Source organism: Typopeltis vanoorti, chromosome 6, assembly GCF_054136105.1.
Source record: "Typopeltis vanoorti isolate ZY-2024b chromosome 6, IOZ_Tvanoo_1.0, whole genome shotgun sequence".
Lineage (NCBI taxonomy): Eukaryota > Metazoa > Arthropoda > Arachnida > Uropygi > Thelyphonidae > Typopeltis > Typopeltis vanoorti.
This window is the reverse complement of record NC_143554.1, coordinates 149,141,756-149,213,844: the sequence shown is the minus strand read 5'-3', so window position 1 is coordinate 149,213,844 and position 72,089 is coordinate 149,141,756. Positions and strand designations below refer to the sequence as shown.

Below are 72,089 nucleotides of genomic sequence, written 5' to 3'. Positions count from 1 at the left end.
GAAATAGGATGATTGATAAAACATAATAATAAATTATCCCTCATTGATTTACTACCAAAGACATTACCACATCAACCAATAAATTAAAAAAAAAATCATTTATATGTTAGCATACCGGACTACCGAATATTTAAGCGCTTTTCTAATTAGTACTGAGTATTATATTGACTGAAATAAAGAGCCAAAAGGCTTCAATGCGGCGACGCCAAATTATAGAAATAAAGTTTATAAGAAACTCTGAAAGTTTCGTAAAAATGTTGACCAGAGAGCTTACGGGAATACACTCGCCAGCATTCACGAGTTGCCCTAGCACGGAACCACATAGAAGACGCGAGCGTTTGCGAAAGCGTCCACATAATCGTATTCGCGTTCTATTGGTCCATTTTGATAAGGTTTCTCTTCGCATATCTTAGTACTGAATGAAAGGTTTTGCTCTCTGAAGGTTTTGGCCTGTTCTCTGAGGAGAACCAACAGTTCGAAACAGCTGTCAGGCCAATGAAACCTTATCAAAATGGACCAACAGAAGGCGAATATATGGACGCTTTTCCAAGCGCTCATGTCTTCTATGTGGTCCGCGCTAGGACAACTTGTGAATGCCGGCGAGTGTATTCCCGTAAATTCACTAGTCTTTTACGAAACTTTAATAGTTTCTACAATCCGATTTAAAATAATGCTGCATTTAATATATACTTGATTTATATAATTAAGTATTATATTTCAAATTTTTCCAATTTTATTTTCAATTTGTAGTCTCGGAAATCTTGTAGTGTAAGTAAGCAAATGATTAACCACATGATAATGTCATCTTAAACTTTCTTTCTTTCCTTATCCCATTCATGAGAAAACACCCCCCCACACACACACACACACGAGTATTGACTTACCTGTTTGAAATAGCAGAGACACCTAATACGATGTTAGAGCATCTTTGTATAGCTTGTGAATGATTCATTAATATTGGCAAAGCAACACTTGCCTGATGACAGTAATTTAGTAAGATAAATATATCTGATGTATGTAGAGAGATATAGTCGTACGTCTAGTGGGCGCATAATCAACCATCACAAAGCGTTTACGTTTAGTCTTTATTAAGAAAGAAACGATTAGGGTCCGTTGATTAAAAAACCCCTCCACACCGCAAGGTAAAAGAGGGTTAAAGGAAATTGAGATGAGATGAGATTAAGAAATAAAACTAAAAAGAAATATCAAATGTTTAAATGACTTTTCTTGTTATTACAATCTAAAAGTTTAATATAAAAATTCAAAATAAAAACGATTACTTAGAAAGTATATTATTAACAAATAATACCAAAGCAAACTTATACATACTTGCATATAAAAATTATGTTAGGTAGCATTTTCAGAAAGCAAAGTTGTATCAGACAACCTGTCGAATAATATGTCGGATGTTTTAGAATTTGTAAACGAACAGAAGTTGTATCCTTCTTTTATAGAAGAAGTCATTGATTAAGAACATGATTTGTTTTTGAAGAGCATTTAGTCTTGGAGGAGGATTGTTAGTTAGGAATGATTACCATGGAGAACTCAGAGTTTATTATTTCCGAAACCACTAAAACTCTAACATATCGATGCCTTTTAACATTGTGTTCTGTAGCCTGTTTGTCTGTTCGACTTTTTAGGACTTCCAGGGTAATAAATGGCAATGCTGTAGCCAATGAAGTTTTAACTGAGGCTCGGCTATTGCCGTTACCCAGCCATGACTAGAGCTTTTTGGCTCAATAACACTCCATCCACACAGATTATCTTCATTCAGATGACGGGATAAAGAGTCAAGGACTCAGTCCATCGCCCAGTTCTTTTAAGAACTTTAAGAACTGTTTGTCTGTTCAGCAAAATAAAATTTTGTGTTACCGCTCAAATGAAAATTCAAGGTTAAACTAACTTTTTATGTAAGGAATTGTTGCAAGTTTAGATCTGTAATTTATAAATATAAAATCAATAAGATTAGATTTGACATCTGTTAATTTTCTGAAGTAATACTTTGTTGTTTGTTTGTTGGTTTAAAAAATATGAAGTTTTTTAACATGAATAGAGTAATTGAATTTTCAATTGTCCTTATTTCCGCTTTTTTTTCTCAGAACGAACTGTTATAAGTTCTTCTGAGATAACAGTTTAACGCTATTATGATCCCTAAAATGAACGACTTACGAACAAAACGAATTATTGTTTTTTTATTCAAAAAACAATTTTTTTGTGAGAATATCTACTTTAAAGATAAAGCGATGATATAAATTCTTAAAGAGAGAATTATCAGAAGTGTAAAAGAAGATTAAAGAGTAGTCCTTACAGCCCAATACGAATAATATTAAAGCCATCGATTTCTATTTAATTAACAACCTTCGAACAGGATTTAGAAAAACCTGATAAATATTTTATAAGTTATCGTAGAGTGATTCTAGATCGATTCTTAACCTTCAAAGAATAATTCATATAGATAGTTGATAAATTAAAACGTTTTCAAATCTCACTTGCAACAGATAAATATCTGTTTAATATTCCTTCAGAGCGGGCGCAAATTCTTTGTAATTCTAAAGGTGTATTGTCCACTCTGTCTCATCCGGAAATCAAAGTGTTTTTGACCTTAACGACAAGCACCACTTTTGTAATTAAAAAGGGCAATAACAGAAAAGACACTGCGTCAATATATGAACATTAATCTAGGTTTTTATAACTACACCCCTTATCCTCAACTTTTGCGTGATCCAATTTCTAGTCAGTCACATAGAAAAAAAAAAGAAGCTGAAACCTTATTATCACCACCTTTCTAGAATGTGTGCTCCCCAAGAAATCCATAAACTAGTGTGGTGTTCTGGTGAGATGTGTCGACTGCACAGGTTCAACTTGTTACGAAATCGAAAAACCTCTCTGTAGTTTACTAACATTCTTCGCAGGTAAGTCCAAAGTTTAAAAAAATAAATCTCAGAGATTCTCTTTACCTTAAATGACCTCTAAATCAGGCTTCATATCGTGTCTCGTGTCATGGATGCGCCGTTGGATAACACAATGCAATTAGTCCTATTTTATGGAAACATACTGGATGGAATGGCTTCAACACAGACTACTCTCCTATGTCTGTACCACAGGTATGGTACAGACGTTTACATGTCTGTACCATACTGATCTTGGCTGTCCAAATAAAAAGGAAATGGACTGAATCTCTATTCTTTGATTGCAGCAATTTAGCGGAGAAGATTAAAATTCACTTAGGTAATAAAAATAATAATATTTCATGTCGAATGCAGCAAACGCCATCCAGTAATCTACTAACTCCTTGTTGATCTCAAAGGGAGTAGGTAGTACTGTTTCAACAGTAACCTTTATTGGAAACGGATTCTCAGCTGTTGTGTACTCTTATTCTTCAACAATAGCTGAGTTTAGTACTATCAAGTATTTGTCAGACATAGAAACATGGAAGACAAATAGCGTCATCTCGATAAACTAAATACGAATACTCGTCGGGTATTGGAAATAGATCTTAAAAGATTTTAAAAGATGAACGATATTAAAAGAAAAAGTGTTTATGTGAGAAAAAACCCTTACATAGGTTTTTCGAAGAAGAAGTCGCAATTGAAACTGAGACGCGATCATTTCAAATTCTAAGCTGCAACTCCAGAGAGAGAGAGAGAGAGAGAGAAAGGAAGAAATAAACGCTAAAAAAATACAAAATGAAAACTAAATTTATCTCCTGATTAAAGATTAATATCATTAATCTTTAATGATATTAATTCGATATCCGATAAAGTTATCTCACATAATTTTTATATTGTTGAGATAACTGAGATAACAGAGTGCATCACAGAGACACCTGGTGAACATCACATTTCAAACTACAGAAGCTGAGAAATGGTAATGTAATTTATATATTTAAATAAGTTCGTTTGTTAAAAATATTTCATTGGATTACTATTATAGGGTATTTCCATCGCGAGAGACTCAAACTAACCATCATATGCACAAATTCTATCATATCTCTTCTTGAATCCATTTCCCATCAGGAAACTCACAATCAATTATAAGAATCCATTCCACTCACTCACCATTCTCAACGCAAAAAATCTAGTCGGACAACATTACTCATCGCATTTGCTCGACTTTCATGGCTGGTTCTCTGACTATTTTTCATATATTGATAATTTTCCTTTTCGTTAGTTTAATAAAACCCCTTTATCATGTCTCCTCTTCTCCATCTATGAAATAAACTTTGTAAACCACCCACCCACCTTCAACCTATTCTCATAACTAGCTGAACGAAATCTGGGCATAGTCGAGATGTGCCCGAATCATAGCCTTATAAAGGGGGTTAAGAACATTCCTATCTTTATTTATTATAGGAAGTACGTATGGTATAATGAACGATCTCAGGGCAAAGAAAATTTAGATATGTAGACATATTTAAATTTTTTAAAGGTTAAGAAAGAAAGTGACACTTGGGATTTTCACCAAATGTCGATGAGAGTTATTTTATCGCTATTACAATCAGACCGATGTAGAAATAAATACCTTATAATATTATGATGTAAATGCAATAATTTTAATTATTGGCGATAGGTGAATTTCAAGAAATACATTATTACATATTAAACTGGTCTTTTGTATCTGGAATTTTATTTACATTCATAAATAATAACAATAATATTTTTTTTTAATTATTTCTCAGATAAATTACATACATTATATGAACACAACTATGCATAACAAATACTTTCTCGTACATAAAGTTTTTTTAAATAATAATAATAACAATAACTGTTTACAACATATACTATTATAATATTCATAATGATGATTATTACAGAAGTTTCTTTGCAATTTTACACTATATATATACAATATCAATGGATATAATCAGTCAATATTGCATACTTTAATTACAGTTATTACATACATTTGATTACATGTGATACTTACATTACATACTTTGGTTTACATGTGATACATCTTGGATGAGAACTAATTTCTTTGCTTTCATCCTCGAAGCTTATATGTAAGCTTATCTGAGGATGACACCAGTTGGTAATTATTTATTGTTTTTTTTTGCTGTGTTGGGAAGCTACGAAATCTATGATTGAGAAATTGTGTGTGCGCACGCACGCACGCACACACACACACACACACACACACACACACACACACACACACACACACACACACACACACACACACACACACACACACACACACACACACACACACACACACACACACACACACACACACACACACACACACACACACACACACAATAATAATAATAATAATAATAATAAGCATGTGGTCAAGCCATCTCTCTGGAGACCACTCATTCCAAACACATCATCCATCCATCTCATCCTTCTTTTTCAGGGAAGTTTTCCTTCTATTACTGGTTTGTCAAGTCCTCTTCCATTGTTCCAATGTTTCTAAAGAGTCTCCTTTCCTCTGTCAATAACCTTTAGAAGCCATGAAGTTCTACCGATCTTTTCTGGCACCCTTTTATTTCAAGGTATTAGAGAATGGTGCTTAGCCTTCTGTAACACCACATTTCAAAAGCAGCTATTCGTTTCCTATCAGACTCCTTTAGGTTCCAGGTCTCATATCCATAAATCGCTGTTGGAAAAACAGTTGCACTCAAAATCCTGAACATTATTCCTGTGGTGATATATCTGTCCTTCAGATTTTACATGTCTAATTGACTATTTGAAGGAACTGTGACTAATTGTGGAAAAGAAATAAATTGACCCGGTGGAGCCAAGGAATAACTCTAAATTCACTGATTGTGATAATATTTGACACTCTCCATTGAAGAATGCTATTTCTTTTAGATTTTGTTGGACTGTATCCAAAGAATATTCCTAATATGATATAAAAATAGTCCGCGCGGTTAGCCTAGTGACTTTGAGCTTTGATAAACCATATGCCTGGGGAAGGAGTGTCCTAGGTTCGATTACCGTCGGTGACGTGAAAAGCTTAAGGATCTCACTCAGCCATAGCCAAGATAGCCAGTCTTGGGCGTGGATAGTAGGTTTTCCCCCCCGTTATCCTGGTTTTTTTTTATCTCACAAAGCCGGCAAACCGGCCTTGCGAACTCAACACTACAGGACATAGGATACACCGGGGGCATAGGACTGACCACCTTATCCTGTCAACGGTTTGAGGTCCGATGATTAAAAAACCCTCAACACCGCAAGGTAAAAGAGGGTAAAAAGAAGATGAAATGAGATGAGATATAAAAATTGAAGACGCCTGTTGTCACTGTCATTAAATCCTAAAGTTGCTCCATGGAAAGTTTTCACAAATGAATATTTTAGTCATCCATTCTGTCATATCACTTTGTAGTTGGGTTCTATGTTTCAGATGTAAATTATTTTATCGTTTTTCTTCTGCAAAGTTTACGTTCACAAAATTTTACTGTCCTTTCTTGACATCTATAAGAAGTACTCAAAGGGTATGTTTAAATTATTTTAGTTATACTAACACTTCATTAAACTGAAATAAATATTTGGTAAAAAATATATCGACTACTTCGAAAAAATATGCTTTCTAAGTAGAAATATTCAATGATATATAATTAAAACCTACGTTCAGAAATGCCTTAAGTTTGTGATATATGCATATGAAGTTATGAGATAATTTTACTCTTTCGTTTCTTCTAAGAAACTACTGTTGCAGGGAGTAATGGCGACTGGATAATAAGAATACAAACGCATTAAACAAATTAACTACCAGAAGTTGATTAGCCATAAAACGACTAAATCAATAGTTTAGCGTCTATGCTTCCCCTATTATAAAAGCATAATTCAACACTTTTGAAGTTCAAAACGCATTGAAATAATTTTCTCGCATTGCAAAGAAAAACAAATAAAAAAAGAAGGGATTCTTCGGACTTACAGAGCCATCTTCATTTCAATATCGTATAATCAAAGTAACTTGAGAATTAATATTAAAACTTCATCCTCAGATGGTAATCAGGTGATTATTTTAAAGACTGTCCATAAAGTATATCTCCATTTGACTTTCAATAAGGGATTATGCATCCTGAACTGGAATGTTGCCGAAGTATGTCATGCTGCCTCTGGTTACAGGTAAATTCTGCCTCCATTAGTCTATCTTCGGAAGAGACTGTGTTCTCGTATTCGTTTGGTACCACAGCATCATTGGATTGTATTTCGTGCTGATTATATTCTAGTAAGAAACTCATGTTTCAAATAAATCAGAGTGCTTAAGAGTTTAAATTCTTAAGCTAAAATATATTTGGTTGGGTTGATCCTTAACATTTCATTAAATCGAAAAGAACTCAGGGATATAGTGAACCTTTTGAGGGGAAGAATTGATCTACAAATATCCAAGAAACAAAACTCATTTGAATAATTAAATTTAGATTTTATTTTTTTAGGTATATCTAGTACTGTCTGCGTGTGCATGCGTGTTAGGTGTACTCTAATCACAAGTTTTTTGTGTGTATATATATATACACACTAGTGGGAAAACATGAAGCCTTTTCGGAGTTCTTCAATTTGATCGATTAATGAATTGATCAGAAGATACACCCGTACTCAATTTTGGAACAGAACACGTGATTTTATTATATTCTGCACTCACTGAATGACTGGGTCATTCAATCAAAATGGAAATTGGAAATCAATCAAAAATTCAAATTCCTATTAACGAAAGCATTAGTGTTAGTTATGTTTTTTTTTAAAAAAAAACAAGAAAATTATAGGCTAAGTTGAGCTATACATTCAGCGTTTTAGGCTGATCCAAATATCGTTTATAAGAAACATGATCAAAACCAACCGAAGAATGAAATCAAATGTTCCTCTAATCATTGTATAATGTGGGTAAACTTGCATTCTTATAATTATATCTGTCTTTGTCTATCTCATTGTCTATTTGCCATTTAAACATCAATTAGTACAACACTTAAAAGTAAAAGAAATACACGCTATCTAGGGATTGACAAGTAGACGACGGACATCAAATATGGGGTTTCGTAAAAGACTGTAACGTACACCACTTTCCAGAAAAAAAATAGAAATAAAATACTCATGATTCATCTTTCATTTATTTACCTTGATATGCGCGTAGTATATAATATTAATTGAAATTATGGCAATGACTCTACGATTTTCAATCTAAATATAAATTTACGCAATGTGTTTTATTATTTTCTTAGCCCAATTAAACACTTACGTTTGAACTTACTTTGGAGAAATTCATTAAAATACCTAAAGAGAAAATTAAGATGCCCACAGTATTTACAAATGCTAACTTTTCTGTTTCTCAAGAATGTGTTTTATATTTGTTTCATATATGTTATATTTGTTTTAGTCGAAAACGTGTGTAAGTCACATGCTGGTAAGAACAAATCGTAGGATTATGTTGAAAGTGAATCCTTTCAGAAATCTGTCACAAAAGTACTTACTTGTTTTTCCTGTAAAATTTGATTTATAAGTAAAATCCAATGAGCATATTCAGCTTAGAGGGAGATAGCATCGTAATCCATATCTCATATACAAGGTACCACATTTTCAGTGTGATTTAAAACAGAACGAAAATATTAGAGCTATCACTGACCAGTTTCTTTTAGTTTCTTTCAGTTTTTGGCTTAGGGCCATCTTTGTATGTCTTGAATAAACAAGTCATATAAAAATTTTCTCCTCTCTTGACATAGAATGATTTAGTGTTTAGTAAATTCACATTTTCCCCCGTTCATCCATTGCAGATTGCAAGTAGCGCTCAACATCACTTCTGGAGAGCAACTTCACAGAAATTTCAATGTTCCTCTAAATATTAGCTTTCTCTTCTACCTTGACAAGCGTAAAGGGATTCAGGATTATTAGGTAGTCACACAATATTTCTACAGTAAAACACATTTCATTAGACATTATATAGTAGTTCAATTCGTTTACAAATGTACAGTTTGGAATTGAGTAAGGGGAAGGATCTTCTTCATTGTATTCCTGTATATCACCGAAAAAAAGGTCAAACCACAATATTTTCTTTGAGTAGATATCGTTGTGCCTATGATTGGAAATGATTTGAGTAGATCGGCATTTATTTTTCTGAACAAAAGAGACCGAATTTCATTGAATGTATGCAACTGGGTTTCTAAAAAACACTAGCAAGTTCTTTGGCGGACATTACCAAAAACCGAAAGAATTTAAAAATAGACTTCAAAATGGCTCTTAAGTTGTTTTTTGTTTCCTCCAATTCTTTATCAGCAAGCATATTCAACCTTTATTTAAGAGCAGGAACAAATCTATAATATTCTGAGGACACTTTCGGTCTGCCTTTGCATATTATAAACTCCATCAGATAAAGTCTTGAGATTTCATGTCTTCATTACGACTATCAGTAAAGCGTCACATTTGTAGATCACATGATACAAATCCATCTTGATACCAACATCATAAACATTACAAACACAATCGTTCTCAACTGTCATGTGTTCCTATATAAATGCGTCGATTTACTTCTTAATGGGAGAAATTTGATATTTCTCAGCCGTGTAATACACTTCCATCGAAATTTAATGTGTGCAGATACCTGAACACATTAAAAACTTTGAATTAGAAATACGAAATATATTTGAATATAATACATCAAAATTCAAATTTCTCCATGACAGGTCACAGAAAATTTCACTATAACCTGTGTCATTCTTCATGAAATATTTCTATTGTTCGTTTTCATTCATGACATCAAGAAATAATGACACTAAAGGTTATAAAATCGTTTAATGAGATTTAAATCTGAAGGAAGCATTTTGCTGAAATGGTGTGCAATTATCATGTTAAGCACTAATACAGCACTTTTTCTACATTTCATAATGTGGAAAAATCGATTTCACATTCCTGATGTGTTCCAAGGCCAATCTGTACAACAAAGTTTTAAAGGCAATCAAAACAAGTCGATTTAACCCATGTTTCAACTATAGCATTACTTATGTAATAAGTAAAATATTTTCCATGGTTAATGCTAATAATAATGCAAATATTATTTTTCTTTTAGCGCATTTTATGCTACCCACCAAAGCCATTTAAATAGTATGATGCGCTTGCATTGTACATTGGAATTGATTTTTCACTTAAAGATATCCAAAAGCACCCTTGCTAAAGCAATATTGGAACCAGTGTGTATTTCGTGGACATTGGAGATGTTCGTAATCTACAAATCAGGCACGCCAATTATGAATTTAAATTCTTTTTAAAAAGAAGGCAATTATCAGGAGAAATAGATAAGAACATCATCTTGCAATCAGCTACACCAACCTTATTATTTACCTAATCCCTTACAAAAAAAGGGAATAAAATAGTTAATATTTCATATGTTAAACGTTTTCTGAATTAGCGTTAAGCGACTACAGGCGGATGGGATTCCTTGTAGTTGTTTTGCCATTACGGTCCAAGCAAGTACGGTTATAAGATCAGTTTATTATTATCTGTAATAAACTGGTTTACTAGAAACTAGTAAGGACTAGTAATATATATAAATATATATATATATATATAATAAGGGGTAGGATATTGCTAAGACATTGGAAGGGTGGATGAGGAAGTGAGGATTCAAATTTAATATAAAAAGGTATAAGTACATTCGATCAATAACATTAGATAATATTATATGGATGTATGTTGAAGAACAGGCTTTAAGAGAAGTTATAGAATACAAAGATTTGGATATTTTGATCGATAGTGAATTCAAGTTCTGGTATTGGTAAAACAACTACTAACAGACTGTGTTACTATCGAAAAGAAGGTTAACCATTATGAGAAAGAAAGAAAGAAAGAAGTAACGATACTATTATACAGGTCTTTCTTCAGGTCTGTTTAAAAACGTGAGTTTTAATTGATGTTAAGGAAATTCGAGGTATTCAGAGAAGATGGACTACGCGTATAGAGGGATTGCGTCATGAATTTGATGAAATCCTTCTGGGCATATGCAATAGAACTATAAGAAATTTTCTTCGTTTGATTGAAGTATTCTCTACTTAGAAGACGAAATAAATATATAGGAAAGATGTGTTTGGGTGAATTTACGAAGTTTGTGTTTTAAACTAGGGTAGAAATTTGCCTTTTATTATTCTTATGGTAGAAAGAAAGAAATATGTAGAATGTCCTTCAGAAGCCTGTTATGGAAGCTGTGAATTTATTTAAGACAATATTAGGCAGTTGTTATCTTTCGAATTTGGCCATAAAAAATTTATACATATGGAGTAATTAACTTGACATTGTTCAACATGTTAGCATTGTGAGAATATGTATCAGAAAAACAAATGAAATAAAAACAATAAAATGAATGTGCTGGAATGAATGAGAATGTGAATACTCAGACCATGCTCTATGTGGATGAGGAACTTCATGTTACGTATATTAGAAAACATTCGTGATTAGTCGCAATGTGTTCACCTTCCAATTATTTATTTAATTATTCAAAATTGCCGTGGAAATTGGCAGACGATGCTGTGAGTTTGTTTCCTCCGTATACTCCAGTTACTCACTCACAAACATAAAACCTCCACGGAACACATTGAATTTAGAGTATTTTTCTCGTGGTATAAATTTAAATTTCGGCAATTCGTGGAGTTCGTGCCACTGGCCCCATATATATATATATAAATCTTCTGGTGGAACGCGATAGTAATAATAATAAAAAGAAGAAAAAGAACTTACGTTAACATTATTTGAAAACCGTTCTTGCGACACATCCGAAACTAATACTTCTCCCTCTTCCTTTAAAGTGCCTTAAAACATGACTGGAAATACCGCACTAGCAACGTCAAGAAATAATTTGTGGGTTTGTGTCAACTTGTAACAGTGCAGGTAACAACTTGCACTGTTACTTGGCGTTCGCATCGGAAAATCGGAAAATTGAGGGTGCTTCAACAAAGGACAAAGCCTTTCGGTCACTTTTAACTTGATGACCTTTAAAAAAGGTGAAAGACAGTGCAACATAAGTGAAGAATAAAACTGTATCCTCACAATAAAATATTCTACAAATGATATGCAGCTAAAGAATAAAAACGAATAAAATGTTGTTTTTCATTATTTTACTACTGACGTTGTTATTACATCATTCAAAAAAAAAAAAAGAAATGAAAATTTCGTTTGTATTTCACCATAGTGATCTACTCAGTTCTCTATGGTGAAAAAACTCACAGCATTGCGTGCGAGTTTAAAATTAGTATCAATTAGTGTCAAAAACCTTGTACTATAAGTGGAAAAATATGATCAGTCGCATGGCAATGCCATATCAAAATTGCGTTATGGCTTTAATGCAAGATAAACTAAATGTTGAATTCAAGAGAAACAAGTTGAAAAGATTTCTGAAAACATTTTGTGATATTATTGATAAAGCACAAGCATTGTAAAAATTGCAATATTACACTCATGAGTGTTTTCTAGATAAAACGCATCGCATTCTTGTAGAGTGAAAATGTCTCACCCGACCTGGATGCATAATAATACTGTAATAATCAGACGTAGTTTGTTTTTTCTCTAAACGATATTGTTTTTTATAAACACTAACAGAAATAAAATATTTAAAATGCTTTTCTTCTTATTACAATTTAAACTGCAATATAATAACTCAAAATAAATAAAAGATTATTCAGAAACTATGATTCACAAAATGAAATCTAAGTCGAACGCGTTAGCAGATAAAAATTATCTCATGTTGCGGTGTTTTAACAAAGCGAAGATAACTGTATCAGACGAACATACTATTTCAAATTTTAGTTGAAAACTGGAAGAAACCGCAGTTCACTTTGCCACATGAACTCCTGGGTTAAGGATATAATATACTGATTGAGAAGTGTTAATTCTTTGGGGGAGGAATTCTCATTCTACAGAAGTATCTCCACTGCTTATGTACGATATGACGTGGCATTATCATCTATAAAATTGAAAATGAACTTCGTTGCAATATCGCTCATTAGTCAGAGTCCCTCTTTCCACCTCTTGTAGCTGATTGCGTCTCCATTATGCATAATAGCTCACCACACGATGACCTCAGTATCGCCGTACCTATCCGTTTCAAGAACATTTTCGCAGTTATAAGCAGTACCACTTCACCACCACATCAAGTGTCGTATAAAATCGGAGGAAAACCTAAAATGGCTCTCATCTGTAAAGAGTACATTAGTCCATTGGTGCTTGTCCAATTTTTATAGACACATCACGACTGAAAACATTCTCTACGATGAGCTGTGGACAAAGGGACGCAGACTGCAAGCCTTCAGGCGTATAGGCTCACTTTTCGTAGATGTCTTGCCGCAGTTTCTCGAGATACCCGCCTACTTGTGCTTGAATGGAGCCCACTTTCAAGCTGACTTGGCGAGGTTCGTCGAAAGCGAAAGATCTGCAGATATATGCAAAACCTTGACCATATCATCGCAAAGTTTCTTATTTTAAACTCTTTAGCTTCACTGGTCTTAATGCTGTATGAAAGCTACTTATATCTATGGATAAGGTAAATTAAATTTAAAAATATGAAATATTATTATATTAACACAGTGAAAGGAAGACTTTTGTCCTTGTTGAAAGATCCCATCTATTCGGATGTAACATTCATAGTTGGTGAAGGCGAACGCAAAACAACAACAGAAGTCCATCAGTTGTTGCTTGCCATAGCCAGTCCAGTGTTTGCTCTCATGTTTTACGGGCCTTTAAAGGAAGAGGTAGAGATACAGATTCCTGACGTCACTCCTGAGGAATTCCAGATTATCCATTTCTGTTGTTGTTTCCGAATAATAATATTGATCTGTCTATTTACTTTTTAAAAATGAAAGAAAAATACTTATTAAATTTTTGAGTTACTTGTAGAAACTTAAACTATGTTCTCTTGATATATTTCTATGACCATCGCAATCAAGTAAATTCAGTGTTCGACTAGATACCCTTGTCTTGATAAATCATCCTGATCATCCGATAAATGCACGAACACCTCTCCTACAACCCGCCAACAGAAACAATTCATGGTATGCTGAACAATTTTGTTTAGCACACCATGAATTGATACTGGTCATGATATCGTATGGTGTGAAATATGCTTACTACCTCATTTACGCCTTAAATGAAATGTTTGTTTCAAGAAACTGCCGAAACCTTATTCCACTGTGTGACCTGAATCGGAGAGATTGTCTCCCACTAACTAAGATATGGGTTACTCTTATTCTAATGAAATTGATTTACAATTTTTAAATCATAAGGCAATGTTTCATCTTTTTTCAATTTGCGTTTGTACTGTGTGTAGCATCATCGTCTTTAATATTTTAAATACTCCAATCTTCACATTTACTACATACTCTAGTTGCTTAATGATCTGTAATTTTCAGGTTTTAATATTTCTCTATTAAAATTACCAATGCTAAATGTCAACGAGTTCCAAACAAAGAAACAAAATTAATTAACTGAAATATTGTCGTCCGAGTTTTGACATAATTTTTAGATGATAAGGTTTTGGATAAACAATTTTGTCCGTCAAGTTAGAAAAGTAAAAACAGTATTCTTGGAATTTTTCCATCTTGGTGAAAGACGCTCTAACTCGTCTAATCAAAACGGGTCCAGTTACTTTCTGCTGATTAAATAGATTCAAATCTGGATATTTCAGAATAAAATGCACTATCACTGCAATCTTCACTTCGAAAGTTTGAAAAAAATATTGGGTAATAAATATGAATACCCTTTTCACTCATCGTGTCGTAATTAGAACATTGAACCTCATTAGTAGATCGCTGCACATTTCATATTTGTATGCTTGCATTCTGATTTCAAATTCACCAAATTTAATTATTTTCAGGTATCTGTACACAGATGAAATTTCAATACCATCAATCAACACAGCGATGGAAGTTTATTTTGTGGCAGAAAAATATCAAATTCCATTTCTTAACAAGAAAAGCGAAGAATTTCTATTGAAGCATATGACAGCCAAGTCAGATCGTGTCTGTAAAGTTTACGAAATTGCCAAGCTGATGAGTCTCTCTAATCTGATATATAAATGTCTCGCCATCATTGATAGACACACGGAAACCATTCTTAAGTCATCGGATTTTTTGGAGTGTGAGAAAGAAACTGTGGAGAAGAGTGCGTAAGAAAACACTGCCATCACAATCAGAATACAGTCTGTTTGAGGGCAGGGGCGCGCCAGTAGTGTCTGGCGCCTGTTTACAAAACTTTAGTTAGCGCCCCTATACCCCTTCCCCTAATAAAAAATCACTTTATAAAAACGTATCAGTGAGTAAAAATGAAATACGAAATATGTTAATTATACGTTTATTGAACAAAAAGCAGAAATTACAAAAAAAATGTATAAAAACAATAAACATAGAAGGAGGGTACAAAAAGAAAAATCAACAAAAATAATTTGAAAAAAAATAAAGTAATTTATGTTATTTGGCAAGAAAATCACTTTGTCATTTGTACAGGCATAAATAAGAAGCAGATAAACTTGCAAGAATATAAAATACCAAATAATGTTTACATAATAAACATTGAACTTTTCTAGTTTTCATTAATGAAAATTCTCGAATAATATCATGTATATCAAGTTGATTCAAAATATCTGACACTATTGATATAATGGCAAGATTCGAAATTCTGTCTTGTACCATTGTGGAGCGCAAGTGGTTTTTAATAATTTCAAGTTTAGAAAAGGACGGTTCCGCAGATGCTACAGATACCGGTAATGACAAAAGAATCCGAAGAGCAATTGTAAAGTTTGGATAAACTGTGATTTTCAGGTTTTAATATTTGTTATATTTAATATTTGTGATTAAGTCGTTTGAACAAATATACTGAATTATCTGATATCTATCGTTTTTAAAATTAGAAATAAATGGTTGACAGTGTAAAATTTCTTCACATAAATCGTCGGTGTCAATGTCAGAATTATTCTCAACTGTTAATTTTTGTCGTAACGTTTTACAACAAGATAATAAATATCTTTATTTGGGAAGTACTTAACAAATACAAAAACTGAAATGAATTTATATGTTCTTTTAATAAAGTAAATCATTCCTTCAAAGATTCTAATGTTTGATCTATTATGCAGACAAAAAAAATTACTTTAAATGAAAGGATCTACTATATTTTCATTTCCATGTTCGTAATCAAATTGTGTTGCCTTTTTACGTCGCCTTAGTGGTCTACTACTACAAAATACAGATCCTGCATCAAATGTTGCAGCAATGAATTTTGAGCTTTCTACATTTTCTTTGAAAGTTTCATCAGACCTATAATCATTTAAAAATTGATTTAGATCATTCAATGCATCTAAAGCAAGTTGTGGATTCATAGATGAAGACTGCAGTATTTTGCTGACAAAATTCACTTTATTTAAAATATCATATCAAACTATAATACAACAAATAAATGAAAATGTAGCATTTTTTTGCCTAGTCATTTTACCAGATATTTGGATTGTTCGTCCAGTTTTGAAGAGTCATTGAAAATTTCAAAGAAAGCATCATACACTTCAGGTAAATATTTATAAAGAGGTTTTATGGCATCAATTCTGCACGACCACCTGGTTTCAGTAATGGCTTGAAGGTTAAACCAGTTACAAGAGTAGTTAAAATATTTCATCGGTAAACAGAAGAGGAAAAAAAATTATATAATTCTTGTACTATATTAAAGAAACCAATAGTTTCATGATTGATATTCGCAGCGTCATTAACTATCAGGTTTAGATTATGATTTGAACGTGGGACATAAAATGCACGGGGATTTAAATCTAAAATTCTTGTTTGTAAACCTATATTTTTGCCGCGCATATTAGAGCCATTATCATAGCTCTGACCTCTTCAGCTATTCATGTCTAAATAATTTTTTTTCAGTAAGCCAGTAAGAAATATTGTCAATCCAGCCCCTCTAGCTTCTAAAATTGGATAGAATGCTAAAACGTATTCATGTATTTCAACACTTTTATATCCTGAATTGAAATGAACGAATCTGACTATCACACTTATTTGTTCAGTATGTGATACGTCCGGAGTACAATCTAAAATAATTGAAAAATATTTGTTTTGTTGACACAGGTTAATAATATTATTTTTAATATTTGATGCCAATAAAGTGAGTAATTCATTTTGAATTTTATCTCCATTAAATCGGAAGGCATATTTTTAAAGTCAGGATCATTAACTACACTTGGCGTGTGTTGTATATATAAAAGGATCAAACTTTTCTAACATCTCAATGCATTTTAAAAAATTGCCATTGTTGCGATCGTAAATTTTATTACTTTTACCACGAAGAGCTAGATTTTGTTTGCCTAAAAACTTAGTACAAAAGTAAATCTTTTTATAACTTTATTCCAACGTTTCCTTTCATTATCTAAAACTGTTATTTGCAAATGATCAATCATTATGCTTATCAAGGATTTAGGCCTGTGTGACCTGTTCCGGCCTTAGAATCGTTTAAGAGGGCGGTCTGGTTTTCTTTTTCCTAATGGCTAATACAAAGGATCAATTCAAGTTTTATTTTTTAAGGATGTAATTAATTCTGTCCATTTTTAATTGATCAAAGGATTTAAATTTTTCTCATTACGATTCAGACACTGCAAGATGTTGCCAGTCATTAAGTCCTGAATAAATTTATTATGTTCAGAATTGTAAAGTTCGAAAAGTTTGCAGCAAATGCAATAACTGCGTTTTTTGAAACTGAATAACTTAACCAATTTCTATTGCATTCTTCGCCATTTTTCAATACCTTTTATAATATGTATGTGAAAATTTTTGTCCGGACGAATCGCGTAAAAAATTAAACTCTTTAATTTCTTTTGGACCTGTTTCTAAAATGGCTTGCCTTGTTGTATGAGAAAATGTTTCCTGCCAAGTCCGGGATCATCAAAATTAAACACACACTTATTGTACCTTCAGTAGATTCTTCACGTTCTGAATTAGCGAAAATGTCTTCAGTATCTTCACTTATTGTTTCTTCTGTATTGTATTTGGGCCCCAGATGAGCGACAGTTTCTTCAGCATGTTCACTATCTTCACTGGAATTCTTTTCCAACTGACTGAGTATATCCAAAATATCCTTACTACAACGTGGAACTGGCTCCGAGTCATTCTTCGTTACTTGTTAATTGAGGTACTGAGTAATTCTGGAAGCATTTCTCCCTTTTTATTCTTCCTGTTCTCTTTTATTTATTAAATTTTGATACCCGGAAAGTTTCTTTTTCGTTTCTTCTTAGGACATCTAATTAAAGAAAAAAATACTCAATTATAATAAATTTTATTATAATTGAGAAAATTCGAAAGTAAAATAAAATTCGAAATTAGGTATATTTTTTATAATATTAATAAAAAAACTTATATATATATATATCCTAGGAGCTGTGTTTTACATTATGAGAGAATATCAAGAATAGTGAAGGACCTTGCTCCACCTTTGCTTCGAATTGCCTTCGCCGATAGTTTTTCGGCATTGAAACTCATAGATCGTAGTTCTCGATCTTGAGTTTCACTTACTGGCTATATAACAACATAGGATTTTTATCCGCTTAATTTTTACTTTGTAATTGTTATTATGTTATTACTGATGCATTGAACTTTATTGTACCATGTCTAATTACAAAAACTTACAACTGATACCTTTTTGATTAGTGGTACGATACAGTACATACATTGTAACAGCAGAATATAGAATAAAGTTATAAACTGCAGCAGAGTTTCTTATATATGTGTAGAACAAAAGAGCAAATTTACTTTTTACAGAACAAATCTGTAAAAAGTAAACTCACGCAAGTTCACGTTTTTACTTGTTTACACTAAACTACTTGTTAGAACTAGGATCAGAATAAAATAAGATCTTAAAGAATAATAACAAATAAGTGATTATAAATTATTTGTTTAAGACAAATCTATAAAATATAATTAAAATTTGAAGAAAATGTAATTTATTTTGATATAATTAATGAATAATATATTTTTTAAGTACTTCCTCCTCGCATTAAATCTTTGGCGCCTTTACTATCCTGGCACCTGTGTGTGTCGTACATATTGCACACTGTGCGGGCGCGCCGCTGTTTGAGGACGTTCGTAACTGGGGAATAAATTATCTCGCTAAACCAAAAGAAGAACAAACAAAAGAAAGTTTAAGAAGCGTGCTGGATCCTCTTTTGAAATGGATATCGTTTTCTCTTATGTCATCGTTGATGTAACCGAAACAAGATTTTTCACAATTGAAGAGTTTCCACCGCTCTCATGCTCCACTCCTCGTAGAGCCATTTACAAATGTTCAAATTGAAAATAATGGTAAAAAAGTATTTCGACGAGAAATGTTGTAATAATATCACCCTCTTCTTCTCAGGCCACGGAAACAATGCATCTTCCTAATAAAAGTAATCCCAAGGCACTCTATGTGAAGCCAGGAGAAAAAGTTCAAGTGACTGCGATATTTAAACAGAAGTTTAAGAAATGAACAGTTGGATTCATACCTATAAAGACACTTAATGATGTACCATATAAGTTTAGTGTACAACAGAAATCAACTGCACACTGACATCTCTTACATTTGACAATTAAATCTTAAATAAATAAACCTTATGTTTCATCTGATTAAACGCAATATGTTCTTATTTGTATAACCGACAAATTTAAAATCTTTCGCAATTTTTGAGAGATTTTTATCTTTAAAATACAATTTCTTATTTGCTTTTATATATAGTATAGTTGATTTCAAAACGAGTATAGTTGATTTCAAAACGAGTATAGTTGATTTCAAAACTCACCTGTACAAATGAAATGTAATTATTTAACTTAGACTCCATTCAATTATTTAATTCACTCCAGTAAGGAATATTTCTGTTATTCGAATAAGTTATTTTAGAAGATGATAAACAGTAATCTGACCAAGGAAAGAGGCGTAGTGTTTTTTTAGGGTGAATAATTTCGAGGAGATCTGTAATTAATTGTCCATCGTGTTTCCCTTGTCTGACAGTTCTCGACATCCTCCTGTGTGATTATGTGAAGGAAAATTGTGTGTGTTTGTGTGTGTGTGTGAACAAGACACAGACAATCGAACAGCTGAAGGAGAACATTTGTGCAGAAATTAATGCGTTGAAGCACGAAATTTTAACAGCTGTAATGGAAGTTATGTAGAAAAGGATCGTGGTTGTGAAGCGGAAAATAGAAGACATTTATGTGTTGTAGTTTTTTTTATAAACTGATAAAAAAATCGCCACGTATATACTTTATTATAATAGAAATTAATAAATAAATAAGTTATTAAATGTTTAAACCTTTCGTGATTTATAGGCAACAGTATATATACGCGCAAAGAATAAAGAGTAGACAGATAAAGATTAACAAACAACTTTGCAAACAACTGCAGGAAATGACTCACGTGAGCATAATTTGAAATACTTCCAAAGTAACGTCTGGAATCTTTATCTCTTCCTTTTCCTTCAGAGAAGCGTTAAACATGCAGCAAACACTTGACTGGCAATGACAAGGAACAACTTATAAACCTCAGCTACTGCCGTGTGGACACCTTCACCAACTATGAAGGTGTCGTCAAAATAGAGAGGATCGCTCAACAATTATATATATATATATATACACAAGTATATCATTAGACGTATTTGATCTCACTGAAGAATTTGTTTCTTTTTAATTTAGATTTTTCTTATCTATATGAAAATTCAAATCATTTTATTAAGTCATTTTGCTATAGCAAATTAAAAGCATGAATTTATTCGAGCAATTAAAAATATCTTTTAAAAAATATTCAGCTACAGCTAAAGATGGTGAAATAAATTTCTGTTGACTAGGGCAGACGGGTAAAATTTTTTGTGTGTCACAAAACTCTATAATTTTATAACAAAAGAAATTTAACTTCTTCCATGTTATTCTCCAGACAGTGTAGTTCGAATTTAATGGCTTGAAATGATGAGGTTATTATGAGATAAATAAAGAAAGAAACAAATTTCATTCGGTCCCCTTTTTCAAATGGGTTGTGCAGAATTGTCAATTCCGGATTCCTTCATGGACTTCTCAATAGTGTCACATAAAAATCGTACTGTGATTTATTATTCCAGAAAAAGGTTCTGTGTTTCGTTTAAGAAGACATTTTAATCTTCGTAACAACTTACTTCGTCTCAAAAGTAATTTCGAAATATCGAGAGAGTAAAAAAGTAAAACGCTTTTCACTGTCCCTAACGGTGAGGATGATATATTCAAGAAACCACAGAAAATTTGCAGATGTATAAAGCTTTGGAATGGATTTCGAAGTATTTTTCTCCATAAAGATCCTGTTGTAACTGATTTTCTTTTCTTGAAAATAAGACAAACAAATGAACCATCAGGCAACGATAAAAATTCAAATTATTATTGATTGACTTCGAATCGTGCATTTCTTAATTAGAAGCGTCCAGATGGCTGTATAATTCTTGTTCTTCCAAGAGATCTGTCAGTTTTCGATATAGAATTCAAAGGGGAAAAAAATCATCTATCGCTTTTTATTTCCTTATAGGGAGGACTCCGATTCTTCCTGTGCTTTCCTTAGGACGGGTTGAGTCCTCCTTAATGAGGAGCTTACGACGAATTAATCAACCGATTCGTTACTGCTCTGCTGTATTCCCTAAGGGACCGTTATTCATGATTGTTATCCGTGAGTATTCATGGGGCCGAGTTGCGTGTTTAGGAGGAAAAAAATCCTACCACCGTATGACACCGGCTAACTCACCTTTCGTCGAAAGAAACCAGATAAAAGTTCTTCAGATCACTGACGGGAATCGAGCCCAGGTCTTTCCGACAAAAGGGCTTCGTCTATACTGACTGAGAATGGAGGCTTTTATAGGGAGATAGGCGAGACATTTTAACCGTGTCTAGCTTTTGTAAACTAGTATACTTTAATCTACCCCTCTCTCTCTCTCTCTCTCTCTCTCTCTCTCTCTTCAAGATTTCGTGTTAAATATGATATGATCTATATATCTATGGTAGCATCATGAGCTAGCTAAAAGTTAGTTCTGAGAGCTAAGAACCTACGTTAAGGAACAAATAAAATTTCAGACCTCCTCCAAAAAGTGAGTCAACCCGAAATAATATCTACAAGTGAACAATAAGATGTGGAGCAGTTAAGTGATTTTCGTATTAGTTAAGGGACATTTTGTGTGTAGTGGGAGAGCTGACATAGCTATCGATGGAGAGAGCAGGATATATTTTTAAATGCCTTTGATTTTTTTTTCTATTTTAAGGATGCATCGTTCAACCTTGCTTGTATTTTATTATAGAATTCAGAATTTGTTTTTTATCGGAATTATACTAACGACAGGTTAGTGTAATTCCAATTTAGTGTAATGTTACAATACATTAGTAAAGTAACTGTAACACTGTTCAGTTACTGGGAGGTAGTCTCTATTTATACCAGAAGATAAAATTTATCTTCTACTTAAAGATATATTCATAAACACACTACTCTCTTAATGAGATTGTATATTTGTCTATATTGATAATACAGAATGAGTTGCTGAGGTCATTTATAAATTACATGAGGACTGACTGAGGGTGGGGGTAATTAGAATTATTAAATTTTCCGATGAAGAATATTAAAATCAACATATAGAAGTAGGTGATGGAATTGAAGTTTAACATTTGATGTTTGATGTTTAGGAAATAACTTAATAAAATTGAAATGTCTAATTGTATAAAGTACTTTCATAGCTACAACGTATTTATCACTACTTTACATATCATTCCATGAGAAATTTCAGCAACGGAAACAAAACCATCATCTTACCAAAAAAAAGCTAAAAAAAACTTCTCTGCTGTGAAGGGGCGACTGTGAATGAATTCTTTTAAAAGAGAGAAACATGCGTGTTGATTGCAAGAGATAACTAAAAACAAATTAAATAAATAACACACAAATGAGAGCAGTGAATCACGAACGTGTTTCAAATTTCTCAAGAATAGTTGCACTTTCATTTGTATAAAATAGAAACAATTTTTATTTTGTTTTATTTTGAAATTAACAACGAAAACATACAAGTTAAGATTATGTCTTCCGCTGCTAAAAATAAATACAGATGTCAATACAAGCATTGAAATTTCCATACAAGTAGCTCATCCCAACTTTGACAATTTTCAAAATATATTGGGCTGGATTGCACAACAAAGTGATGCTCCGTGTCAACTCCTCCTTTTCCTCCCGTTTAGAGAGTAACTTATTTTCACAAGAGGAAATGTGAAGAAATAAGCAAGCATTTTATTACAATAAAAACATAACCTCTTTGTTAGAATGATTGCAAATCTACACCAATTAAGTGACAGGCTACTATGGTAATGTGAAGCAACATCATGTCACGATATGCTTTGAGCGTAGAAGAAACGATTTCATTGTAATATGAAATGTAATTTATTAGATTTAAAAGTTGTTCAATAGGACAATACTTCAAACCAATCCTATTTATTTAAGATAGGGTAGAAATACGAGATTTCATAATATGAATGAAACTGCACTCTGATACTACTCGTATGTATCCTACATCAATCATTCATGAAAAGGTTGATGACAGCCTGAAGTGAAAAAAATCCTTACCGGTTGTTTTATATTTATGAACAAGCTGGCTAACTTCAAATAAATGTCGCAATGATCATTCACAAATATCGATGCGCAATTCGACGATTATACCTAAAACTGGTACCATTTATATGACACAGGCACAGAATCTGATTGTGCGTATCTGACTTTAAACCATTATAGAGTTGCCTCGTTCTTTAACAGTTTACGTATTATATTATACTATGATGTTCATAAATCAGAAATTCGAAATGGCTTCGTTTTTTCTCAGTGGTTGAAAAAAATCTAAAGATCATTTTCTATACGGAAAAATATCAGTTTGAGCTATAACTTTATTGTTCAAGCAGTCAGTTAATGGATGGTGAAATCTCGTGTAATATTATATGTCGATTTGATAAAAAGAAAACCCCAAGTAATTAAAGCTTAATAGGCTTTGCTGATATTAAAGGGACTTTTTTTTGTAACTGTACTCAACATAAAAGTAAATTATTGCTGATAACATCTGTAAGTTAGGAATATTCGATTTGTTAGTGTGAATAGTTCCTTGCTTTGAATTTAAAATTTCTAATCCACGCTATTCTTTCATGAACCATCCGTAAAGTGGACGGCAGTCTTCTAAGGATTTTAATTCGACCAAAGAAAGTGTATCGAGACCAGTTTAAATCACTTCTGAGAAATTGTAAGTATAAAAAATGGGTGAGCATGTATGCATTTCAACACAGAAGGACAATTATTATTATTGTCATTATCTCATGAATAAATTATATGGATATATTAAATTCAGGCTACAACGGCTCATTTTAGACTATAATTTCAGTTAAGCTGAGAACATCTTAACTGAAGATCTACCTGTACTTGATAAATACTTTAGACGATGGCATTACAACCTAACCTGAACAAAACTGAAGTAGCATCCTTTCATTTAAGTAATATCCAGACCAACGATATCCCAAAAGTCTACTTCAGAAAAAAATAGGTGAAACTTAACAATCATCCAAAATAACTAGGAGTTACCCTGGATAGAAGTTTGACATTTAAATATCATCTCGAAAATATTGTTGGAAAATTAAAACCTCGTAATAATATAATGCATAAACTTGCTGGTAATTCTTGGGGTGCTGATATCAACACACTGGGATTCGTGTATTCATGTATTCATGAACAACTTCACTGTCTTTGGTCTACAGTCTCAATGAGTTAACTACCTGGGAAAGTTCCTGGGAAGTGAAAGTCTGAGATAGTGATGATGGTTGGAGATCTGTTTTAAGATTTTCAGTTTTTGTTTCACCTCTCTACTCTACCTTGAGGATATTTAGTCATTGAAACTATATGCTTTGCAAAGTGTTTGGATCTATGGCGGGCAGTTTTCCAGAAGTCCTTGTATTAAGGTCAAGCTTGCTAATCAGACACCAAGCTTTTCGGCTGGAATGAGTAAAATTAAAATTGTTCGTTGTTTAAATCCAATTGTTTTTTCTAGCATTGTCAAGGGACTTCAGTAGCTCAGTGGCTACTGCAGAGTTAATATTAGTAGAGAATTCTTTATATAGTATTTCACTGTTACTATCGCAGCCTGGGATATAATCTCTCCTAAAACATCTTGGAATGGTTCGTTTGGCAACACCAATAATAATGGCATCAAATCTATTGTAATTGTTTACAGTGGACTTTATAAATCTTATTACATTGCCAACATGTTTCTTAAAAGAATCCCAGTTAGCTTTGAGAAAGTTCCACCTAGGTTTTAATAGTGTAACTTTAATAGTTTAGTTTTGATAGTTTAAAATTTTTTTAAATATTTTAAATATTTAATTTGTTTTGATATTTAAATGTTTTAAATATTTAAATAATAGTTTTAATAGTTTAGTTTAACTGTTCTTATGGTTGGAATATTTAGGCCTACGTTATAGATTATATATCGATGTTGGCTATGTGGAAGATTGTCTGGTACTTTCCTAGAGTTGGGAATCTGGAAGCCATTATCGTCCGCAGTACAGAAGCACAAATCAAGGTTACATCCTTTTTCCCATCTAGAGGAGAGAAAGCTCGGTTAATCTTTGGTATCAAAGATCATATGGAGTTCTGATTTTCCATCCAGTTCACTAGCAGGGTACCATTTAGGTTAGCCTTTCTATAGCTCAAAGGGAGTGATGGCTATTAAAATCTTCCAGGATTATGTTTGGATGTTGTTGTTGGGACAGTACTCGATCAACCCATTTAAATACGGGAGGATTGTACACGTTGGTTATAGTATAACCAGATATTATAATGGATACACTATATATGTCCTTGCTGGTGCTTGGTTCACAGATTTTATAATTAGAAATATCATTTTTTATATATGTTGCTACACCATATTTGGGATATGCATAGATGGCGAACCTATGCCAGGGGTGCCAGAGGTGGCACGTTTGAGAATTTTGCTGGCATGTCAACGATTCACAGGTGATTTCCTTTTATACGCTTATAAATTATTCAACTTTTTTTAAATTATTACAATACGTACAAATTAAATTTTGTTTTACACGAGTGGGGTGGGGGGGGGGGGGGGTGGGGGGGGGGGGGGGTGGGGGGGGGGGGGGGTGGGGGGGGGGGGGGGTGGGGGGGGGGGGGGGTGGGGGGGGGGGGGGGTGGGGGGGGGGGGGGGTGGGGGGGGGGGGGGGTGGGGGGGGGGGGGGGTGGGGGGGGGGGGGGGTGGGGGGGGGGGGGGGTGGGGGGGGGGGGGGGTGGGGGGGGGGGGGGGTGGGGGGGGGGGGGGGTGGGGGGGGGGGGGGGTGGGGGGGGGGGGGGGTGGGGGGGGGGGGGGGTGGGGGGGGGGGGGGGTGGGGGGGGGGGGGGGTGGGGGGGGGGGGGGGTGGGGGGGGGGGGGGGTGGGGGGGGGGGGGGGTGGGGGGGGGGGGGGGTGGGGGGGGGGGGGGGTGGGGGGGGGGGGGGGTGGGGGGGGGGGGGGGTGGGGGGGGGGGGGGGTGGGGGGGGGGGGGGGTGGGGGGGGGGGGGGGTGGGGGGGGGGGGGGGTGGGGGGGGGGGGGGGTCTTCATGACGCATTAGAAGTGGATCAGCTATTAGCTGGATTGACACTGCTGCAGAACAAGAATGGCAGAATCCATATTGGTGTTTCCTAATTATCTGTATTATAGATGGTGAAGCAGCTTGTTGGTGATGACTTTCTGAATCACTTCGGAGAGTACAAGTTAAGAGAACTGGAGCGATCTTTTGAATATTTGTATCATTTCTCTTTGCTTTTCGCTAATTACAGAAACAGCTAATTATAATATCTTATATAGTGGAGTGGGAAAAAAATACATGCAAAACTGGTATAATAATTTGAATCCATAAATCAATAAAAGAAAAAATAACTCATTTATACCTACTAAAATGAAAGAATATAACAAGTGCGATTACGATTAAATGAAGAAAATTTAACAGTTATTGCAATGTATGCCTCTGAACAAGGAAAACAAGAAGAAAATAATCACTTTTATAAAGAGTTAAAAGGAATATATGAAAAATTAAATAAAGCAGACCATATAATTATAGCCGGAGATCTTAATGCCAGAATAGGTATGAAAAAATTAACAATAATATACAAAAATTTGGAGAATCAACAGTAAACAAAAATGGAAAGCGACTCATTGATTATATGATATATAATAATTTAGAAATAATGAATACATTTTATAAACATAAAAAAATATATAATTAAACATCGTGTGCAAATGGACAGAAATCAATAATAGGCTACTTTATAGCAAATGAAAAGGCAGTAAACCTCTGCCTATATGTTAAGCTCGGAAGTGGGCTTGCAATCGACAGAGATCACTATTTAGTTCAGGCAAAACTAAAGTTTCCACCAAACTGGCTACAAAAATACAAAAAAAAAAATAAATAAAATAATAAAATAAACCAACTAGAGAAACAAAATCTAATTACAAAGTAACACTACTAAATGGATCAAGTATAAGAAATTTATACCAACAGAGAATTATAACTCTCGATAATATTTCAAACCAACCCTATTTACTTATGGCAGAAATGAAATACAAGATTCCATAATGTGAATGAGACTGTACTCTAATACTATATGCCCTATATCAGTCAATCATGATGCGGTTGATGACAGCCGGAAGTGAAAGAAATCCTTACCGGTTGTTTTATATTTGTGAACAAGTTCGCTAACTTCAAATAAATGTTGCAATGGCGTTTCACAAACGTTGATGTGCAATTCGACGATTAAATCTAACACTGGTACATTTACATGACACATGTACAGCATCAGATTGTGCGTGACTGTTCACAATAAATGGTTTCTTCAACCATTTTCTCAATGGTTGAAGAAACCCAAAGATGCTTTTCTATACGGAAAAACATTAGTTTGAACTATACATTTATTGGTAAAAGGAGTGAATATGTGGATGGTCAAATCTCGTGTCAATTACATGTTGATTTGATAAAAAAAAAAATCTGAAGAAAATAAAGCTTATCAGGATTTCCTGATAGTAATGGTAATTTTTTTTTGTAATTGTAAACAACATAGAAGTAAATTATTGCTGATAATATCCGATGTACAGTAAAACAGCAACATCCAAAAAGAATATAACGCAGAAATAAATGATAAATATTGGTGTTGCTGCGAATTACCCAAAACAAGAAAGTATTTTTAATATTAAGAAACCTCCAAGGATTCAGGGACTCATCGAGGGTGGGAATACTATCCGAACCAACTGTCATTCTTGTTCTCGAATTCATTCACACAACATTCAATTGCAATCCTTTCCAATTACTCACCGTATCTGTTACCATATCCAAAGAAGGGATGATTGTATTTTATTTTGCACAGAAGGAAAGAAAAACCAATTGGTGTTGTCACTTTTTACTGAACCAGAATTGACAGCTATTATCCCCATCACGCGCCGTTCTGCATCTGAAAACAATCAGTTACTCTCGCTCCCAATTCGTTACTGCGTTACTGTCATCTTGCTTCTTACACATTAAAACGATTTCGCAAGAACAGGTAACGAATGACGTCATGTCCTCTTTGAGGAAATTCCATTTTTCATTTGTCTTCCAAGCAGACAAGTAGCATTTGCAGTTTTTTACACGGTAAGTAAGGAATATTCGATTTGTTAGTATGAATTGTTGCTTGCTTTGAATTTAATATTTCAAATTCAGGGTATTCTTTAATAAACCATCCGTAAAGCGGACGTTATTCTTGTAAGTATTTTAATTCCGCCCAACAAAGTGTATCGAGAGGTTTGTTTAAATCACTTCTTCTGAGGTTCGGATTCTTCCTTCCCCAGAAAATTTCAAATTTTGCATATCATGCGATTTCTTACCTTTTAGTGATGATAGCGCAACTCATTAAAATTTCCGCCAATTATTGGTTTTTGAATTAATCATTTCGAAAATCGGACTCTTTTCCTTCCAACGGGCGATTCGTTCAACATGGTAGTCTACGAGAGTGCTCAGCGGACGTATTAATGCGTGCGCGGGCGCCTGGTCTCCGTTCGCAACCGGATGTGACATCATCGGAACATTTGTCTTTATAATTCTTATGATTATAAATTGCCGTCGATAAAATAGTATAATTCATGTCTCACATTTCTTAATAATTAAAGTAAACATTTACAGTAAATAGTTCAGAATTACTAAATACTTCTGCACACTGCAGTTTAATATCATGATAGTAATAATTTATTTATCAAGAAATACTTACATAAGTACAATAGCTGTCTTGTGTAACGTTCCAATTTGTGTACAAAATGGCTGCATTATGTGCCCCAAATACAGTATGGAGTGAATGTTCAGATAGTCTAAGGCAACATTTAATGTCTAGCTTCCGACAATCCTTGACCTGGCTGCTGAATGAAAATCTTGCGAATATAAAAGCCTTAAAAATAATTAGAGAAGGTATGCTGACGTCATATAAATATGGTTGTAGAATAGAAACATCGAACTATAGACGCTCTTATGCAGAATTGAACGGATGACGACAATTGAATTTATTGAGGTTTGCTCTTGGATTTGCAAATAAAAGAAATTGTTTTCATATGATGATATTTGAATTGCAACATATGGGTATAAACTATGGATGTTAGACTAATATTCTCAATTGGCAAATAGCTGTCCGATTGATACTAAAGAATTCAGCATGAGGTGGAAGAGGAAAAAAAAAATTTGCAAGTTTGGATTCAGAGAGCTGTGTAGGTCCATTACTATTCTGTTCTCTCTCTCAGGATTGCAGGATTACAATCTTGCATTGGATTACCGGAAGATATTTATTTAGGGTTTGGCGCATTCAGTACAAGTAAACGAAATTAAAACATATAAACATGAGTATTACTGTAAGCCTTAGTTTCTGATCCAGTTCAGTGCAGCTAGACCAGTTATTTTGATAAGCATGCAAGCTGAATTCTATTATGATGCGATGAATAATTATTTGTATAGTTCACTGTAGCCACATTGAGGAGAAAGATGATTTTCCCACTTAAATAACCAATATTGCAAATTGCGAGGTTCGTTCGGAAACCCATTTTTGGTTAATTCATGTCTTCTAGAGAAGTTCAAAAACAGAAGATTGGTTAATCATTATCGAAAACCACTTTTGTGGTTAAGGTTCCTAAGTGGTTGGATCCTACTAACTTGTCCATTTCTCTCTGGATCGCTGACAAAAGCTTGCAGGTCTAGGTAAATTAGCAAAAATAATCTTGGGATTAGTCCAACGAATGAGAGCATATTACAGGAGCCACTTTTAACATGATGATCTATACTGCACCCGATTGGACAGTGACCCTAAAATAAAATAAAAATAATAAAAAACAAAAAAAAATAAATACAAACTTCGTGGTTAAAGAAAAAAGAAATTTGCTTATCTCCAACTGGGAGGAAAAAAGGGGTTGCACGACAACACTAGCGTTAGTTTAATTGAGAACATTCTACGCATAGAGTGTTGCGGCATTTTATCATATTGAGATCGATTGCTTTAGTAAACAGTTCCAACTGATTCATTACCTCAGATAATGGCACATCTAATAGATGGATTTCTCTGTCTGACCAAAAATAGGGGACGTTACTCTTACACGAAAGTAAGGAAACGGAGTTTGGACAGAGTAAAACAAGTGCGGATTTTAAATTTCTAAAGAATTTTATCTTTTATATCAGGGATACCTACAGTACAGTAAGCAGGTGGATTTAAAAGTAGCTTACGAACAGTGTGTTTAGGATAGACACTTTTCTGAAAAGTTGTAAGTAGGAAATGGAGTTACTTGGCGATCTCGTCTTACTGGGGAAGGAGATAGCACGTTTTCCTAATGTAGAAAAGATGCCAAGTTTGAGGCGGATAATCATTTATATAAAAAAATTTCATCATACTGAGATTTTCTAGCACTAGTGAGATTCTAATATAGCATCGTTTATGTATGTTTAATATTTTCTTTTTATTGCCGGTATCCTTCCCGTCTAGCAACCGAAACCCGGTATTCTCTTAAATTCGTTATAATTTCCAGCTTTTTAATTCAGAATTTGACGTGTGCTAATTGTAATATCCATATATTAAACTACTGCTGAGATCGGTTTGGCATGAAACTTATCACCGACGAGAGGCAGTGAATATTATCACTGCCTCTCGTTCGAGAGAGGGCAACTACTCTATCAACTAAAACTAACCGCAACAACACCAACGCTATCTACCGCCTACCCTCACCACTACCCCACCACGGACAATAACAACATCCATGCCCACGGCGGGATTCGAACCTGCAGCATTTTAGCTGGATAGCGGATACTCTCTAACCACTCGGCCAACTAAGCTGGCATCACGAATATGAAACATCATAATTTAATAGTAAACAGTATAATAATTATATTCATTAAATTAATTTAACTAATAATTAAATTATTTATAATTTATTAAATAAATCCAATGCCCCTATATTTATTGTGCAGTGTGAAACCACGAGTATTAACAGATCCTTTGTTCATCCTACATATACATGGTATTAGCAACTTGGCCGTACAAAGCCTATATATCAATATGAAGATATTACCGCATTACTGCTATTCGACATACACATTAACACTCTTCTCGGGAAACGTAGCATAAGCTAATAAAAGTAACTACCAACTGCTTCCATAACTCAGTTATAAAATACAACACAAAAACGTAAATGATGATTATAATGGTCCATCGGATTCTACAGCCGACTCATAAATGGCACGGACCAGGGGAATCCGACTGCTAATTAAAACAAAGCAAATTGGGATGGTTGTTGAGAGATGTTGCCGCCAGTGTGATTTCTGGCTAGTGGTGTGAATGTTTAAGTGCAAGAATATCAATCAAGACCGCTGGTAATTACCGGGCGTAAACATGACTTTCCTTGAGGCAGACGTGATGATTGGAGTCTTCGTTCTGCTGGTCCAGACAATGAGACAATTTTATTGACATCTTTCAGCAGCACAAGTCATCAGAGGGAGTCTGTTGATAGCTACTGAAAGTTAACAGCTTGTAATTCCTGCTGGATTGCTAACCTCCTATACCAGGTCCGGCTGGCCCCATATGAGGAGTCTGAAGGCAGATGTTTACGTCCTCTACTTAACTGTGAGAACTTACCATCCAGCCGCGCGTCTACGAACACCAGCTTTTTCGTAGGGAATTTTTGGCTATCTAGCTCCATCGCGAGATGATCGGGGTAGACTTGAGGAGGTGGTGTAGTGTCGCAATTCTAACACCCTGCTCCAGCACAGTACTTGTTGGGAACTTTCTCGGAATGTCAAGCGGCAGCTGTCTCGTTCGATCGATTTGGTGGGCTGGATTGCGCGAATCCCCCACTAATGAATCATTATTAGCCTCATTAGGGATAATTCTTCAGAGGCTATTTAACCACAGATAGGTGAAAGTTTTCGAATCGCCAAATCCATGGTTCGTGCTGATTTGATAATATTATAGGTCTGTAGTTTTAATGTGAGTGGCAAATATTGCATGAATGAACGTCTTTAGGTTCACGAACCACAAAGAATGAAAACAGAATGTCCCTAGGTTCTTAAAGTAGGATGGCAATAAGAGAGTCAATCCTGCTATTAAGAATTACAGGTCAGTTTTACCCTACTGATGACTAGTCGTTGCAATTCTAATCTTGCTGAGTATGGGAGGAACCGCAGGTTCGGACACATGGTACTTGTGCTTGGTCGAGTGCCAGTGGTGCGAAGCTACCATCCGTGGGATTATGACTTAACCCCTCTAAGTCAGAATCCCGTCTAGCCACTGCAATGATACTATTCGTGCCTGAAACATTGAAAGGCAGCCCTATCCTGAGGTGCTTTCGTACTATTACGGTGCCATTGCTCTGGCAATGAGGCCATTAGAACGGAACCATCAAGGCAGCCTTTGAGACTATGCGTCCGCTGCTTCCTACGCCGCACCATTCAGGTGTGAAGTGCGGGGACTAAACCGTCAGCAGACGACCTAGCTACTGGTCTCTGTGTCGTGATCAGAAGAGCAGCCACCATATTGCGATTTATTGAAACCCATCCTCTTTAGAACGGTATGTAAACGGTTTCTGTTCCGAAATCAAACCCGCAACACAAATTACGCCGGTCGTTACGAAAAAACCTTAAATGGAGTAAACAACTGGATACCTTCATTATGAATACCTTCATAATGAAAGTATTCAGTGGGAAGGTAATAGTGTGGAGTTCATTATGAAGGCATTCATAATGAACTCCACACTATTACTGCAAACGTTTTTCGATCAAAAGACACAATTCTAACTACCGTAAAAGTACTCATATTACACGGAATTGATGAAATAGTAATCAAGTATGTTTTAAGTATCTACGCAGTATACCAATTGTACTTAAAAAAATACCCCAGAATATTCTTTCAGCAACTTTTGGGCTCTTCAGTACATACACACCACTCAGTAATCGAATCCACGGCTACAAAACAAAAATCTTCAGCATAGAAAAAATCTAAGACACTGCATGATATTATCAAGATGTTATTTGATTTGACTGCACTATATGTTTGCATTTTTATGGATATATGAAAGTTCTAAGCGCGCACAGCGCATTAGTTTGGATTTAATTTGTATGCCAAATGATGAAAGTATGTTTAATATTGCCGAAGTGAATAAACTACCATTCGCATGGAAATGGAATATAATTAAAGTTCTTTTACTATTTATGTGAACGATTTTGTCTTTAAAATTATGATTTGAAATCTGTGTTATTATTGTCTTCTTAACTGCCAGTCAGAACGCTAAAAATAAAATTCAATTATTTTAACATTTACAGCATGTATATTGTGAATTTCTTTTTATACAGTGTGTATGTGTGTTTAATGTCTGTACGAACTGCAAGGGCAAAGAAAAAAATACTGTTAGCATTAAGTTTCAGAAGGCAGTATTTTTTGTTCACTAAAAGCATTAAAGATTGTTATTGGAATAATATAATAATATACTTTGGTTTTATGGTCAGCATTAAATAAAATTGTATTTTAATATACTTTAATAATAATCATCATCATCAGTAGTAGTAGTCAATCTACTACTACTAGATGAAGACCTTTCTGCGATGACTTCAAATCTGTATGGTAGGCCCTTTTCTTTTCTCTGACTCTTCTGTAAATCCGATTATTTCATGTATCCACCGTGATTTTGTTCGGCGTAGTATTCGTTTATCCTCCCATTTTCAGAACAATAATTCAATTATTTGTTTTGTCCATCGTTGATGTGCTCCTCGATCAGTATTGACAGATCAACTGTTTCTCAGTTACTATGATGTCAGACACTTTGATTTCTTTTGTGATCCAGTCTTGTGAGATTAGAACAATTCTTTCCATATTATACTGTTTGTTGTTCTAAATTTTTCAATTTCCTTTGAAATTACTGTCCACAGCCATGTGTCCATGTTGGAAGATATATTAGATAAATCTTTTATCTTCATGCATAATATTAATTGGCTTTTGAATTCTGACAGTAATTTTACAAATGCTTTCTATCCTCGTGCGTCTTTTAATTTCGTCCTTGAAATTTTGTTCCATTGACATTCGTTGTCCAAATATTTTCAGTACAATGTTTGCTTTATTTACTCAAATATTTCTTGACCAATGTAACTTTGTAGTACCAGTAACTCCTAAAGTCAACACATTCACGCTAGATTGATTTTTGTAGAAGTATAATTTGGCCCTTCGCTATGCGTCAGGCTTATTTTTAAATTGTGAAATATATTGTCATGCTAGTTTTAATTCGGCAGACTTTTGTTTCTTAAAATAGTATTTCAGAACAATGTTAATGGTATAAAAAATCCAGATGTAATTCTTTTTGAAGTCATCATATATATCACTCTTTGATATAGATTGTTTGTACCCTGTACTTAATTAGTGATACAATAAATCCTTTACTTTGGCTTGGGTCTGTACGGTATAGTCGCTATGAGAGAAGGAGGCATTCCACTGTATGGTGTCATAATTCTCAGTTCTCTCCAGTTGAACTTGTGCTCACTCTAATAGCCAATAATATAGTGTATTGGCTCTATATGCTGAATTTCATTTTTATGCTACAATAAATACGTTTTGCTTGTAATGGTTCAATTCTTTTGATAGAGATATTTTATGCAATACTCTCATTCTCCTTTAAGTACTTTGCTAATGATATGTAAAGGTGAGGATTTTTTAATTATATGTTACTAATATATCGTGAAAGGAATAGATCACCCGTCCTCATCTCTGCATACATCTCCTGGATTTCTGTTGTGTACAGGAACTAATTAATCAATATGGGCCAACATGTGTTCAAAAATTCACAATAAACTTCACGCTTTTCGTATTGCTTTAGCTGATATGAGGCTTTTATATTGATCCATGATGTCAAAGTGATTCGAGGTAGAATGCCACGAAGGTGTGCCGAGATTCTAAAATCAGGAAAATGATATAGTTCGAAGATATGAATTGTAGATTAAAATGTGCTACTGAAAAAACTGAAAGAAAAAAAAAGACAAAACAATTATTTTTTGGATTAGGTGAAAAGATAAAAAAAAATGAAAGAAAGAAACAAAAACAATGATCTAAGAGAGTGGTCTGAAAGGTTTTCGGCCTCGACCAGAGATGCCAGCACTATCGGCAAGATTTTTTTTTCAAAATTAGTACATCTGCCATAAACATCCATGTGAAATTGCAAGCCATTCTATCAAGTGCTTTGTTTTATACTGCTGTGTGAAGCAAAGGTTTCTCCTGTATCCCTTGAAATGGATAAAATTGAGTATCGTGCGGTTATAAAATTCTTTGTAAAAGAAGGTTTAACGCCAAAAGAAATTCATTCGAAGTTGATAAAAGTGTATGGGCACTCTTCTCCTTCGTTTTCGACAATTAAGAAGTGGGCCTACCAGCCTTGAAGATGATTCACGTGAAGGATGTTCAAAATGTGTAACAACTTCAAAAATGATTGATCAAGTGCAAGATATGGTGTTGGATGACCGGCCAGTCAAATTGCGTGAAATTGATGAGACTAGAGGCTTTTCAAAAGGACACATGAGATATATTTTTCATAAAGAATTGCAAATGAAAAGTCTTTGCACAAAATGTGTGCCGCGGTTGCTCACAGCAGATCAAAAACGCACTCGCATAAAAATCTCTGAACAGTGCTTGGAGTTCTAACAAGAATAAAACTGATTTTGTGCGTCGATTTATTACTATGGATGAGATTTGGATTCACCATTGCATGTCAGAATCCAAACAGCAGCCAAAACAGTGGACAGACACCGGTTGTTCAGCTCCAAAGAAGACAAAATCGGTTCCATCAGCAGGAAAGGTCATGGCATCGGTGTTTTGGGATGCTAAAGGCATTTTGTTTATTAATTATCTTGAAAAGGGTAAAACAATAACCGGAGAATATTATTCCGATATTTTAACCAGACTAGACGAAAACATTCGTGAGAAAAAACCCGGTTTGCAGAAGAAAAAAATCATCTTTCGTCGTGCAATACACCTGCCCACAAAAGTGTTTTGTGAATAGGAAAATTAAGGGATCTGCACTATATGTTGGAACATCTACTCTATTCCCTAAAACTAAAATTCTTCCTCGCTGGTCAGCGTTTTTCTTCGAATCAACAGGTGTTAGCAGCTGTAGAGGGGTATTTTGCAGATCTTACTGAGAATCACTACAGGGACGAGATAATGGCGCTGGAGCATCGCTGGAATGAATGTATCAGTCTTAAGGGAGATTGTGTTGAAAAACAAAAATAATTTTGAAATTATAAATTCGATTTTTATTGTTAGGCTGAGAACTTTTCAGACCACCCTTGTACTAAAAATTCATCTGGTGATATTTTGTAGGTAATGTGAATGTTGTAAATATTATTATAATAAGAATCTTCTTATTATTTTAAAAAAATGGTAATATTAAATAGTAAAATGAATTCATTTAGCATTCCCTGTTGCTAATATAAAAGAGACTGTAGATATAAATTATGAATTAAATAAAGTGGCAATTGAAATATAAATATAAATAATATATTTATATTTATATTTCAATATAAATATATAAATATATAAATAAATATAAATATAAATTCATAAAAAAGATGCATATTTATATAAAATTATTAGATATTGTTAAAATGAAAGAGATCTTTCTTATCACATTAAACGAATAATTGTTAATATGTATGCGAAAATAATGTAAGATTATTATTAATATTTAGACATGTTTATATAATATTATTTACTTTACATTCTACTGAATATTTGTAGTCAACAGAAAATGTGATAATAAAACTTGAATGGTATATTTGTAAATATACTGTAGGAGAATAATAAACTTTGTGACCGTCATAAAATTTTAATCTTTAATGGTCTATTGCTTTTTTATCCTTCGTCTATATTTTATTTCGACCAAGATTTTTACATATCTTGAATATTTTATCATTGGCAACAAAATCTGCATGTAGCAGATATGAGGTTTGTATATGGTTTAAACAAAAATCAATTTGTAACAACAAGAGTCTAGTTTTCAGTTGCTAGTTTTTTGTACCTTTATCGGTCACTGATTCACTGGAGTACTTCTCATTTCTCAATATGCGTAAGCAAATGACCAAATGACCAAGTTTAGTTTTCACGTGATTTTCATAGTATATTACGACAAGCTGGATGAGTTCATCTGTGTTGTTTAGTCATTTTATAATCAGTGAGAATAGTAATTATGAAGATTCAATTTCTTGCTTTACATTTAATTTCTATATTTGCATTCAGTATTCCTAATTAATTAGCTTACTGGTGTTCTAAACGTATCTAGCATACGAATTTCATCCTATCCACGCCACTCATTTACGGCAAGTTTTAAACTAATGCTTTGTTACCTGAAATTAAGGGCATCTATTATATTAGACAATACGTATTATCAAATCTACAGTTCTTTAACCGGTGCAATATACTTACGATTTTATTCTAGCTTAGAAATTACATCAAGAGGTCAGTTTGAAAATGTTTGTTCAGAGAGGAACTGTGGAATCGACGTGTCATAAAACAGTAAATGCAAACATGGGATAATTGCTTATTTCTCAGTTGGATGCTTCGTATTTCTTTGACACAAGAGCAAAAGGATATATAACTCCTTTGCCCACTCACGGTAAAAAACTATAAGTATGCATGTAACCTTTCGAAGGTGGCGCAAAATAAAAATTGAAGTAGAATATCAAATAACCGAATTTATTCATTGTTTTTAACGTATGCGCCATGTCGGGAAATTTGGATTGAAGAAATAATCAGGAATACACAGGCCGAACGCATCTGACGTCGTTTAATAAGACAGAGCAGGCATGGATATTTGGGAATAATTCTAGGAGGAAAATGAATTACTTGTCTCTAGTGTTCGGAAGATGGAGTAGCCATAAAAATTGAGTTTTATTCACACAGGCTAAAACATCAATATATTTTCATTAAACAAAGACATTTTTTTTAATAATCCTCGTTAAACAAATTAATTATACACATGTATGAGTCACTTAAATGGTTCAATTATATGGCATTATTGAACTAATCTGATCCCTATTGGAACTGCAAATTCCCTTTAATAATTGCTGTTTGGTACTTTTTTTTGTCAGTAAACGAAAATTTATTATTAGTATTATCTTTACAGAAATATGGAATTACATTCTAACTAAAAGCGATGTATTATTTATGAGGGACACAAAAGACACAGAATATATTTTAATAGTTCAAAATGTATTACATTCCCAGGGTAATTATCTAGCAAACTGCTCTCTGAATTCACATAATCTAATACAACAAATTTTTGTATTCCAAAATATCCACATGAACTGTAAAATCTGTGTCCTAGCTCCTGTGCAACCATACTTGCACAGGAGCCAGAGTCCTAATTTTACATTCCTCATTATGCATTCATTGTCAATGCGATTCGACTCATAGAAACATATTTCATTATACAGCAGCCGAACAATTTAGAGTTAAATCAGGATTAACATAATGGCAGGAATGGCAAGAATATAAGTGTAAGAGAGACAAGAGAGACTTGTTGGATCGATTATTAGTGATGAAGAGATGCATCACCAAATGATGAGCGCGAAACGAGTAATCATAATGTGTGACTTTAACTAATTATCCATACATTGATTGGATAGCAGTAAAATCTCATGAGATGAATGAAATCTAATTTGAGCTGTTGCGAGACAATTTACTCAAGCTGCATATCAGAGAAAGAATTCCACTTCAAAGAGTGTTGGATTTTATTAGAGTATCAGAAGATTTTTCAGTTAAAAACATAACTTTTTCACCTCCGGTTAGTGACAGTGATCATGCGGTACTCACTTGGGAGGTGACTAAGTTTATCAATGTTCCATTCAGAAAAGATTACATGCTGAACTACAAAGCAGGAAATTATGACCAACTGAAGAGTATATTGAGTTCAGTGGAATGGGATATGTTGCTGGATGGGAAGAAGATCGATAGTAAATGGGAAGCATTTAAACAATACTTAAATGATGTGATATCAGAATGTGTCCAGAAAATTCGAAGAATAAATAGAGTAGGAGTCATATGGGTGTGTAATCTTATTAAGGAACATAATGGTTAGAAAAGGATGGTATGGAATGAATACTGTGTGTATAAGGATCATGTCAGTTATGAAACGTATAAGCAGTAGGCCAGAAAAGTCAAGTGTTGTGCGGAAAGATATGTGAGTAGGAAAAGAGACTGGCTCTGCAAGCTAAAAATAACCCCAAAGATTTCTATCGCTATTCTACAAGTAAAAGAAAGAATGAATATGAAAGAATAATTCTACTGAATGCATATAGTGTGAGGATGACAGATGCGGAAGAGTTTGTTCAACTAAGGAGTGCCTATTTTGCTAAAACTTATTAACCTATTATAGTAATGTGTACTATTACTACTTCTTACTACTTATAAAGCCTGCTTGGTTACCGCGCCTTTCAAATACCGTTATTTCTAATTAGCACTATGCGCTTTCTCTCTCATAACCTTTCTTGCTTATACTATTGCGTACTATGTTTATCTACCTTTCGCACTACGAGTCTTATGCCTATGGATACTAGAAAATTTATTTTTATTGTGACTGTGCCACTAATATGTTTTAACTAGCATAAAATTCAGAAAAACGGCCAGTTGATTTCTCTCTCTCTCTCTTTGTCTAACATGAATTCTTTCAGTAAAACTTTACACAACCAGTCATGGTCTATTTGCACTTAACTATACGCTTTGGCTACCTCACTTGGTTTCCCGTCCACAAATCCGATTTTTTAGGAACAGTGCATTGTAAAATAAAGAATCAGGCGGCATTCTATTGACATATAATTAAAACACATTTATTTACATTTAAAATAAAGTACATTAAATAAGTAATAGGGAGGTTACTTTTCTCTGCCTATCCTTTATTCCTTTGGTATATAGAAACAAACTTTTCAAATTTAAATGACTATACAATATATATAATTACTCTGTTACTTCTCTACTTAAAACAAAATTGCCAAGACTAATTTATTCATAAAGGAATTAGCTATCTATGGCAAGTTATGTTACAATTAATATTCCAATTAACAACATCTCAGAGGACTCTGTAGATTACAAAAAGAATCGACATTAGGGATTGGACACACTTACGGATGTTCTTTGTCATGACACCTTCCATAGGTCCTTCATCAAAGTCACTATGGGTTTTCTATCATCACAGGCCTTAGGCTTCCGTCTGGTGAGTCTTGTTTCATTGGGCGCTTCATCGGAATATTTGGCTGGTCTTGGACGGCAATCTTCCCGGTGCTCAAAAGTTCAGGCAAGAAGTTTCAGCATTCAGGCTTGAAGATCGTTCTGCGGCTTTTGGCTTCCATTGACTTCCTGCAGCACTAGGACATCCGACCGGCACTTGGCATCGGCTGTTCTCCCAATTTTTTTCTGGCTCTGTTCGGTAACAGTGCTTCGCCTCTGCTCTCTCGACAACTAGATCTTGGCTCTCTGTCAGCAACTGGACCTGGACTCTCCTCACGATGATCGGCTCAGTCCCTTTTATTTTCACCTTCTCGGGACCTTGCACCAAGGGTTGTAAACCCTGAAGAAATCGGCAGTTCTCCTTGATCTTTTTGTTAAGGCTGGCCCGTTCTTTTTTCTCCTGCCTGTGCTCTTTTTCCTTGTCTTGTTGGACAGCGAAAACCTCTCGGAAACTAGCAGACCTCTTTGATACTAGCTTTGAAGGTGTTCATGCGCAGAGTTTACAAGCAACTTTCTCACACACTTCATCGTAAACAACTTTCTTGTGTTCTTATACATGGCTATTATGCATTATACAAAGTTCCGATGGTAAAGCATTGCCTTTGTTTTTGACATTCTAGAAACATTAGTTAAAATAGTAAATACGATCAATTCCCATAGGGTTATTTACATTAATCTTTAACATAAAATACATAGAGACAAAGAAAGTTATTTTTGTAACAGTTCTCATGAGACTTGACCTCTGTAAAAATTGATGTAAAGCGCTTTGATATTTTTAAGCTACAATCGAGTTTTACAAAGCACCCCTTCATGATAACGTTTTAAGCCATGAAAAAGTTTTTCATGGCTTAAAAAAATAAAATCTTGTAGGGGGGGTTACCTTTTTCTGGTTAATAGCTCATTAAGTGTAGACAATTTTTCTTTCATATTGGCACAGTATTCCGCGTATGTTTAAAAGCAATAATGTCCTTTTGCGCACACCTAATTTTAGTTACTAGTTGGTTTCTTGTGTTTTTGTACAATGTTTGTAGGTGAATAAAATGGATTATTTAGTGCATGTCTTCTGTTTCTTCGGTATTTTGTTGTTTTTCTGTATATTTCTGTAAACCGAAATTTGAGTCCGTTGTATAAAGTTATTGGATAATTTATATTAAGTATTTTGTTGCAGTTTGTGTCTTTTATAAGGTTATCAGCGATGCTCTTTAATTGGATAATATAATGGTAGCCTTGTGGAATGAAATCACCACTAAATTGGTCAGCTAATTTAGTGGTGATTACCGATTATAGACGTGTTAGTAGGAGCCCATATATTTATGTCGTCTATACATGATCGTGTTAGTCAGTAGCTTAGAATTTCTTCTCATGTTGGGGAGCTTATAGCCAGGATTATGTTGCATTGTCAAGATATGTGTTAGTTGTTGGAGAGTCATGGTCGAGGGTGTTATGTTAATATCATCTATCAGGATAAGTCTATAAGTTGTGCAATTGTCAATGTCGTTTAGTCATGTTCCTAATCAGGGGCGGCGCGCGCATAGGCAGTGCGAAAATGCAGCACCCCTAATTTTTCTCGATACATAAATGTATTTATTAATTTATTTATATTTGCTTGTAATATTTAATTTTATCATCATCAATCCTATACAATTCTCTTATTTTGTATAAAAAATAATAAAAAGCCATCTTGTAGCAATTAGTAGGGAGAAGGACGCTAGCAGCACTGTGTTTACCATAGTATCATATTGCTACGCGGGCAAGCATATGCACGTCATAGTGAGATGCGAGCTATTAACGTAATGCGGCACTGTCTGTCGCGCAGTTCCACTATTGTTTATATGCAGTTTACACCAGTAAGTAGAGTGCTCGTAGTGTTTATCGTGTTTACTCCGTCTCATTAAATATTTGGACATTACAATTAAAGACACAACATTTTTTATTTTAGAAAATTATTGGGGTTATGTAATGGATTTTATTTCAAAGTAATTTTGAATTATACTAATCTGTATAATTTTATAGATAATAAACAATATTTTTTCATGAAGCAAAACAAGAAGAATATATTTTATTTTTAAGTAATTTTGAATAATACCAAACTAAAATTTTATCGATAATAAACAATATTTTTTCATGTTTAATTTTTTTTTAAATTTTTACCATAATTTGGATATTTTATCCAAACACGTATACACTGTACTTACAGTGTGTATGTATATTTCGAAAGTTGCAGCACCCCCCCACGATTTCAAGCCACCATCCGCCACTGTTCCTAATCCTTTCACGAAGCTGAGAGGGTTTCTATCTGGGGATCTATATATTGTGTTTACCATGTTTGTGGTTGTAGTTAGTCGTGATTTCCAAATATAATGTTTCTGCATTTTCAAAAGTGGTTATGGTTTCATACACACTGTACTTTTCATTTACAAATGATTATGCCGCCTTCTCTTTTTTGTTTTCTTCAGAATGTGTAGCGTTCGCAAATGCTATGTTATACTGTATGTGGGCACTTCTGTATCACATATAGAAACGTCACTCAAGAATAGAACGTTGATATATATATATATAGTTCAGAATTTGTACAAAAGTTATCTATCCAATTATTTAAAGACTCGAAAACAACATCGTTAACGGCTTCCTGTTGAATATGTTCGGCTGGATTTACTATAGCCATATTAGTGTGTGAAAATAGTGTAAAACTTGTTCTTTATAATATATAAAGGAGGGGGTGGGAGGGAATTAAACACTATATTGGAAGACTGGTCAGATTGGAGTCCCATTAAATTATATGAATGCACGTTTTTTCATAGTTTCACTTAAACACCTGGGAATCCTGAATCAATAGAAACGTATATTTTTTTTTCTGTGTTTTATTTACTTTATTGATACAGTAAGTTTCTGTAATCTGTGGGTCCAGTGTTCTGTTATGTAGATTAAAGTTGAGGGTTGTCTGTTACTGGAACTGTCGTTGTTGACTTCAGCTTCTTGCTCACAGCTAGGATGCGATCTCTCAAGTTTTTGCTGATGAAGTGTGAGATTACAGGCGGTGGTCTCTTTTTATTTCGTTGTGGTCCTCGATTTTCAGAGGCGATATCAGTGGATGTGACCGGTACATCGATTGCTGTATCAATCGACTTTATTAGAGAGTTGAGGGATCATCTGACAATGCTTTGGGTATACCGTCCATTTATAGTTTTCTTTTTTTACTTATTTCTGTAAAGCATTTTCCATTTGGGAATTGAGGGATTTTGCTTCTTTTCTCAACTCTTCGTTCTCGCGCGTAAGAATTTGCTGCTCTTTCGTTACTGCTAACAGATTTGATTTTATTGTGTGCACAGTTGCAAGCATTATTGCAAATAGTGGTCATAATGCTTAAATTTTTGGTTGTTTGCTCCATTGGGGAAATAAGTATTCCGTTCATGTTTTTAAACGAATCTAAATTATCAGTAACATTGAGATCAAGAATTGACTTACCTTTCTGTATAGATTTTGCATTTGTGTTTTGTTAGGCATTGTGGACAGAGAGCCATTTGGCCCGTTTAATTAATCCTTTTGCCTTCCAGGGACTTTCAATGCAATATGGATCGTTCCCTTCATCAACTATGGGAGGCACTTGATGCAGGACATAGTGTTCATGTTCATGACTTCGAGTGTCTCAGTGACCTTTGTACTAGGCGTCTATTGGGCCATTAGCAAGACGATTTTGTTGTCGTTGTGTCACGTCTTAGTGACTATGGAATAGTGAAGCATCTATTTCCTTAATGCTGACTACTAAAAAATCGGATATATCGTTAAAGAGAAAGATTTGTACTTACTGATCTCAATGGATATGATTATGTCACTTTTGATAGCAGATTTTACTAAAATTGTAATAAATGCACTACAATTTCACTGAAAAAAGCAGATTTTTAGTGAAACGTTTTTAGAAATATTTATTTTTTAGAAATATTAATACTAATTATTAGAAATATTAAAAATAAATAAACAATCCTATTCAAAATCCGAATATACAGACTGCATTATACTAAGTTCCTAAGTTTTTTGAAGAAAGATTCGAATGTAAACTTCTAGGTACGGAGAGGCTATGAGAGAACAGGGTCTTAAAGTTTAGCCTGAGTTAAAAGATTTGAGTTATATGTAAAACCTGGTCTCTCTCAGTGCAAAGAATTTTATTTTAAAATCTATACAGTGATCATAATGCTATTTGAACGTAAATTAGATATATTGAAAAGATAAATTAGATTAAAAATTACGAAATATTTTACTACAATAATTTCTTAATAATTCATTATATTTTTACCTTCACATAGTAATGGCGACAGTGAAAGGAAGACTTCTGTCTTTGTTGAAAGATCCCCTCTATTCTGATGTGACATTCATAGTTGGTGAAGGTGACCGCAAAGTAATAGCAGAAGTCCATAAGTTGTTGCTTGCCATTGCAAGTCCAGTATTTGCTGCCATGTTTTACGGGCCTTTAAAGGAAGAGGGAGAGATACAGATTCCTGATGTCACTCCTAAGGCATTCCAGATTATGTTAAAGTGAGTCGTTTTCTGTTGTTTTTCCGAATTATAATTTACATCTGTCTTCCTCTTATCCTTTTTAAATTGGAAAGAAAAATATGTATTAAATTTTTGAATAACTGGTAGAAACATAAATACAGATCTCTCGATATGTTTGTATGCCAATCGGGATCAACTAAACTCATCCTCCGACTAGTTATCCTTGTACTGAAATACCATCCTAGTCACCCGAACAGTACACAACACTTATGCTATATATCGTCGTCGTCTTCGTCCGGTAGCAAGAGGGTTGTAGCAGATGAGCAGCTCTTCTCCATTTCTCTCAGTTTGTCACCTCCGTCATTTTTAAACCAGTCAATTCCACGATTTCAATGAACCACTCTCTAGTTGGTCTTCCACGTCTTCTCTTCCCCTCAACTTTCCCTTGTAATATAGTTCTTGTCAGGTGTCCCGAAGAACCTCTCAGAAGATGTCCTGCAAATCTTGTCTTTCTTTGCATAATATTCTTGAGCAGTGTTCTTTCTATGCCAACTCTTCTTAAAACGTCTTGATTTGATATTCGCTCTGTATAGCTAATCTTTTCCATCTTTCTATAACACCACGTTTCCAATGCATTAATTCTTTCCATATCTCTCTTTCTGGGTGTCCATGACTCACTTCTGTAACTTGCAATACTCCAAGCTGTTGCTTTAACTATTCCAATTCTAACACCTATTTTATTATTCTTGTTTATTAAAATTCTCTTCATTTCCATATATGCCGATTTAGCTTTGCCTATTCGATTTCTAATGTCCATCTCTGAAGTTCCTTTCTCTGAGATCCAGCTACTTAAATATTGAAATCTTTCCACTTCTAAAATATTTCCTTCACATTTTATCTTTGCATTATCTCCTATTTTTCTGCCCATTATCGTTATCTTGGTCTTCTTTGTGTTAATCATTAGTCCGTACTGTTTACAAGAGTTTTCAATTCTTTGAACAATTTGTTGTAACCCATTTTCACTTTCTGCCATCACCACTACATCATCCTCATATCGTAAGTTATTAATGATTCATCCATTTATTTTATTCCTTCTTCTACATCCTCAAGTGCCTCTCTAAGCATCTGTTCACTATAAAGGTTAAACAATAATGGTGATAACTTGCATCCTTGTCCAACTCCCCTCTCCACCAGGAATTCTCCTGTTTCCTCTCCATTTACACATACTGACGCTGTTTGTGATCAATATAATCTCTTTAAAATTTCCTATATATCAGCAATAGAAAACCTCAGAAATCTTGCCTAGCACACCATGAATTGTTACTGACTGTAATATCGTGGTGTGCAACGTGCTTTCTCCATCGTTGCCGCTATAAATTCGAATGTTTAATTACAGAAACCGCCGAAAACTTACCCCTCTATCCGCACTTCATTCGGAAAGACTGCCTCCCACTGTCCAAGATATATATGAATCTTATTCTAATCAAACGTCATTTACAAACTTTTAATCACAATGCACTGTTTTCTTTGTTTGCTTTGTTTTGTATATAACATGATCGGCTTTAAAATTTTTAATTTTTTATTTTGTTTTCTTTTTTAACTATAACCCTTTCAATTTTTCAACAATATAAAAAAGAAGCAACAGTGCAAAACCAGAAAATGAGCAAAAGGAACAAAGAAAAGCAATTATGTTAGAGAAAAAATGCGAAATTATTACCATTCATCAAGCGCTCTTAAACTCTTTCTGGAAAATTTTCTCTTGCCGCTGCTACAGTTTGCGACATTTTGAAGGATAAAGAAAATATTCGAAAGAAGTAAAAAATGCGCAATCTATGCAGTCTACATGGTTGCGTTATAAAGAAACAGGCAGTGTAATTCTTCATATGGAAAAACTACTAACTGCTTGGATAAGCAACCAAACTCAACGAATCAGAATGCCTATTACCTACACAACGATTTGTACTAAAGCTTGAGCAATTTTTAAAATACTGAAAGACCAAAAAGAGGATGACTGCAAAGAGACTTTTGCTGCAAGTAGGGGTGGTTTGACCACTAGAAAAAGCGAACTGGTTGGCATAACTACATGGTTATGCCAACCATAATCGCGAGTAATTTCCTTCTGAATTAATCAGAAGGAAATTACTCGCGATCGAAGATTTTTGGGGCCAATGAGACGGGCCTTTTTTGGAAACGAATGCCTTCAAGAACTTACATTGCAAAAGAGGAATCCTCAATGCCACGTTTTAAAGCATCAAAACATCGCATCACTCTACTATTAGGAGGAAATGCTGCTAGAGATTGTAATTTAAAACCTTGATTTGTGCATCGATCAGAAAACCTAAGAAACTTAGAAGGAATTAATAAAGATACTCTCCCAGTAATATGGAAGGCAAATAAGATGGCTTGGCTCACCGGTTCCCTATTCGAAGATTGGCTTTATACATCACTTTGTTCCTGAAGTGAAGCTTTATTGTAAGAAAAAACAAATTCCATTTAAAGTGGTTCTGATAGTTGACAACGCACCTACCCATCACTCCTCAGTAGCATATATTTGCCCTAATGTAAAAATAGTCTTTTACCTACAAATACAACTTCTCTTTTACAACCAATGGATCAGAGAATGAATACGAGGCTTAAAGCACATCACCCCAAAGAGACGTTTAAAATATTAATAGAAGCAACTGATGGAGATGGAAACTTTTCTATCAAAGAGATTGCGAAGAGATTCAACATTTTAGACACAGTTAGGGTAATGAAGCGCCTGGCATAAAGTTTCTGAAAAAACTATGAGAGGAGTATGGCATAAACTTTGTCCTCAGTTTAATGATAATTTGGAAGCCTTTGAAGACCCAAGAAAGATTGTGAATTCTGAAACTCAAACGATCTTAGGAATGGCTAATCAATTTCAATTGGAAGTTTCGGAACATGATGTTAATGAGCTGCTTCAATCTCACACACTATGGAACTCTCACCCAATGATCTCCTTCAATCAGAAGAACAAAAAAGAAACGAAAAGAATACAGGAGATAACGAATATAAAGCTCGAACTCGGTTTTTCACTGTAAAAGGCCTAGAAGAAGCTTTTAAACTTTACAGGAAAGCTCAAGCAATCTTTGAATCACAAGATTCAGACTTTGAATTTAGTAAATTTCCCCGCGAATGAATAATGCTTCTGCTTGCAATCGCGTGCTATTTTATAAGAAGAGAAGCGAAAGTCAACGAAGCAGATGAAACTTGAGGCCTTCTTTGAAAAAAAAAAAAAATTATGCATTGAAGCTTCCTCATATATCTCCTTCTACCTCGACGGCTGCCGATTCACCCGGTGAGATAGAAATGACCTATTTGTTTCAAATAATCTTTTTTATTTAAGATTTTTCTTATGTTATTTTTAAATATGTAAATCTTTGGCCAGTAAAGTTTATTCTTATCATTTAATATTCATTTTATATATTCCATCTTACCAACGTAACTCTTGCTTATCGCTTTATTTTTAAGGCAAATAAACTCCCACTTTACGAAATCCCGATTTACGAACGGTTGCCAGGAACCAATTAATTCGTAAAGGTGGGAACTACCTGTACTTACGTATGTGATAACTCAGAACAAGAATGTATATAAAGTGTGTCTTTATTGGTTAAAATAAGATAATGTAAATTGATATTGAATTAAGGTTAATGACGGTACGATGTATTGACAGGATATTCTAGATTGTGATTAACTTTAAAGGAGGAAAAATAGAACTAAGTTTGAACTAGGAAGAATTACAAATAACAAAATAATTGTAATGAAACTGCATATATGTGTTAATGTGAACTGTAAATATTCCTTTTTGATTGAATTAAATTAAATGGTTTGTGAACAACAAATTTGACTGACTCTGCCATTGTGCTATCCTAAAAATCTGGAACCTGCATAAGATAAAAAAAAATTATGTGATCAATAATTAAGCCACGACTAATTTAAGGTAAGGAGTAATCAAGCGGGAAATACAGACAATACCTGCTTTGTCTTTAGTTAAAAATCTAATTAGGACAAGACCTTTAAAAGCATGCCTTTTTAAAAAAACTCTTTGCATATATATGGAAGCCAAGTACGAATCTTTGCTTTTGCACACTGAAATAAGATAGTTATCCAGGGGGAAAGTGCTATTCCGAATTTTAGAACTTGAGAATGAATTACTGGCCTTTTTTTCAAAATGAAGGTACAGATGCTTTTTTAAAATGTTTTCAGAATGACATTTGGGGTGCTAAAATGGCATATTTAGTCGATATATTTAATTACTTAAATAGCGTTAATACAAGTATCCAAGAGAAAAATAAAAATATTTTGACATCTACTGACAAATTTTCAGAAAAAACTATCTCTTTGGATAAACCGCATATCAGAAAAGAATGCAGTAGATGTGTGTCCTTCGCTCCATAGTAAAAATGTCGAGAGAATTATTTCCGTTATAACAGAACATTTAACAATATTGTAAGAAAAGGTTTTAACTTACTTTCCTTCCTTAAATACACGCAATTATGACTGGATATGAAATCCATTTGGCACAGTTAATACATCGAGTTGTGAATTTTCGTTACAAGAAGAACAATTTGTTACCTTATCAACGGATCGTACACGAAAAATGAAATTCTCTGAAATAACTCTTGAGGAATTTTGATTTTTGTCCAAGCCATTCGAATATCCAGCTCTCTCCACAAGGACAGTGAAAATTTTGTTACAGTTTTCAACATCATATTTGTGTGAACTCGGTTTCTCAATATTAATAACCAATATAAAAACTAAAAAGCGAGAAAGACTTACTAATATAGACAACATCATTTATTAGACCTGATATTGCTGAAATCTGCAAACTCCGACAAGCTCAAGTATTATTATTATTGTTATTATCTGAGACCTCTAAGAAGTCAAGGCCTTATCGAGGGAGGTTACTAATCTCTCAACCATTTATCATTCCTTCCCTTAAATTCATTTACACTAGATGCACTTACTATCCCTATTGGCAAATTATTCCACTCACTCACTCACTGCTCTCTGAGAGAAAAAACCTAGCTCTTACCTCTTTCTTAACTATGAACAAACTTATCTTCCATGGATGCCCCCCATGTTCTCTCACCGCCTTCCGTAACGAAATGCTTCATCAGTTGAAATGCTATAACACTCATTCAAACGTTTATGGACCTCTATCAATCACTCCTCTTTCTCCTGTTAACCAGAGTCTGCAATCCACACTCTCGCAATCTGTCCTCACAATCTAAATCCCATAATCCGAATGTAATCTTTGTAACTCTTCTTTGCACCCTTTCCACACAGCATTTATATCCCCTTGGGACCTGGGAGACCAAATCTGCGCACAATAATCAAGGTGTGGTCTTATCAAAGTCTTATAAAGAGGAAAAATAACTTACTTATCATTACATTTCAAGGTTCACTTTAAAGAGTATCGCATTAAAATAGGTTCCATTTTTATAAAAGGCAAGTTGATGCATATTTTTACTGTTGATTTTATGATCCGAATGATTTTGGTGTTCAATTTTTTTTTATAATCAAAACTGTTCCCTGACTTCGAAAAGGTTAAGAACCAAAGATATAGAGCGTGAGAACATACGATCTAGTAGAAATAAACAAGTGGTGGTGGATAAGGAAACCATACACATTCATGACTATTAAGTAAAAAAAAAATGCAGGGTAATAAAAATACAGAACATAAATGAAAACTATAACAAAGGTATCAGATAAACAGTTTTGCTGTTTTAAGGATACCTGTGACATAAGACTGAATTATAAATGCACGTAAACCCAGTAGTAGTCAGCTCTGCCCGGGGCAGAGCTGACTACTACCGGGTGCGTCCCCAGGTGGCGGATCGGGGAACAGCCTTCAGATATGGAGGTTAGCTGCGATATAAGCAGAGCAATCTGGCGAATAAGCAGCCGTGGACCAACAGGGACTGAGCTATCAGGGCGTGGGGGAGCAGAAGTGGCAACTCTGTCTCACTTAAAACCTCACAAAGCCCAATGACAACTCGGTGACATGGCGAGTAGTGCCGCCATTAAATAAGTACCTGCTGGGGTCACCGCCCCTGACATTGGGAAGCAGCATTGTCAGTACTGACACAAGGTTGAAGCCAAATGATGACGGAAAAGCTTGTGATCAGAGATTTGAAGATGGCAATATGATTATATTGTGTACGTCTGTAATACTGCGGAGCAGAAAGCAAACGGAGAAACTACTGCTCTACCTTATCTCCAGAACAACCACCATGGCGAGCAAACCCTTACAATTGGCCCCAAGTTCCCGGCGTCCCTTAAATGGGACAGGGGTGCGAAGAATCTCCGGGCTCAAAATGGTGTCCACTTTTAAAATTGCAACTTGGAATGTCAGAACTCTGTATGAAGCTGGCAAATTAAGAAATGCCACAAGAGAAATGAAGAGGCTGGGCATCCGGATTTTGGGAATTTGCGAGACAAGATGGCCAGGATCTGGAAAGTGTCAACAAGATAATATGACAATGTATTACTCTGGGAATGATGAGAACAAACATCGACATGGTGTAGCTGTAATAGTAGATGAAGAAATCAATAAATCAGTAATAAATTGGATTCCATTTTCTGAAAGGATAATGCTGTTACAACTTAAGGGAAACCCCTTTAACATAAATATCATCCAAGCTTATGCACCCACAGCTGACAAAAGTGAAGAAGTGGTTGAAGAGTTTTAGGAACACCTAAAAGAGATTAAAAACCTAACAAAGAAACATGATATAAACATAGTGATGGGTGACTTCAATGCAAAAGTGGGAAGAGGGGGTGATGGAGAAATTGTTGGCGAACATGGCTTAGGCACCAGAAATGACAGAGGAGATCGCCTAGTCCAATTCTGTCAGGAAGAAGATCTAACAATAGCAAATACCTGGTTTAAACTTCCACCCAGAAGACTGTACAGTTGGAAATCGCCTCAAGATAACCAACATAATATTGTCAGAAATCAAATTGATTATATACTGATAAATAAAACATTCCACAGTAGTATAAAGAGTGCAAAGACTTATCCTGGAGCAGATATCTCATCAGATCACAATCCCATAGTTGCAGAAGTACGTCTTAGATTAAAGTCAGCTAAAAAAATCACAAAAGAAGAAAAAGAAAATTGATGTAGAAAAACTGAAAGACCCGAACATAAATAAAAGTGCCAAGACACAGCTTAACCTGCGATTACAACAGATTAACATAGAAGAAAATAAAAGTGTGGAATCTCTTTGGAATAGCTTAAAGAATGCCATCGTAACAACAAGTATTGAAGAAGTAGGTTATGTGAATAATATAAAACAACAGGAATGGATGACAGATGAGATTCTTTCTCTTATTGATACAAGAAGAATGTATAAAAACAAAGACCTAGCCAGGTATACAGAAACACATAACATCATCAAGAAAAAAATAAAAGAAGCCAAGGAAAATTGGATGAAAAATTTATGTACAGAAATTGAACTGCTTCAGAAACAACATGATAATTTCAATCTATATAAGAAAATCAACGAAATTTCCGGAAAACTGAGGAAAAAGCAAATAGTGTCTCTAAGAGACGAAAATGGAAAAATAGTTCTAGAAGAAGAGAATAAAGCACAGATTTGGATAAAATATGTAACAGAACTTTTCAATGATACTAGACAGAAGCCTATAAATATAAAAGATAACATTCAAGGACCAGCAATCATGAAATGCGAAATAGAGAATGCTATACAAACAAGTAAAACAGGAAAAGCCAGTGGACCAGATGGTGTGCAAACAGAATTTTTAAAATTAATCGAACCAGATAACATCAAACCTCTTGAAAAACTATTTAATAAAATATATGAAAGTGATGAATTTCCATCGGATTGGCTCAAATCTACATTTATCACTATCCCAAAGAAACCCAAAGCGAATTCCTGTGGTGACTTCCGACTTATTATTCTAATGAGCCAAACATTAAAAATATTTTTGAAAGTAATTCAGAATCGCATTTATAGAAAAAGTGAAGAAACTCTAAGTGAAACACAATTCGGCTTTCGGAATGGTTTTGGTACTAGAGAGGCCCTTTTCTGTACCCAAATATTGATAAAAAATGCATAGAAAAACAGAAATCTGTCTTTATGTGTTTCATATATTTTGAAAAAGCATTCGACAAAGTCAGACACACCAACTTAATAGAAATCCTTCAATAAATAAGGCTAGACGAACAAGACATAAGACTAATAACAAATCTGTATTGGAATCAGTCAGCTACCGTTCAATTAGACAACATTACCACCAGTGATATTAACATCAAAAGAGGAGTGAGACAAGGATGTGTTCTCTCACCACTCCTGTTCAACATATATGCACAGGTAATCTTTAAAGAAGCATTGGAAGAATGTCCAGAGGGAATCACAATAAATGGAAAGATTGTTAACAACCTTCGATATGCAGATGACACCGTGCTAATTGCAGATAACATTATGGATCTCCAAAAACTTGTTGACAGAGTATACATAGAAAGCCAAAGAATGGGAATAAATATAAACATCAACAAGACAAAATACTTGATCATCAGCAAACATCCAGCCTCATCAATGAAACTGACACTCAATGGGAAAAATATTGCTCAAGTGTCAAGATATAAATATCTTGGTTGCTGGCTTAATGAAGTGGGATCCAGAAATAGATATAAAGACAAGGATTGAAGTTGCACGGCAGTCCTTCAAGAAAATGAGAACACTATTCTGCAATAAAGACCTAAACATGGAAGTCAGATGCCGAATGCTGAAATGTTACGTGTAGTCTATTCTGCTCTATGGAGTTGAAACATGGACATTGAAGGCGACAACCATCAAGAAAATCGAAGCCTTTGAGATGTGGCTAAACAGAAGAATGCTAAAGATATCATGGACGGAAAAAATTACCAATGAAGATGTCTTAAAATCCATTGGCAAAGCTAAATATCTTGTACAAATAATCAAGAAACGAAAAACATCATATCTTGGACACATCTTGAGAAACAGCAAATACCAACTTCTACAAACTATTTTGGTAGGAAGAAATGATGGCAAAGGAACTAGAGGAAGAAAAAGAATATCATGGTTTGACAACATCAAGACGTGGACAGGAAAGAGCAGTGCACAACTGCTCAGATTAGCACAAGAGCGAAGTTTGTTCGCCAAGATGGTCGCTGACCTTCGATAGAAGATGCACAATAAGAAGAAGAAACACAAGAAAAATATTTAATTAACCAAATATTTCGGTCTGGAAATAGCAGACCATCTTCAGTGGTAGATGGTCTGCTATTTCTACTAACAATAGATCGTTACTATTCTACTAACGATCTATTGTTAGTAGAATACTAACAATAGATCGTTAAAAATAGAACACGCCGCGTGATGTTATATCACTAAGTATTAAGTATAAAACGGAACATTTTCAAGTAGAGACATGATTGAAAAAAAAAATTAATGAGTAATCTTGATTAGACTTTCCCAGATTTTTGATATAGATATACAGTCATTACGATTCAGGTTGGGACTATGGAGCAAGGCCTCCACGCTTTCCTTGAACAAACGTTCGAACCTATAACGGGATGTATGTAAGAGGCGAGTCCTGGACCAAAAGATGCTGTGGTCAGTTTCAATCCCGTATTGAGCCAATCCAGACTTTTCAGGTTTGTTGTGAAGAATGGAGGATTCATGTTCTTGGATTCGTTTTTCAAGAGAACATCCAGTCTGTCCAAAATAGGAAAGATCACAGTTGCAAGGAATTTGATAAACTCCAGGAAGAGATAAAGTTGAGCGTTTGTCTTTAGGAGAAGGAAAATGAGAAGAAAATTTGTTAATAGGTGAATACGTAGCTGTTAAATCACATTTCTTTAAAATTCTTGCGATAGGTTCTGAAATACCGGAGATATAAGGAATAGGCTCTCGACGTATTGAAACTTTGTTGTTTTGTGGAGGATTATAAGAATTGAGAAGATGTTGAGTACTTTTTTTAGAAAAGCCATTGAGTTTCATGTGTTGTTGGATAGTAGAAAGTTCTTTCTGTAGATAATCAAAAGTAGAACAATTAGTTTTGCTCTTCTGATGAGGCATTTCATAATTCCTGTTTTTTGAGAAGGATGATGGGCTGATTCTTTAAGAATATAACGACCTGTGAACGTTGGTTTCCAGTATACTGTAGTTGTAAGAATATATCACAGTCATCACATTTCTGATCTGCGCACCTATATTTCCACAAATTTGGATCCACATCTTTCTCACATAGTTCTAAATGTGGCTAAACGTTCTACTCAACGTGCTTATAATAAACTAAGTCAACATCTTAACCGTAAATATGAAGCTCTTTCGTCTAGACAATCCAAGCCCCTCATAACTCCAAATAATTGGAATGTCAATATATCGCACGTCCTTTGACTGAAAGCGAATACCTCATCCTGTCAAAAGGACATGATTTTTCTATTGTTCCAAATAAGATACCATATCTAGATTTCCTAGTTAACATTGAAAGGAATCTCAATCATCTAACTAGTGATGAAGCTAATGGTCTTCGCCTAGAAGTCGCTTCTTCTCTACTTAAGGCCAAACTTCCTCCTTCCAACATATCTCCTTCTTAAATGAAATCTTTACAGTTCGTGAAAAAAAATAATCACCTCATTATCACCAAAGCTCACAAGGGAAAAGCAACAGTAGTTATGGACTCAGCAAATTAGAGAAGAAAACTTTCTCTTTTGCTTCGAGATCGCTCCACATATCAAGAAATTGATTATAATCCAACCAACAGACAACTAAAGAAATTAAATTCTCTCTTAGATGAAGTCATCAGTTTAGAAAAAATCAGAAATTAGAAAAGACTTAAAACTCATTTTGCAAGACGTCCTAGATTTTATGGCCTTCAAAAATCCATAAGATTGACTATCCTCTTCGTCCAATAGTAGATTGTATTGATTCTCCTACTTACCGTATAGCCAAATATCTAGCTAAATTATTGAAATCTTACATTGGCAACTCTAATTCGTTTTTAAAAAAACTCCTCAGATTTCTTAGAAAAATTAAAAAATGTCTCATTACAACCTACAGATCTTATGGTTAGCTTTGATATAGAATCTTTATATACCAATCTACCTCTCAAGGAAAGTTTAAAATTACTTGCTGACACCTTTCCTCAAGACATTATAAAACTATTCGATTTCGTAATACATTCTGGATATTTCGTATGTCAAAATAAATTTTACAGCCAAGTAGAAGGAACGGCCATGGGAAGTCCTCTTTCTCCTGCTTTAGTCAACTTTTATTTGGAACATTTAGAAAAAGTCCTCTTCTCATCTATTTTCCCTCAACCATCCTTTTGGGTAAGATATATAGATGACATCTTTACTATTTGGCCTCACAGCAAAAACTCTTTACCTTCTCTTAAACAGTATTAATTCCTTGCATCATCGTATAACGTTTACTATGGAAATAGAAGAAAACAACCAGTTATCTTTTTAGACGTTCTCCTCATCCGGTCACCTTCAAATATTCTCACAACTACAGTATACCGGAAACCAACGTTCACAGGTCGTTATATTCTTAAAGAATCAGCCCATCATCCTTGTCAAAAAACAGGAATTATAAAATGCCTCATCAGAAGAGTCAAAACTAATTGTTCTACTTTTGATTATCTACAGAAAGAACTTTCTACTATCCAACAACACATGAAACACAATAGCTTTTCTGAAAAAAAGTAGTACTCAACGTCTTCTCAATTCTTATAATCCTCCACAAAACAACAAAGTTTCAATACGTCGAGTGCCTATTCCTTATATCTCCGGTATTTCAGAACCTATCGCAAGAATTTTAGAAATATGATTTAACAACTACATATTCACCTATTAACAAATTTTCTTCTCATTTTCCTTCTCCTAAAGACAAACGCTCAACTTTATCTCATCCTCGAATTTATCAAATTCCGTGCAACTGTGATCTCTCTTATTTTGGACAGACTGAACGTTCTCTTGAAAAAAGAATCCAAGAACATCAATCCTCCATTCTTCACAACAAGCCTTAAAAGTCTGGATTAGCTCAACACTGGATTGAAACTGACCACAGCATCTTTTGGTCCAGGACTCGCCTCTTACATAGATCCCGTTATAGGTTCGAACCTTTGTTCAAGGAAAGCGTGGAGGCCTTGCTCCATCGTCCCAACCTGAAGTGTAATGACTGTCTAGATATATCAAAATTCTGGGAAAGTCTAATCATGATTACTCATTAATTTTTTTTTCAATCATGTCTCTACTTCAAAATGTTCCGTTTTATACTTAATACTTAGTGATATAACATCACGCTGCGTGTTCTATTTTTAACGATCTATTGTTAGTATTCTAGCTTGTAATTTTTAAAACTCTTCTTGTAATACCACTGAAGATGGTCTGCTATTTCCAGACCGAAATATTTGGTTAATTAAACATCTTTCTTGTGTTTACGTGCATTTATCATTCGATAAACAGTTTTGTCATTTTCGAGTCACTCAGTGGAATGGACAGGATAAAATGACTAGATTTCTTATAGACATACACATTATTATAATGCTTCTGGATTTATAAATTTTTGCGAGTGGGCTGCTGTGTTTTCCATTTTGGTGAAATACGCTCTAACTGGCTGTTCGGTAGAAAGGTCTCTAGGTGCAATCAATTCATTGAAGAGATTTGAACCTAGATATTTACAACTAAGGGGATCTATTGATGTAATTTGAACTTAGAAACTCTACAATAAAATATTGGTTAAGAAATATGATTACTCTTTTCAGTCATCGTATAAGTAAATAGAACATTGGATCTCATTAGTAGATTACCGCAGTTTTCATATTTGCATTCTGATTTCTAATTCCCAAAATTTTATTATTTTCAGGTATCTGTACACAGATGAAATTTCAATCTCGTCAATAGACACGGCGATGGAAGTTTATTTTGCAGCAGAAAAATACCAAATTCCACTTCTTATGAAGAAAAGCAAAGAATTTCTATTGGAACATACGACAGCCGAGGCAAGATGTTTTTGTAAAGTTTACGAATTTTCTAAGCTAATGAGTCTCTCTAATGTTATATATAAATGTTTGGACATCATTGACTGGAACACAGAATTCATTCTTAGGTCATCGGATTTTTTGGAATGTGAGAAAGACACTGTGGAGGAAATAATACGTAGACAAACACAGACGTCGAAATCAGAATATGCTCTCTTTGAGGGCGTTCGTAAATGGGGTGTAAATTATCTCGCTAAAGCACAAGAACAAACAAAAGAAAATTTACGAAGCCTGCTGGATCCTTTTTTTAAATGGATATCGTTTTCTGCTATGTCATCGAAAGAACTCGTTAATGTGATCGAAACAGAATTGTTCACATATGATGAGATTGGACCGCTCCTATGCAAAAGTATAAAGAGTAACTCAACTGTAAAACCAACACTTTGTGACACCATTCACAATACCTATAGGAGGTCATATTGTCAACGTTTGCATTGCACTGTTACAATATTTGATTTAAATACAAGTTCATCAAAACATGATGTACTGGAAGACATGAATCCTTCTTTATCAACTGACAACAAGATCTCTTTTACGATAGATTTTCTAGAAACCTCAGTACTGCTAGTGGAGCCATTTATAAATGCTAAGGTGACAGTCGGTGATAAAACGTATTGCAGTGCGAATTCTTACATAAAATCAATCTCTTCTAATGAGGCCACTGAAACTATGTATGAAGATTTTGCTTATAAAGATAATCCCAAAGCACTGTATATGAGGCCAGGAGAAAAACTTCAAGCGACTGCGATATTTAATCAGACGTTTAAGAAATGTACAGGTGGATCGATTCTTGAGCATTCATTTTATAGTGGGAAATATTGTAAATTTAGTGTACAACCAGAAAGTAATTGGAGAGTGACATCGCTTACATTTGGCCTGTATGTCAAATAATGAAACCTTTTGTTTCATCTGATTAAAAGCTACAAATTGGTATTCGCATAACTGAGAAATTTAAATTCCTTGGTAATTCTTGAAACACTTGTCTTCGAAATAAGATTTATCATTTGCTTTTTATACAGTTGAGTTTATCTCAAAACTCTCAATGTAAACATGAAATGTAGTTATTTAATTTAGAGTAGGTGCAGCTTAAATTCTTGTTTTGTGTCATATTTTTATAGTCTTAATATCAACCTAAACACAAAGTAAAGCGTTTTGTTGAGGATATTTTACATCCATGATCATGGTGGAATTCGATGCCAACTGCAAGCAGATCCGATACAACAGCCCATCCAAGAAGGACGGAATTATGATAATATGATTGCTGCCTGTTTAGCATGCTTGCAACATTTCTAGTGCCACATTGCTAGTAACTAAAACAATACCGCAATAGATCTTATTCTAATCGTTGATTACAAGTCATCCTAGACACATCTCGAGTTACGTGCCCTCTGGAACAGGAACAGGGATTTATTCTATCTGAAAGGTCCTTTTTCAATCCATATTGCTGAAGCATTGATCTAGAATTAACAACAATTCAAAGACCTTTACGTGTTGGGGTGCTATATCACGATAATTTTATATTTATATGTGACCGAAGTTGTGTATCATAATATCGAAAGGTAACTTATCAGGTAAAAAAATAAACGTACCACCCTGAAAGTGTGTCGATTGACACAACAGTGACGTATTCTAAATCCATATATCTAAAAAACCTAAAAACAATTAGCCTGAAAATCAGAAATAAAAAGACTAAAATTAAGGAAAAACTAAAGAAAACAGAAACCTGCTGCATTCTCAATGGAAAGCTTATTCTATAAGTAAAATGTTTCGGCAATTTAAGCAACTGGTATAGAAAGTGGAATAATCGAGAAATTAGCCAAAACCCTAAACTAGCAGTATAAAAGACTGTCGAAATCAGTTTTGAGTTATGGATCTGAGGCTGGATTAGAAATAAAGCAGTTAATCTAAGAATAGAGACCACAGATATCAGAGTTCAATGAGAGGAGTGAACAGATGGAATCCATACCAGAATCATATCAAAAATAAAGATATCAGAAAGACCCTGACATTCTTAGCATTTACGAATGTGTGGACAGGGCTAATTTCAAGTTGTGGCCACTTAAATAGAATGGAGGAGGAAAGACTAGCAAAAGGCTGTTTGAAGGCCAAGAAGGAGGGAAAGGAAAGATATCCAGAACAAAAACAAGATCTAAGTGGATTGATTCAGTCAGAAATGCCTGAGAAGCATGACATGTTAGATATACTGCATTGAAAAAAATTAGTGGACATCCTCATGTGCAAGGTGCATCTTGCTGTGAATCGAGTCACATGTTTGTAGACAGTATACATTGGAGGAATATGATGCTTCCAAGTCAGTGCAAGTATATATCCGGGTGAAAAGGCTACGAGAAATGACCTGAGGAATCTTCAATTTGTTCACAAATTGGCACAACCCAGGTCAACACTCAACCTGACACCATACTGACAACAAATGGCAAGGGAGAAACTGCAAGTGCTATTCATCAGGGACGACCGACCACACCCACTGAACATGAACGTAGAGTGTTACAGAAGATAATATATAAAAATCGTCATTCGTCTGCCGATGTTCAGTGCGGAGTTTTGGACATTGAATGGAACACGAATCTGCTCAAAAACATTCAGAACCCGAGGCCCACAACATGGATTTCCATTAGAGGACCGCAGTATACAAACCCCACATTATCCGTATCAACATTCAGCATAGTATGTTTTGGTTCAAAGAGTGTGCAGTTAGTGGGACGTGGAAATTTGTAAACCTGTGATATGGAGGGAGAAATCATAGCTAAGAGATAGACGGGTGTAGGTGTGGCGGATGTCCGGTGAACATCTCTTACCATAAGATATAACCCTAACTAGGAAATTCTGAGGTGCTGTTTGGGTCCTGTTATTTTTCTGGTTTGTCCTCTTTGCGATAACGCCAACAGTGGACTACGAGAAGTATCCGTACATTCTGTACAACGCAATGCTTCTTACTTCACGGTATTTTCTATGGAACTGACTAGTGGCTCTATCAGCAGGACAATGCACCATGTCATGACTACTGCTGTAAATGAGTAATTTGTAGACATGAATGTCATCACACTTGACTGGCAACACATTTGACTGTCGTGAGGTAAGGTCAAAGAATGTACGCCCAAACACTGCCGAAGCCCTCATTACATGCTAAAAGAAAAATGGTCCAAAATTCCCACTGATTGCTATCGAGCTTATGGAAAGTGTAGAATTGCTGCATTCATCGCAGCGAAAGGTGGTTCTTCATATTATTAAAGTAGATCGATCCAATGGCTGTTTTCCCTCCCACCATGGTTTCCTTTCACTTCTTTCAAAGAACTGTATATTAGACAAATGATAGACTAATTTGGAGGAAATTGTTGATAGAAAATTAATAATAAAATTCATTTAATCAATGTAGTGCTGTTTTTGCAATATACTGCTGTGTTAGTAGCCTGCACACCCCTTTAGGATACTTATTAGGAAATTGATGATGATGGAATTGGATAATCATACTTATTTGTGCCTCTGGTGCAGGTAGAAGCTTCTAAGTAAAAAGGGATGGAACATTTCAAGGCATTAGAGAAGGCAGAAAAAATTAAAGATTTTGAAAACAAAAGCTAAACGTTGGAAATATGTTTCCAAATCCTGAAGCAAATCTTGATTGATTCAAACAGAGGTATGTGGCAAGACTGTTTACAAGGATAGAAATATCAATACTCAAAACAATTTTTAAAATATAAAGAATCTTGTTAGAACCATATCCGAAAACTTGCCTGACCAGAGGTACCCTTAATGGTATCATGTTGTCCTACCTCCGAGTAAGAATTCCCTTATCAAACATAATACTTAAATCTTTGTATTTTCGGAAATTCCTACCAAATCTCAGTAATTAGATTATCCTCTATCTAATTCTATTTTATATTATGGAATCAAGCATATTTACATCAATGAAGAATGAATTTTAATCTCTTCTTCTATGTCCTCTCTTCCAGTCATAAGAACATTCTGAAGCGAGACCTGAGGTCATCAGTGCGGTTACTTACTCTAAAAATTTTGCATCACAAGACAAAAAGAGAGAGAGAGAGATTTTGCAATGAACACGCGATCTTCTTGACTGATATATAGTGGAAAATCTCTGTAACTCCTCTAATTTCAAGTTTGACTCCAGAATTCTCCACTCGGATCACGTTATCCTGCCGCCTAGGTGTCTAACTATTTCTTATCCATTTGACTAAGTAATGCTGTATACCCAATTTACGCATCTTATTCCCTAGGTCTCTCTCTCTCTGTGAATCGTAATAAGATCTGTTATATAAATAAACGCGAACATCGGATATCTGCAATTTCCCTCGTGAACCCTTCACGAAAATTTAATGCAGTTGCCCAAATCAATCATCTCATAAAATATTTTTCACACCAATATGGACCCGAATCTTTCTGTTGGAAAGAAGGGATTTAAAAAGCTGGAAAAAACTTTTTTCACCTTATAATAATGCTTAGTTTTAGAAGGAGGTCCCTGATCCAGACTTTGTCATAAGCTGGTGTTAGGTCAATGAAAGTAACTCTGGATTTAAGTTTCTTCTGGAAACCTGCTTCAATCTGTGTTGTCACGGCCAGGTTCTGGTCATAGCATCTTCTTCCCAGCCTGAATCCAGCTTGTTCAATTGAGAGTGATCTTTCGCTAAGCAGTGAAATTCTTTTAAGGAGAATCCTTTCAAAGAGCTTAAAGGTGGAGGAAAAGCAAGGATATAGGTCTTACATTTTTACATAAATTGAATCTTACCCTGCTTTGGGCATGGCAATTATTTTTGGTTCCCGCCACATATTTGGTAGTTTCCATTTGTTATAATTTTTGAGAAAAGTGCGACCAGCCATGTTTGAGCATGTTGGCGAGATGCTTTAGAAACTCGGGGAGGATACCATCCGCTCCTGCAATATTATCATTTTTGGTGAGTTTTCAGGCTTCCTGTACCTTTTCCCGAGATACTGGGTGTACAAGTTCAGGAAGCTGGGACCCCATCTTCAGGTTATTTCCTTGAACAGTTGAACAGTTATTTTCCTGATAGAACTGGGATGTATCTTGGAGGTTTGCAGTAAATGATTAGCCATTTAACCTGGCGTTATCCATGGTGGTTTATGCATTGGTTCAGACTCCCCCTAATTTTCTCAGAAGTGACCACCTTTTCCAGATAGATTTGGTGGTCAAGTTCATGGATGTTGAGATCCATCTTTCCTTCCAGTTTTTGCCCAGCGTTTTCGAAGTTTTCGAAGCTTGCCCTCCTCCCAAACAAGCAACGCGATCCTTGTTATTCCTGGGGGCGATATTGCTGGCATGGAGCGTTTTGAGTTGTGTTTTTATCATTATCAAACCTCCTGGACCACTTGCAGTGGTCCATGAGGCTTGGTACCTTTAGATGCCTGGTTAGAGACATTAGTTTCATGTTACCAGTGTTACATATCTATCGCTTCTTTTGTCTGAAGCACCAGCAATGTACCACAAGGGTACACTAGTTACACTAGTGACGAGGACACAATCCCTCTCCCTAGATTCTAATCAGAACCATCAACTCAAATATCAACTGCAATGCAATTGTTATTCTCTTTTTCTGATGTCAATACTTTTTGTTTTGCATCTAATTATTTATTATTTACTATTTTTAAGTATTATTTGCTTTTTCATAATTCGTCCATTCTTATTTCGTTGTAGTCATCATTAGTTATAAATGTTCTATCAGTGGCAAAACAATTTGCATACATCGAAGATAACGCTCTTCGATGTATGCAAATTGTTTTGCCACTGATTGTTGAATTTATTGGTAATGGATTTCTTATTTCAGGAGCAAAAATCTGATGATCTTCAGATATCTCAGAAATGTTTTCATTTTGCACTTAATCAACATAGCAGAAGTGCTGTCGCGTTAAGAGGAAGAATTTCGTTACTGTTATTAAAATGTCTTATAAACAAACAATTATAACTAATACTAATTAGTCTTATTAGATATCAAAGTGTTTTTTCATTCAATAGGTTTTCAAAACAATTTGTATGTGGTAGAGTACTAATACGAGATTTCATAATGTGAATGCCCTGTAATACTATATAACCGACATCAAGCATTCATGATATGGTTTGGTGACATCATGAAGTTAAAGAAATTACAAGCTATGGTTGTAAGCGGTAAGACATTTCACTGCACAAAAACTGGCTAGTGATGGCATTAATACTACTAAAGATAATGCTAGTGTTTTAAGTTAAAATCACTGCAATGCAGAGATAAGAAAGACAGAATTCCGATTCCATTATTTATATTTGGAATATTTTGAATTCCCATCGTAGTTAATATAATCATAGCTGAAAGTGCCCCGTAACTTTGTAGCATTTTATTTGTGTGTATAATGCTCTTCCACAGGAAGAAAGACTGCTGTAGGTTCGATTCTCAACGCAGGCTATAAAATCATTCAAGATATTTTTATGGAATTTGTTTTCATGTAGTGTGGACAATGTATCTTTTTTCCCTTGGAAAAAAAAGATTTCAATTTGATACAGTTTGATTTGAAATCTCAGAAAACAATTGACCTTAAGACTCAGATTATTTCACTAACAGTAGTTAGTGCATTTGTGAACACAAAATGATGGAAGCCGTCAACAATACTTTCACTCCGAAGGCATGATAATCATCTGGAGGCTTGGTTTCATCTGTAGGTGAATACTTAGGATACAGAATATGCGCCTGCGGTTTTACAAAATTTACTCAGAACTAAAACTAGTGCCCAATCTCTTTTGAATAATTTAAAAGCATTAGATGAATTAGAGTTATTTATTTACAATAGAAAAGAAGCAGGGGTACATAGCAGCACATGCATCAATAGTTCCTTATTCTCACTGCAGAATTATCATAATTATATTTTTATTAAAACATAAAGTATACCACGTAAATAATCATACGTAAAAATTAGTGATATTTTAGAGGAAGTATTTTGTAATTTAGTATTTACTTTCTACTTCACGTAACCCTGGGGACAAAAAGAAATGTCCACACTTTGTTGAAGCATCTACAATTCTAATGTGACCTTCGTAGCTGATGATGGCAAGGGAATGCAGTATCAGAGGTTGATAGGTTTCTGTTTGCAATTGCAAATCATATGTTTACAGCAATGTTTTACTTATATGAATCATTTCATGAGTGTATTTGTCTTGTTTTATTATGGGATACAATGTTATTCTGTTTTGCCATTCAGTATGCATAATTAGTTAACTTCTGCACAAAGAATCACCTTGAAAGAATTGATTTCTTGTCTTGTGTATTACGGTATAAGATTTCACTGCACGATTGTATTTCTCCAAAGAAACTGGTGATTTTTACAGCAAATTAAATCCTGTTGAATCCCCACACCCATTGATCTGAAACAAAATCCCACCTCTTTTTTATTTTTTAATCCAATCAGAGTAATATCAACAAATACAAACGTATAACGTTCAAACATAATAAAAACTCGAGTGCAACTTTTATGCTAGCGATGCTTTAAATGACATTTTATAAGTGGTAAAAGAAAATTAAGATGGAAATTTAAAATTTAACATGAAATAAATGTGAATAATTTCCAATTTTCTCCATGAGAAAACTAGTGTTAAAATATTAATCAAAATTATAAAATAATCAGCCAAATTGCAGATGGTTTATCAAATAACTGCTGATTGATAACTTTCATGCAAATTGCACTTGAATGGAGATGGACTTGCTTATGATTCCAAATGTTAAAATAATTGAAATGATGAGTGGATTGAGTTCACTACCGAAGGAGAAGAAAGGATGTGACGAAGATGCGGATATGATAGGATTTTGTAATTTTATTATTATAATTAATACTACTAATAATATGCTTTGATTAGTAATAATAACAGTAGTAGTATTAGTAAAACGCCCATCATGAATATCATTAAGATTTCTAAATTTAAAAATGCAAAACATTCTTCAGCCATTGTCTTTTCATTTTAAATTATTTTCTCAGATTATTATTTCTACTCTTGATTTGTAAAATTGGAGTGTTTGTTACAGCCAACTAATAGCTCTGAACACAAATACACACACACAAAATTAAAGTATCCCTGTTTAAGGCCTTGAGACCCAATGCTGCGAAATTTTGCAGGAATACATCATGGAGAGATGATATCGGAAAAGAATAGTTCCAAAATTCACCATAGGAGACAATGTAAACAAAAACACCAAACGCATGGAATTTGCATATCACGGAACTCAGCAGATCTAAAGAAGGTTTAAAAAGATGGACATGGGCTTTTTCCACTCATTTTCCATGTGATCGGAGACGAAGGATTAGCATTTTCGAAGAAAAACGGGATCGTCTGGAGTTAGACGTCGCAGAAGTCACAAACTAGTCAATTCACAACAAGTGAATAAAACTGTTACTGACGTTGTTGAGCAGGACATGACAGCATTGGTTTCTGCAATGAAGGCTCCAACGTGCTCTAGATACGAGCTATATCAAGTCACATTGATATGCCTTACGCAAGTGTCTGGAAAATTTTAAGGAAGATTCAGTATTTCTAACCATGCAAGATAACGCTGACACAGGACTTGCGCCTGGAGGACTTTTAAAGTCGACCGACATTCGATTAAACATTCCTTGTTCGTGTTGTCTTGGACGCGGCTATTCCACAATTGGCGGGCATGACCTACACATAACCTGCATGCAATCCAAAAAACTCCTTTGCATTCACTTAAATTTACTGTTTGGCGGAAGTGAATAGCTTTTTGTTTATCATTGGACCATTCTTCTTTGAGAACATTCGCTTGTCTGGTTCTGTGATATGCTTAGTTATTGCTGAATGGTATCGCGATAAGATAAAAAAAAATTGTGCCACAGCTACAACAGCCTCTGTACACTGATTCAATCATTTTCGTGCAGAATGGGGAACCATCCACACATCGGTCGATTCGTACAGGAGATTATCGAGAACATTTCATGAAAGCCAGAGTGATCAACTTTGCGATTTCATCTGCACGGCCGTCTCGTTCATCTGATCTGATCTTTTGTGACTCTTCGTTTCTGGGGGATTTCTCATAGACAGGTTTTACTGGATCACTCTAATAACTTGTCAGCGGTGGAAAACAGCATAACGCTAAATGTGCGCAAGATCAGTTCCTAGCAGATGCTTTCTGCCGCTGAACACTCCGTGCAAAGGATGCAGATTGCGCCATTTTAGGAACAGTTTGTGCCATTTTTCAACACATTAAAAAGTACAGCCCTGAATGCGTAATAGAATGAATAAAGATGCGTTATTTATAATTTTCTCGGTTTTCTCATTCTTGCACATACACATAAACTACGTCAGCATTCGGTACATCATACAGAGCCTCTCATGGTGAAGTTTGGAACGCTGCTTTTTTCCCTCACTTATCGCTTCTGCATCACGCACAATGTAGTCACATTGTGCGTGATGCAGAAGCGATATTTCGATCGCTGGGTGGCGCTCAACGTTGTCTTAAACTAGAATAATTTAATTTCGACTTTTCAATTCGTAATTTTTAATTGCAATTATATATATATATATATATATATATATATATATATATATATATATATATATATATATATATATATATATATAATTGCAATTAAAAATTATATATATATATATATATTTATTTATTTATTTATGTATCCAAATTCTTACATTTAATCCTACATTCTTACCCACCATTGCTGCTCCTCCATCAGTAGCCACACTTATTAATTTACTTTTTGGAACATTTTTAAAGGCAACATCAAAAGCTTCCTTAATATCAACGCCACGAGTACTATCTTTTAATACTATTTAATCTAATAATTCTTCTCGCGTCACTGAGTCCTCAAGAACGAAACGAATAAAAATTGCTAATTGTGGTTGGTTTGTAATGTCAGTTGATTCGTCAAGCGCCAAACTAAATGCTACACAATATGTAATATCGTTTTCAAATTTTGATAATAAATCCACGTTTATTTTTGAAATGCGACGTTCAATTTCGTGTCGTGAGGTAGGAATGTCGGTAATTAAGTTTAAAAGTTTTGAATTATTAGGATCCAGTGACTCAATTGTATCAAGAATGTTTTGCTTAATAAATTTCCCTTCGATATAAGACCGTTTTGCACGTGCGATGTTCCATGATATTTTAAAACTAGCCTCTATTACAGTTTTAGATTCTTCAGTGAATTTTGTCACGAAGTTAATTTGGTTATTAACTGAAGATTTCAACGATTTAAGCTTTAAATTTGTATTTCAGATTTCTCTGGATATTGAGACGAAAACTTTTTCACAATGACATTTTAAATTTCCTATTTTGAAATTGCTCACTGTCGAACTACAGATGAGGCAAAAACATTTACCATTTTTCTCAATAAAAGCATACTAATCTTTCCATTCTTCCTTAAAATTTCTATGTTCTTAGATATACTTCCACTTCTGTTTATTTTCAAGAGTCATGCTGCAAAATATTCTATAATAAAATTTTAAAAATAAAATATTAATATTTAAATCATTATTATTAATTTTATTAATATAAGAAGTACGAAATTCAGTAATGTATCTTTTTAAATTTTCTGACAAGGTAATATAAATATAACTACATTACCGAACAACAAAATTCATCAAGACACTCAAAAACATTGACCAATCGAGCAGCAAAATACAGCTTATTAGGAATGGCAAACAAACATCGATGATTTTTAGAGAAAAACATCGTTTTTTTCCCTTTTTTTTGGCTTTGACTCGAGTTTTTTTAAATTATTATCATCATTCAGAAAAACTTTATTAGGTGTTTGCCCCATGTCTGCTAGAAAATTAGGAAAAATTATAAATATTTTTTATTTGTTAGTTGAGCGGCAATAAAACTTAAGAGCCACATGCGGCTCGCGAGCCGCAGTTTGGTCACCGTTGGTATAGATATTGTAAAAATGTAATTTTATTCAACCGCAACTTTAACCTACCAACTACAATAACTATTATTAATACATTATACAAAAAAGGAGAATTCGTCAGAATTTTATTGTTAAAAAATCAGAACAATATGTGTTGGAAACGCATAATATATGAGCATAATTTTAATAAATATATACGGAATTTTTTGTTGTCTTCTTATAGAAATTTTATGTGGAAAATGATCCATAATCTGCAATACTGCTTGTTGTACTTTGTAAAATAATAAAATAATACACTGATTTTCGCTTAAGACGATTATTGGATTATGTAAATATTTTTGATTTCAATAAAAGTATTATTAAAAAATCAATCACATGTAGTAATTATACTTACTCTAACAAAAAAGATACTCAGCAGTGAAACATTTATCCTGGTGTTAAGAAAAAAATGTAATTATTCTCAAAGACCAATATGATTAATATTATGGTTGTTATCAAAAATTTCTTATTATTCTTTTACGTATATTATTTATACTTATTATAAAAACATTTATATTACAATATTAATTTTGATTATCTACTTTTTTTGTAGATGTAAATACTTTGAAGGGGAATAAATATCTAAAATTGTATTATTATTATTAATATCTCAGAAATAACACCACAAACACTTTTATCAACAAGGATGTTTTATTAACACTAATATTTCGCTGATTTTCAAATCAGCATCATCAGAGCACAACACACATGTAAACGCGACAGTGAGTGAAACAATATAATTGCAGAAAGACTAAAGATCTAAAGTCCTATTTTTGGCGCCCTCTAACGAGAAAAAAAAAAGCAGCAGTTATCCAGGAGTTTTTCTTAGGATAACCGTCTCCCAAATTTTTGGCAAATTAATGCAACCATATTTGTTAAGGTTGGGAGAATTCTTCAAAGCCATTGCTGACTCAAAAAATAGTCTTTCAGATCTATAACGACTCCTAAATAGCACATTCGTTTTTCTCCATCTAATCCTGTGTGAAGGAGTGTCCAAAGCGTGGTCTGCCAGTCCCGACTTGCCATAGTAATAGTAGCGAATGTATCTTTCATGTTCTTCCAGGCGGATGTTCACTGATCTTCCTGTTTGCCCATAATAGGCCAAGTCACAGTCACATGGAACTTCATACACTCCTGGGTGTGCTAAAGGGTGAAGTTTATCCTTTGGTGAGCGGATCAGAGTTGCCAACTTGACATGAGGCTTGAAGGTGGTGCGAAGGCCATGTTTCACCAATACTTTGGCTATCTTTTCCGATGTACCTCTGATATAGGGAATAGAAATGGTCATGTTGTATTCTTGTGTATTAGGGGGGGGGGGGCAAAGTAATGGGCCTATGTAGTATTTTTTCTATTTTGTAGGGATTGTAGCCGTTGGCTAAGAACGTATGGCGCAGGTACTGGAGTTCAGTGGTCAGAGCTGTATCGTTAGAACAAATGGCTCTGGCTCTGTGTGTCAGTGTTTTTAAAATGCCGTACTGTTGGACTGGATGATGATGTGATTGTTTATGTAGGTATCTTCCTGTGTGTGTAGGCTTCCTGTAAATAGAAAAAGATAGTGATCCATCTGAAAGGCGGGTGACTAATGTGTCAAGAAATGGTAAACAGTTATTTGATTCTTTTTCTACTGTGAAGTGAATTTTGGGGTGTTGGCTGTTTAGGTAGGTGACAAAAGCATCCAAAGTGTCTTGTCCATGGGGCCAGATGGCAAACACATCATCTACATAGCGCAACCACACTAGTGGCTTGTATGTAGCTGTGGTAAGTACTTTGTTTTCAAAGTGTTCCATGTAAAAATTTGCTAACGGGGGGGGAGAGGGGGGAACCCATAGCAGTACCATTAATCTGTTTGTAGAATTCCCCCCCCCCCATGTAAAGTAACCTGCATTCATGGTAAATTGAAATAATTCAAAAATATCTGGGGGAAATTTAGACTTGATTAATTCAAGAGTGTCTATAAGTGGTACATTGGTAAATAGGGAGGTGACATCGAAACTAACCATTATGTCTGAATTTTTTAGGATTAGATTTTTAACCAGTGTTTTGAAATGGATAGAATTTTTTACAAAAGTAGAGGAGTTGCCAGTAAGAGGGGCAAGCGACTTAGCTAAATGCCGGGCCAGTTTATATGTGGGACTATCTATGCTATCAACTATGGGGCGTAGGGGAACATTAGTTTTATGGATTTTTGGTAATCCATAAATGCGGGGTGTTTTAACATGAATTGGTTTTATTTTCCTGATGATTTCTTTGGGCCATGATGTCACTTTTTTTATTAGTAATTTTCGGACTTTTTTCTTTTGCGCCATTGTAGGGTCTCGATGTATACTTTGATACGTAGAACTGTCACATATGAGATCTTGCATTTTTTTGTTATACTCTTCTTTATTCATGATAACTGTTGCATTTCCTTTATCGGCTTTTGTAATAATAATATTTTTATTATTGTATAACTTTTTAGGGCAGTTATTTGCTTATGTGGTATATTACTTTTTGGAGGCTTAGCTTTGTTTATAATACTTGCTATGTCTAGTCGCACATTGTTGGCCATTGCTGGCGGAAGAACGTGGATACCCCGTTCTACTTTCATCGTAATTTCGAGTTTAGGAATTACTAAAAAAAGTGACATCATGGCCCAAAGAAATCATCAGAAAAGTAAAACCAATTCATGTTAAAATACCCCGCATTTATGGATTACCAAAAATCCATAAAACTAATGTTCCCCTACGCCCCATGGTTGATAGCATAGATAGTCCCACATATAAACTGGCCCGGCATTTAGCTAAGTCGCTTGCCCCTCTTACTGGCAACTCCTCTACTTTTGTAAAAAATTCTATCCATTTCAAAACACTGGTTAAAAATCT

The 72,089-nt window shown here is 34.5% G+C and overlaps 1 protein-coding gene across 1 annotated transcript; it reads left to right on the top strand.

The window, feature by feature from the left end:
* The first annotated feature begins 28,568 nt into the window (after positions 1–28,568).
* On the top strand, positions 28,569–59,244 carry LOC150106083 (BTB/POZ domain-containing protein 6-like). The gene is made up of 3 exons (XM_090393830.1): positions 28,569–28,622; positions 45,048–45,276; positions 58,128–59,244. Exons 2-3 carry the CDS (start codon positions 45,050–45,052, stop codon positions 59,191–59,193), a joined length of 1,293 nt encoding a protein of 430 aa, XP_090249956.1. The 5' UTR covers positions 28,569–28,622; positions 45,048–45,049; the 3' UTR covers positions 59,194–59,244.
* The last annotated feature ends 12,845 nt before the right edge of the window (positions 59,245–72,089 follow it).

What these genes read in the sequence shown, in the direction of transcription:
- LOC150106083 (XM_090393830.1), top strand. Translation starts at nt 45,050, where the DNA reads ATGGCGACAGTGAAAGGAAGACTTCTGTCTTTGTTGAAAGATCCCCTC. An exon ending in GCATTCCAGATTATGTTAAA is followed by an intron (nt 45,277 to 58,127) that starts GTGAGTCGTTTT and finishes TATTATTTTCAG; the next exon opens with GTATCTGTACACAGATGAAA.